The sequence below is a fragment of the Juglans microcarpa x Juglans regia genome, chromosome 5S (genome assembly GCF_004785595.1).
Source record: "Juglans microcarpa x Juglans regia isolate MS1-56 chromosome 5S, Jm3101_v1.0, whole genome shotgun sequence".
NCBI classification, from domain to species: domain Eukaryota; kingdom Viridiplantae; phylum Streptophyta; class Magnoliopsida; order Fagales; family Juglandaceae; genus Juglans; species Juglans microcarpa x Juglans regia.
Window position 1 is genome coordinate 4,738,208 of NC_054603.1, and position 72,089 is coordinate 4,810,296.

The 72,089-nt window shown below is 35.0% G+C and overlaps 4 protein-coding genes and 2 pseudogenes across 5 annotated transcripts; 3 read left to right on the forward strand and 3 right to left on the reverse strand.

The window, feature by feature from the left end:
* Positions 1-7,005: 7,005 nt before the first annotated feature.
* Positions 7,006-8,028, forward strand: LOC121267970 (annotated as a pseudogene).
* An 8,249-nt stretch (positions 8,029-16,277) lies between these two features.
* Positions 16,278-19,292, forward strand: LOC121268643 (NAC domain-containing protein 73). Of its 2 annotated transcripts, none has more exons than XM_041172976.1 (4): positions 16,278-16,423; positions 16,545-16,810; positions 17,017-17,206; positions 18,640-19,292. In XM_041172976.1, the coding sequence occupies exons 2-4, from the start codon at positions 16,658-16,660 to the stop codon at positions 19,215-19,217; spliced, it is 921 nt and encodes a 306-aa protein (XP_041028910.1). In that variant the 5' UTR covers positions 16,278-16,423; positions 16,545-16,657; the 3' UTR covers positions 19,218-19,292. The 2 variants fall into 2 exon arrangements, with proteins under 2 accessions (XP_041028910.1, XP_041028911.1); XM_041172977.1 differs by having other exon boundaries at positions 16,285-16,423; positions 16,571-16,810.
* Positions 19,293-25,471: 6,179 nt separating this feature from the next.
* On the forward strand, positions 25,472-26,684 carry LOC121267971. The gene is made up of 2 exons (XM_041172065.1): positions 25,472-25,862; positions 26,179-26,684. The coding sequence occupies exons 1-2, from the start codon at positions 25,472-25,474 to the stop codon at positions 26,682-26,684; spliced, it is 897 nt and encodes a 298-aa protein (XP_041027999.1).
* A 2,526-nt stretch (positions 26,685-29,210) lies between these two features.
* LOC121267690 (guanylate-binding protein 1-like) lies at positions 29,211-40,757 on the reverse strand. Its single transcript, XM_041171690.1, is given in 17 exon segments — positions 29,211-29,849; positions 29,852-30,420; positions 30,423-30,681; positions 30,810-30,887; positions 31,075-31,687; positions 31,776-31,861; positions 33,478-33,600; positions 33,947-34,081; positions 34,145-34,234; positions 35,994-36,179; positions 36,295-36,396; positions 37,010-37,123; positions 37,310-37,453; positions 37,690-37,755; positions 39,342-39,503; positions 40,315-40,578; positions 40,637-40,757. Coding segments are annotated over 16 exon segments (3,189 nt in total). The 5' UTR covers positions 40,567-40,578; positions 40,637-40,757; the 3' UTR covers positions 29,211-29,639.
* A 1,505-nt stretch (positions 40,758-42,262) lies between these two features.
* LOC121267972 lies at positions 42,263-47,005 on the reverse strand (annotated as a pseudogene).
* Positions 47,006-53,814: 6,809 nt separating this feature from the next.
* LOC121267840 (auxin response factor 3-like) lies at positions 53,815-60,910 on the reverse strand. Its single transcript, XM_041171928.1, has 10 exons — positions 60,081-60,910; positions 59,581-59,637; positions 59,252-59,434; positions 59,029-59,113; positions 58,815-58,905; positions 58,581-58,745; positions 56,647-56,769; positions 56,485-56,560; positions 55,236-55,392; positions 53,815-55,155 (listed from the first exon to the last, which is right to left on the reverse strand). The coding sequence occupies exons 1-10, from the start codon at positions 60,366-60,368 to the stop codon at positions 54,233-54,235; spliced, it is 2,148 nt and encodes a 715-aa protein (XP_041027862.1). The 5' UTR covers positions 60,369-60,910; the 3' UTR covers positions 53,815-54,232.
* Between the last annotated feature and the right edge of the window lie 11,179 nt (positions 60,911-72,089).

Sequence of the window (72,089 nt, forward strand, 5' to 3'; positions counted from 1 at the left end):
CCTTGCAGAAACCATGGCCCATGCATACGTATTCTGATGGGAAAGGAAATGATCTTGTGTGCAGTGTTTTTAATATCTCACTTGAAGTTCCTTGGCAGCCAGGCAAATGGTTTAAGGGAGTTGGGGCCCTCAGCACATCAGGTTTGTGGTACTACTCTTTTATTTCAGTCTTTTTTTTTTCTTTTGTTTTACGTGATTGAAAAATTATATTTATTAGTCAGTGTGTAGGATCACTAGGACACATTGTCTAGACTCTACACTGTTATTATGTAGGATATGATTGGTGAGAGATTTGATTTATAAAATAATTTAAGAGTAATATTAGATACTTTCAAGAGTTGTACAAATTTCGATCACTCGACTTTTTAAAAAATGTGAGATTTATTATTAAAAATTATTTTTTAAATATTTTATATTTATTCTCTCTTTTAAAAAAGAGTGTACAATGCTTAAATATTTTATGATTATAAATATAATTTTTTAAAATTTAATTAAATATTGTTAATCTATGAATCTAGTATGTGCTCTCCACTTTGGCATGCAAGTATTAATTGGTTTATAAGAGAGTTTTAAATAAAAACTTAAATCCTGTTATTTTAATAGTACGACACATCCTCAATACCAATTTGCAAACAAAAATTAGTTTTATGTAAAATTTTATGATTCGACGAGTTGCATAGGAATTTTAGGTAATATCATGCATATTACGTATTGATAGACATGCTATTGTCACCTTACATAAATTCTTAAGCCTTGTTTCGAAACCTCTCAATTCATCTCATCTCATCATTATAATTTTTTTAAATTCTCATATAAAATATAATAAATAATTTAATTTTTTTAAATTTTAAAATAATAATAATATTAAAAAATAATAGTCTAATAATATTTAATTTAATTCATTTAAAATTATCTCATCTCACTATTCAAACGTGACTCTTAATATAAAACTAATTAAATGGGAGACTCCTACATCCTACATGCCCAACCTTTTTTCTTTTGTTTTTTTTTTTTTTTTTTTCTCGGGTATACGACTTGTTGCATGATTCTCGCGAGGTTGTCAATTTAAATCAACCCAGTTCTGATTTGTGTTTTCTTATGGATTTTTTTTTTTTACCCGAGCTCTTGCTTGATGGAACAACTAATTTTTCTCAAGACACTCGTGTCTAGATGTGTCAAACCCTGCGATTTGTGATGGTCAAAATTAAATAATTCTGTCGCTTTTTCTCTTCAAAGAGTTCAAAATTGATATTTTCAGGCTGTGTTTGAAAATAAAAATATTGTTCGAAATTTTTAGACTATTTTATTATTATTTATATAGTTACTATTATTTATAAATTATTTCGTTATTATTTATAAATTATTTTATTATTATTTACAGATGATCTGAGATACTTTTAACGTCTAATTAATAGAATTCAAAATTGTTATTCACGATCCAACTTCGTCGGTCGATTTCTACAATGAAGTACTTTCAGTGACAATTTAAAGCGATATAATATATTCATGATATAATATAAATAATTAAATATTTTTTTTAAGTTTTTAGGACAAATACTAAACATTTGATATGATCTAGAAATCCACATTTAATTTTCTAGTGAGAAGTTAAAACGCAATGTCCATTTGAATGAATATTTGGTCAAAGCCACGCAGTTATAATGGATTATGTCAGTTATAATGGATCGTCACGAGTTGCATGCATGGTTTGTCACTTTGTAGTATGGTTGTCATAACTAAAAGCCTTACGTCATGTTTAGTTTATCAGAAAGCATCTTTTTTTCAAGAGCATCATATACACACGTTAACAAAAGAGGGAATGAGAGTATTGAACGACTGAGAAGTACAAAAAAAAAAAAAAAAAAACCCAGTGACGAATACGAAACAAAAACTAAATAATGGAAAGATATAAATTTATTAATTAATTTATTAATTTACATGTGAATATATACTCCTCTCATGTGTGGTCAGATTCACTCTCAATAAATGAGTAACAAGTAGAGTTAGAATTCTAACTCAAGATATCTGTTATGATATTATGTGAAATCATCACTTATCTAAAAAATTTGAGTTGATAGAAATAAGTAGACTTTATTATTTAATTTATATATTAACACCAATCAAGTATCTAATAAAGTTCAATAATAAAAGCAATTAAATCAACGTGCACTTGCATGAAGTAGTAAATTAAGAGGATGTGCCTCTATATGTATATATAGAAATATATATTAGGTTGATTTCAATTTTAAAGAAAAACAGTAAAGTAGTCAGGTGGGTAGAATTAAACAGATTTGATATTTGGTTGTATGTAAATTGTGCAAACGGCGATACCCATATCGTGTGTGTGTGAAACACACCAATCATGCATAAGAGAGGAACAAGCTGGATGGTGAATTTGATAAAATTTACTAGTTAGGATAGCTAATGGAGCGGTAAAAACTAGTAATTAATGTCTTAATATTCAGTGTCAATGACCAATATTAAGCTCCACCTGTGCTGGATAACTTTATAATTAATTTGTAATTTACTCTTTATATCTTATTACCTTTTCCAAACAAGACAAATATAGTCGAACATGGCACAATTGGAAGGGTGAACAGAAATCACCTACTTGCTATTTAGCAGGGCCGGCTCGAATACGTTCCGGGAGCTAAGGCTTAAATTCTGAGTGAGGGTTTTTTTTTTTAAGTAAAATTAAATATTTTTATTTTTATTTTTATATTATATTTTTATCTAAAAATAATTCCTAATATTTTGTAAAGTAAAATTATTGATTAAGATTATATACCACATTTTCAATTAATAACTGACTTTAATCTTTATTAAGAAATTCTTGATTTACAGATAATTTTATCAAATCTAGTTTTACAAGTACTTTAGACTCTTAGACACAATTATAATCATTATTGCATGTGAATAACGTTCTATAAGTAACTTAAACATTTTAAAAAAAATAGGTCATTGCCTCTTCAAAGAATTATACAAAAACCTTTTATGGACACTGGAAAATTAAATTTTGCTATTTATAATTTCATATTAATTATATATTAAACTAATAATGACAAAAGAGAAGTATATTCTTACAAGGAGAATAGGTAAAATAATTATTATATGTGATACTTTTAAAAACTAAAAATTATATAATATATATTTGATCTTATTTATATTCTCATTTTCATGGAGTTAATTAAAATTTTTTATTGGGTATATATATTTTTTAAAAAAATTCTACTTTATATATATATATATATATATTTGTTTTGGGGGAGGGGGCTTTTTCCATTAGGGATCTTAGGCAATTGTCTAACTTGCCTAATGGAAGAGCCGTCCTAATTAGGTTGAGATATTATTTTTATCTTGAAAATTAAAAAAAAAATGTCCATTTGTTTGCAGATGGTTCCAGTTTAAAAGGCAAATAAAGACCATTTAAAAAAGAGGAGAAAAAAAAATAAAGCAATAATGCAAAAAACGTGTAAAAAGTGAAGTTATGAAACGCAAAATAAAATAAAATGAAGATATCTGCAGAAAGCTAAAAAAATACTTAAAAACAAAAAAACATAAAAATGAGACATTAGGCCGGTACTGTTGAGAGACTTTGCCTAGAGTCCTACAATTGAGAATAGGAGTTGAGTAAGCCTCTCCTGTTAACGAACCAAGTCAAGACATTATTTTGGAGGAAGCAACGTGATTGCAGCCTAGGCTGCCTTATTTTTCGACGTTCTCTGGCACATAGCTGGTTATTTTTCTCCTCTTTATTTATTTCTCTTATGGTTGTATTCTTTCCTTTCTTGTTAATATTCCTTCTTTGTACAGATCGCAATGTAACCAAATGTAAATCAGTATATAAAGGAAATATCTCTTACGGGATTGGTAACTTGAACAAATACCCTTTCACAAATCTTTCATTGTACCAGAGCCCCTATAGCTCACGCTTCCAACGTCCTGTTCTCTTTGTTATTCATCAATGGCTTTGCTAACTCTACCGTTCCTTTGGTCTTTTCTCAACTAAACTTCTCCTAGTTAGTTTCGATTAAGATGAACGGTACCAATGATCTCAATTGGGTCTCCCAGTTGCTACTTGTTTTACATAGCAATGACTTGCTCGGATTTGTGGATGGTTCTAAGTCTTGCTCTTAGCAATTTGTTTGTGACTGAAGGAAAGCCAACTAAGGCTGTCAATCTTGAGTATACTCTTTGGAATAAGGACCAGTTTGTTTTAGGCTTGCTCAATGCTACTCTGACCGATAAGGTTATTCCTTCTGTATTTGGCATAACTTCAGCCAAGCAAGTATGTAATTCACTGGCCAAAAGATATGCGTCACACTCACAAGTACATGTCAAAGGTCTCAAACGACACCTACAAACTCTTCAGCAAGGGAGTGCTACTTGCACCAACTATTTGACCTCAGCTAAGTCTACTGCCGATTAATTTGCTGTTGTGGGCAAGCTAGTGGGTGAGGATGATCTCATTTCCTATGTTTTTAGTGGATTAAATTATCCTTAATTCAATCCTTTTGTCACTTCTGTTTCTTTTGCCTTATGTTATGGTCCCATGAGCTTTGATGATTTCCAATCAGAATTATTGTCCTATGAACTCATGATTGAAAGCCAAATAAAGCTCATGGAGCAAGCGGCCTTTGCAATGCTTGCAGGAAAAAATCACAACCAGGGAGGCCAATTTCGCAACAAGTCGAATTTTCCTTCAAATTTTCCTCCCAAAAATGGACCACGGCAAGGCCAACTTATTCTAAGCCACAACAGCAACCTGCCAAGCGTAACAGATCCTCTTTAAACTCTATGTCCCATGGCAACTCCTATAATCGCATTCCATGTCAAATCTGTGGAAAGACAAGCCACCAAGCCTTGGATTGTTATCATCATATGAACTACAGTTATCAAGGACGATATTCGCCAACGCAACTGGCTGCCATGGTTGCTCAAATCAACATTGTCCATGAAGAGGAGAACTTGTGGTATGCTGACTCAGGCGCAAATCAGCACATTACTAATGACATTGCTAATTTGTCTTTACAGGAAACATATACTGGTAAAGATTCAGTGGCTGTAATTAACGGATTTGGTCTTTCCATCTCCAATATTGGCTCATTTTCTATACAAACTCCACAAAAAACAATTCTCCTTTCAAGATGTGTTGCACTGTCCTAATGCCATGATTAACTTTCTTTCTACCAATAAGTTTTGTGTGGATAATTAGTGTTATTTTCTTCTAACCAACACTCATTTTTTTTTGTCAAGGACAAGACCTCGGGAAGAACACTTCTAGAGGGACTAAGTGAATGTGGACTCTATCCTATCGTGTTGAATAAATTTTCTCAAAATAACTACCATGCACGTGTAGTTCTCTTTAGGATCAAAACTTCTCTTAATGTGCGGCACACTAGGCTTGGACATCCTTCCTCTCAAGTGACCAAGCACATTATTCCTCATTTCAAGCTAGCTGTTGTTGGGTCCTTTTCTCAAGAATTAGTTTGTTCATCCTGTCAATTAGGCAAAAGTAAACGATTACCATATACTCAATCTATTAGAGTGTCTGTTAGTCCATTTGAACTTGTCCATTCCGATGTTTGGGTCTCTCCTATTTCTTCTCTAAGTGGCTGTCGATGTTATGTTATTTTTGTAAAACACTTTTCTCAGTTTACATGGATGTATCCTATTTCCAGTAAATCATTAGCTTTTCATCATTTCGTTAACTTTAAAATGTGAGTGGAAAATATCTTCTCTTGCAAAGTTAAATAATTTCAATATGATAATTGTAGGGAATATACATCTAATTAATTTATTTCTTTCCTTAATTCTCATGGTATTCTTCCCCGTCTCACTTGTCCATACACCTTTAAGCAAAATGGGATTGCCAAAAGAAAATATCGACACATAATGGAGATTGGATTATGTTTATTGGCTTAATTCAACCTCCACATAATTTTTAAGTCCACGCCTTTTCCACTGAATTTCTTAATTAATCGCTTCCCCACTCCAACTATACACAATTGGACTCCCCTTATAGTCTTCTTTTCAAGCAACCACTAGATTACTCTCATCTAAAAGTACTAGGATCGACCCTTTTTGTTTCGAGGATGAATTCAAGGACCATTTTAATATTTTCTCTACGGAGTAGCCACTGTAGCTGTGCACACATTGCACACACTGCGTGGCTGCACGCCCGACCAAGAAATCATTTTTTTCTCTTTCCTCAGTCTCACTCACTCACTCTCTCTCTCTCTCTCTCTCTCTCTCTCTCCTCATGCCCGATTCTCCTTCAGCCCAGCCCAGAGCCGCCGTGCGCCGCCTAGCCTCACTGCCACCACCAGCGACTCCCCCTCACGCCGACGACCAAGCTAGCCACCACTAATCTCCCCCACGCTCAGCGCTCTCTCAACCCTGCGATAACCCAACCGAAATGGGTTTCACCCATTTCTCTTTACTTTCGCAATCGTACACGGCCACTCAGGCCACCGCACCTCCACCACCTCACACCGACGACCACCTCTCACAGACCCAGCCACCACGAACCTCCCATTCCCTCTCCATCGCACACACGCAAACGACCCATAAAATGGCTTTTACACGAGCTTGAGCTTGGGGCCACCGACAACCCTATCGCCATCGTGAGTCGGTTCTAGCCCCATCGAGCACCTCCCATGGACCACCGCGACTCCTCCCCGAGCACCTCCGAGCTAGCCAAGCCCTCCACCTCTCTCTCGGTCTCTCTGTCTCGCCCTCCACCTCTGTCTCACTCTCCACCTCTCATCCATCATCTCTCTCTCTCTCTCTCAGCTCGGTTTGGATGATGTGTGGGAGATATGTGGTTTGGATGATGCCACGTAGGGTGTGCAAAATGGCTTCTCCAAAACAGTGGCTGCTCCCCAGATTAATTCAAACTGAATATTCCAACACCGTGTTATAATATTGACAATCCAACCTCTCTCTCTCTTTTCATATTCAAAGCCCTCATCATCATCATCAAACACAACAAAGATAACAAAAATGAACCTAGGTGAGAATATAGCTTATTACTTTGTCTTGGTAGGGCTATCCATCTGTCTCATTGTTCTTGGTATTCTCCTCTACTTCATTTGGAAAAAGAGACCTGTTGAATATCAAGAAACACCTTCCACCAAGCTTTCTGCTCGTGCATACACATTGACGGATATTGATGCTGCCATGCACCGATGGCTTTGACACCCGCAGGATTGTCGGTCAGGGCCGTCTAGGAACTGTATATGCAGCCATGCTAGAACAAGGAGGACCACTGGCCGTTAAACGAATACATCCACAGCTTGTGTTGATGAGCAATGCAGGATTCTGATTTTCAACGGTGATCATGATCAAGTTGCTTTCTTTTACCCAACACCCCAATATAGTGCCAATTATAGGATTTTCGGAAGCTCCAGGTGAGAGAACGATATTAATGGAGTTTGGTGGCTTGGCAAAATTGGAGTTCTATTTACGCCAAAGCAACGATGGAGCGTCTGTATTGGATTGGAGCCATCGTTTGAGGACAGCTGCCGGGCTGCCCGAGGACTTGAGTACCTGCACGAGGGCAAGGCACCAAGCATAGTCCATGGCGGTGTCAAGGTCCCAAGTATTTTGATCGATGCGAAGTTCTGCACTAGGGTTTGTGATTATGGGCTATCTAATTTTATGACTCCCCAAGAGAAGAATGGCCTAGTAAGGTATGCGGATGATGAGTATTGGGGTGATCATGGAGGGGGAAGTTTTTGTAAGGAAAGTGACGTTTATGATTTTGGGGTTCTTCTGTTCGAACTTTTGAGTGGGAGAAGAAGCTGTGAAGAAGGTCTACTTGTTAAGTGGGCATTGCCCTTGATTAAGGACATGAGGTTTCATGAAGTTTTAGACCCAAGACTTGCAATTCCTTCTGAAATCAAGTCTCTTGTCAGACTGAGCAAAGTTGCTTTAGCTTGTGTTGGTAACTCGAGAAAAAGCAGGCTATCCATGGGTCAAGTTGTAGCAATCTTAAACAATTTTGAGATGGAGGTATGTCTTTGATTCAGAGTCTATCCAAAATGATCAACCAATGAAACAGTGGTTATCGATTTTGAACAATTCATATATATATATATGTTTTAAAAATTGGTGTCTTTAAGTTATTGGTAGGGACCAAAACTCCCAAGTACTAGTGGTCTAAAAGGTTGCTGGTGTATTGTATTTCTCCACAATTTTCTAAGACGCGTGCAAATGGAGAAACTGAAAACTAATTTGGAGATTTGACTTTGAACAAATGATATTGCCATCTCAGTTGTCATGAATTCTTGTGGCCTGGTTTTAAACATCTTCGCCATCTTTTAGATTTGGGTCTTTGAAAGGAACTAAGCGTTCACATGATTTATATAATATTGGCTCATAAAGGGCCAACATTATAATCTTTGATTGGAAGTTCAGGGGTGGAATTAGGGTTTGGTGTCTGGGGGGGGGCGATCGGCAAAGTGTGCGGTATGTGTCAGCATAAGTAATATGTACTTTTTGCACGTGACTATATAAAAAAATAATCATATGTCATAAAATTATACAATTTTTCTCGATTTACTCATATTTTTCTAAGCTTTAAGAAAAATTTATAGATTAAGAATAAACCTGAAAAAATATTTAATAATATAAAAATCGTTAGATTTTTTTATTGTATAATTGTATTACTATTAATAAGTGAACAAAAAAAGCATGTGAATAACTAATAAATTCTTCACAAAAGAAAATAAATTCTTTACATACTCTCTATCTCTCTAGAAACGTCTCATCAATCATCTAGCTAGATAAATTTGCTATTTCTCATATGCAAGAATCTTCCAGATTTGTTTTAACTATTAGATAAACCCTCTTGAAACTTCTAGTTAGTTAAGTAATTAATATGTGATTAAAAACATTTCAAAGGTTGTAAAAGAAGATTATGTACATGTGATAGACAAGAAATTTAATGAAGTCGAGAATGACCCAAATGAAAAAAAAATTAGAAAAAATCGTGTAACTATATATGTTAGTTCAGAAAGATAAGAAAAACTTATATGATATCAATGATATGAAATCAAACAAACCGCACAATGCACACCTAAGGTAAATAAAGAGAGATAGAGATGTCAAATCAAGACTATTATGTTAATAGATTTAAAAATATTTGAGTGATATACTTTTGAGTGTTGGGAGAACAATCTTAAATATTTTAAGAATATTTAAACTTATAATTATAATTATATAATATATGAGACTAATTTTTAAAATTTTTGGGCCCCAACCTACAACATAGTTCCGCCCTGGACTTGGAAGGTATATTTGTTCCTTTTATTTTTTTATGCTAGATCTTTGAAGTCAGTTTATTTGATAGGTATAATTAAATATATATTTATATAAAATATTAATACATGGGATTGGAAGTAGAAATCTCATATAATTTGAAAGTTGAAATTGGCTTGTTTGGATAGAGAAACAATCTTATCTCATCATTATATATTTTTTTAAATTTCTACATAAAATATAATAAATAATTTAAAATTTTCAAATCTAAAAATAATAATAATACTAGAAAATAATATTTTAATAATATTTTATTTAATTCATCTAAAATTATCTTATCTCACTATCTAAATGAACCTAAACAGAGATATAGTTGGGCCAATACGGTAAATCTACGTTGTCAATAATTGATCAATCCAAGGCTAAAGCCCATATATGTACGTAGTCCGAATTCAATGTATATCTATTAACTGGTTTGGTCTGTCAAAAGCCTTCCAGCATTGGATTGATCAAGAAGCCGAAGCAAAATTCCAATGTCACTGAATAAAAAGGAAGACTAATTTGCTTTTAAGAGGATAATTGTTTTATTCACAAATAAATTTCATAAAATTAAATTTATAAATTGACATAATTTTATGTAATATATTAAATTATAAAATTATTTTATAAATTGACATAATTTTATGTGATATATTAGATTATAAAATTATTTTTATTGTAACGTAAATCTGACATATCACATGAATCCATATCAATTTATGAATTTTTTTTAAAAGAAAACAGAATCTTAATTTTATTAATAAACATCACTTATGGTGAAGTAATACATTGCACAAGAAGAGAGGGGGGGGGGGGGGGGGGGGGGGGGGGGGGGGGGGGGGGGTGTGTTAGAACATCTTAAATCCCAAAACCAGGCTCTTATGAAAAAAGAAAAACATTATTAAGAAGAATGAAAATACAAGAAGAACCAATAAAGGCATAACCACTGTCGGAAGTTGGGAATACCTACAGCATCCAAAGTAAAAAGTCCAACTATATGTTTGAGTAGTTCAAAAATGGAAGATAAACTTAGGGCTCGTTTGAATAGTAAGATAAGATGAGATTTGATAATTTTAGATGAGTTGAATAAAATATTATTAAAATATTATTTTTTAATATTATTAATATTTTAAGATTTAAAATTTAAAATATTATTATTTATTATATTTTATATAAAAATTTAAAAAAATTATAATAATAATATGAAATGAAATAAGTTGAGAGTATTTTTACATCTAAACGAAACCTTATAGTGCTGCCTAAAACTGCATGAGTAGCGAGGCTATTCGTTAGTGTTCACTTCTGTGCAAATATGAGTAATGTTAAAAGTAAAGAAATGGTTAGGATATCATTCCAAATTATGTTTTCAAGGTGATGAAAAATTTTATTAAACCAATTTATCCATCATATTAATTTATGAATTTAATTTTATTAATTACGTCGGCAGCACTTCTTTAATAATCAATGTTCCACGAAACTCCATTGAAAAACACGAAACTCTAGTGATAATAACGCCGACGTATGTCGGAAAATCTATAAAGTCGACATATAATTAATGGGCCCTAGGCCCCTAGTGATAATAACACGTAATTCAATTTTGGAAGTCTTCAACTTTCCGAAACCTTGAAAGTGGGAATACTTTCCAAAACCCCATTGCCAAGAATAACACGTAATTCAATTTTGACTAAAATATATGAGAAATATTTTTGTTATAAAAAGATTATATAAATAATATTATAAATTAAAATGGTTTGTTATATTATAAATTTATTTATATTATAAATTTATTTTTATTATAAAATAGATTTGAAAAATCATATGAATGCACGCTAGATGTTTATAGAATTATTTTTATATAATTTGTTATAACTTGAAACTATTTTGATGCTTTGTTTTCTTTATAACAGTTAGAGGATTAATTTGACTAATTACTTAAAAGAGTCCTTGACGGAAGTCTCCTATAAATTCACCTTTAACGACTTAATTTATACTTTATATTTATGCTTTATATATGCCTTAACAATCAACGATCCTTGACCCCACCTACCAACCCACACGCCACTTTAGTCAATTGTGATTAGCCCATGAAGGCATTTGTAAAAATTAAGTAGTCATGAGAAGAGCAAATTATATCATCTCATTTTATTTAAGTATAATAATATTTTTAAAATTTTAAATAAAATATAATAAATAATTTAATTTTTTCATAATATTAAAAAAATATTTTCTAAAATATTTTATTTAACTTTCAACTCTCATCTCATCTCATATCATCTTATTGTTCAAACCTCTCATAAAGTTGCTTCATTCACATCTAAATTGAAAATCCCTTATAAGTTGTCCACGATGGACTGGCTAAAATAATTAATCGCTAATACTATTTAGCCTGCGTTTGTATGCATGCTAGGATGATCTCGTATGACTATGAGATCACTGCAAGAAAAATGAGTATTTATGACAGATTATTTACGACAATAATAATTATTTGTGATGAAAATAGACTCATTATAATAAAAAATAATCATTTTCACAGAAAATAGTTGATCACAATTAAATAATTTTCTTGTAGTGGATAGACATAAGATAGAGAATCTTATCTCAAAAGGACCAAGGGGCATGTGCCGTAGTTGGAACTCTTTTCTAATCTCTTTTTAGTTAGCTTCATATTGAAGTTCCTCTTTGTATAGAAAGATATAAGTCTCGTAATTCCCTTCGACTTGGAATAGTATAAAAGAGGATAGAGTGAGTTGAATATGTAGGCGTAGGCAGTGGTAAACTCCTCTCTCCCGTAGTAGAAGGGAGTTGAACCTCGTTAAAATCATATTAGTTGATATCACGCGTTTTTAAATGACTTTATTATAAATCAATTATGTAAACAAAAAGTTACGTACTTATAAGAATATGATTACAGAGGATGACAAAAGTCAAGATGAAAAACAACATTTTCGTGTGATAAATTTAATTGGCCTCAATCTCAGTTCATCCTCCCTTTCTCCCAACCTTTTACTGTGCTCTCTCTCAAATCACTATCGATGCGTAATCTCCTAATTCTCTAACCCATCTTTTGGACTTTTGTTTGGTGCATAAGCATCAACACACGCATCTAGCTAGTTAATGCGTTTAGAATCTTTAGATGCTTTTAATTCGCTTAGATCATATATTTACCAAAAAGTCATGTTCACGGTTCAACCATCTAACTTTCCTGGATTCAATAGTACATTTTCTATGGATTTTCATCACGAGACTTTAGCAATAATGTTGCAAAAAGTAACCCTGGGAGCAAAAGTCTTTTCCAATGCAATCTTTTAGACGTAATTACCAATATTGTTGTCTCCTGAAAATGGCAATATTATTCGAATTGACTGCAACTGCCTTCAAATTCCCATGGCGATGACAAATTATCTCATGTTGTTTTGTTATGTTTATGCTTCTCGAAATTATATTATGTATTGTACGTACGTTTTAGATTAATTAATTAGAATGTATACATATATTCAACTAGGGTTGAGCACCGACAATGTCGGTGTCGGAGTCGAAGTGCCCGACTCCGACTCCGACTTTGACTCCGATTCACATAGCCTCCGATTCGTCTTGTCAGAGTGGAGTTGGATTTGAGCTTTTTTTCTTAGCCCATTTAAAATTCAATTCGACAATCATGGGCTCTCACTAATTAGATTTAGGCTTCTAGATTTCAGTCTTTTTTAAAAAAATAAATTTTTTCAATTTCAATTTTATTAAAACATAATCAAAATTGAAAAAATAAATCATTGTACAAAATTTTGTTATTATACATTAGTATTATATGTTGTTATATGTTAATATTTATACATTAGTATTACATGTTATTATACATTAATAGTTTTATATGCATGGTAGTAATAGTTAATAGTATGGTGTTTACATATACCAAACTATTATTAGTGAGTTTAGTCTATTTATATTATAGTATAAACTTATTATTTTATAATAATTTGCTCATATTAGTATATTATTGAATTTAATTAACTATATAAGTTATAGTTATATAAAAAATATATGATTAATATGAAAAAAATACTTATATTTTTATAAAATATGTACAATATCGGAGTCGGACAATCGGAGCCGATACATCGCCACCTCCAACTTCGACTCCAACTTTTTTGATTAAAAAAACTCCAACTCTGATTTTTTTGGTTAAAAAAACTCTGACTCCGACTCCGATGAGCCGATGTGGAATTGGAGGCGGAGTCAGATTTTTAGATTTTTGCTCAACCCTATATTCAACTGTAGATGTTATTTTTGAATAAACTTTGTTCAATAATACCATTTTTCACATCACCATTATCATTGATATTTAAACTCTCACTGTCACCATTATATCTTTATGTTCTCGCTCATTGTTACCACCACTATACTATATGTAGTCGGAAGTAGTACTGTTGTCACCTCCATCGATCACCACATGACCATCCAATGTCTATGCTGGTTGCTCTTAATTTTTCAGAGCCAAGCTATATCTAGTTTTATATTCTAAAATGATCAGTCAATAATGCAATTAGAGCCACTTTGAATCTATTATAAAGAGTAAAAACTTTAAATTCTCAAGCAATATAGGATCCCATACATCACCTAGATACCTTTATCACTCAGTATGCGGTATCACAAATGGACTCTAATACCATTTTGTAACATTCTACGGGAGGCTCAAACCACATCTGGGACTATACTCCAAAAGAAGTAATCAATTATACAATTGAAACTCCACTGAACCCATTATAAAGAGTGAAAGCTTCTCATTTTCAAAAACGGTAAGATCTCATACACCATCTATCCTTACCTCCTGCTTTTGGAAACCGTCTCTATGCACCATTAATTGTCCTATTAAGAAATAATTAATAATGCTATTAGCTATATATATCTTTATTTTTTTTCAAGAGAAAAAATTATCCCTACAAATTATAAGAAAATACAAAATTCCCAATTCTAGGAAAATTAATTTGTTAAGAAATGGTAAATATATTTAAAAATAAAAATAAAAAATACACTAGTTTTTATTTGAGAATATAAAACTGTTCATATTTTTTTTTCAATTTTTTTGTATCTGATTGATTGATTTATTTTTATTTTATATCTGTTTTTCTTTCAGATTTCTGAGGTAGGGAGCAAATTACAATTTATTGATGATCTGGGAGTGATTACAAACTGAGTGATAATTTGAGCTTGTTTCTTTTTTCATATAAACTACATATTTTGGAATAAACCTAACAAGTAGATACGGTATATATATATATATATATATATATATATATATATATATATATATATAGACACAACAATAATATAGAAGTGTTATCGTGTTTACAAACAAATCTCAAAACTGTAAGTTTCGCAAACTATTAATGCCACTACTTAGGCCTGGTTTGCAATTTGTATAATGAAATCATCTCAATCATTTCATCTAATCATACAAATTTTTCAAAATTTTAAATAAAATATAATAAATAATTTAACTTTTTCAAATCTCAAAATAAAAATAATATTTCATTCAACTTTCACCTCGATTATCTCAATTGACTATCTAAACCAGGCCTTACTGTATATTCATAATAAGGTAAATTAAGTTTGTTTTACTGTAAAGTAATTCATGAACTTCACTTTTACAAAAACTATTTGTGAATTGACTATTTCTCCTAGCAAATAATATACTGTTCAACATGCAAAAGCGCTCGAGGGAGAGATCAGAGTGTGTATTAATGATCTGAAAATGACAAATGAAGCCCACGAAACAAGTTGGAGACGGTCCCCAATTCATACGTTGACGTTTTAAGTGTTAAAGCTTGGAGGCTAAGCTTTTGTTGCGTCACTTGCGTGGCTTCTTTGAGAAGCTCAATTACGACATGTCGGCTACTAGAAGCAACAGATAATAAAGGAAGAGACTTTTATCTACAAGCGTGTTCTTTTTCTATACCTTGCGATTGCCAACCCTCCACCAATAGGAGGCCTAGACTTACCAATTCAACACAGATCTAAGATATTTCTTAAAATCATCGATAAAAAGATTTATTTTGTTGTTATTAATTTCTTTTTGGATATTTAACTTCAACATAAAATTCGCATTTGAATCTCTCTCAGGAAGGCAGACCGTCGTATTTTTCCGTTAAAGGAAAAGGGAGAAAAGCGAGAATGGGAAGGAAAGCGCCGCGTTACTTAATTGATCAGAACATACGTACGCGTTATTTTGGTTGATTTGCATGTGGCGCCCCGTGAGTGGAAATCATATATCAACAGCAACAAGATCGAACTCATGCATGACGAAAAATGCTAAATAATGGAGGCTGGCTGCGTTGTGATAGGGTCTTTTCTCGCATAACTGGATCAACATTAACCAATAAATTAATATACATTGGATTGAAGAATTAACGCAGGAAGTTTTTTCTGTAAACACCAGCCAAAACAAGCATGCACAGGGAGAGATCTAGAGGAGAGGATGATTCGTTGCTTGGCATGAGAAGAAGTCTACGTGACGGAAGGGATTTGCTAGGAAGAATATACAGGTTGTTGGTGTAATGTGCCTTGTTATTTTCATTTTTGTTGGTTCGTACGTACATTTCCCAAGTTTTTACTTACAACAGCTTTGAGTAGACTCTAGGTGGACACTGCATCTGAAGCTCCCATCTCTCTCTCTCTCTCTCTCTCTCTCTCTCTCTCTCTCTCTAGGTGAAATGTCTCCAGGAATCCGGTTGCCTCCTATCCACTCTAGCTTATAACCTTTTTCACATCGAGTTTAACTTTCCTAATTAAGTTATTATGTAAGCTCAACATTCTTTAGACACAAAATCAAATAAAAGGAGAAAATAATAAATAAATAAATAAACGAACCAAACCGCCATTATCCTCTCCTTGCGTACGGTAGCTAGAACCGTATCCACACGAACATAGCCAAAATACTTGACGTGCAAGCAACCTTTACTATTAATTCGAGAGATCTTTCTTTCCCTTCTCTTATAGCCTTCGTTCTCATAGCTAGAGTTCTCTTTGTTCTGTCTGAGGAAGCCCGGCCCCCAAGAGCAAATAAGAACAACACAAATTAATCTTAGGAAAGGGTGAACTAAATTCCTTCCCTGACATCAAGAAGAAGGTGATAATTAATTTATTATAAGGGTAACGTGCCTAAAAGCGGCAACTCATCTTGCTTTCCTTCGATCTTCTCCCTCTTCTTTCTTTTTTATTCTTTAATTTTGGGTTTTATTCTTTTTTAGTTACCCTATTGCGTATTCTCGTATAGAGTTCGCTCTATTCAGGAGACGTACTGGAGGAAACAAGACGGAAAATCCATTTATGGGATATTGGGCCTGAGAGCAAAACCGGAGAGATGACATGGTGCAATGATTCAGACGATGAGAGGGCTCTTCAGATAATCACGTCTACTACTCCACAAGAGAGCAGTGTTCTCGACACGAAAACGGATGAGGTCCGGACCATAACATGCCCATCATGTGGCCATGACATCGAATTCCAAGATCAGGTATTGTTTTTTATATAAAAAAATATACGTTTATATATATATATATATATATATATATATATATATATATATCTTTCAGCCTATGTTTGTCCTTTTATATTTCGTGAAGTTTTCATATATATATATATATATATTTGTTTTATTTATTTCATGACTAATATTATAGTACTTATGTTTGTCATGGACAATTAATTAATGTGAATTAGACGGGAATTCATGATTTACCGGGACTACCAGCGGGGGTTAAGTTTGATCCGACAGACCATGAGATTCTTGAACATTTAGAGGCGAAGGTGCTGTCTGATACGCGGAAGCTTCATCCTCTTATTGATGAATTCATCCCCACACTAGAGGGAGAGAATGGAATTTGCTATACTCACCCGGAAAAGTTGCCAGGTGATTCTTGGTACCCTAGCTAGCTAGCTAGCAAGCTATTTATCACATATATTCTTCTTTCATGATCACGTAATTAATTAAATGACAATATATAAACATTGAGTCGAGAACTGATCTGTTACGGAACTAATTATTAATTTAAGAATTGGTTCTTCTGGAGGCTAGGGGACTCGAGATATTATTTAAGGAAGAAAGTTACGTACGTACTTGAGAATGATAATTGCCACCTCGATCTCTTTAATGATCGAAGAAGAAAAATTAACCATGCAGGAGATTTCAAATTATACCTTCGATATATATATATATATATATATATATATATATATATATATTTAGTGTCAGTGATAATATTTTAATTTTTTTGTTCCGTTCTTTTCTCGGAATTGGAACAAACTAGCTTTGCACACAAACTCAAGTACTCCTCAAAATCTAAGCCATTTTTATTGCTATGTTTTTATTTGAAAATATGGAAATCTTCTCTGCTGAGGATACGTCTCTATGCATTCGGATATGTCATTTTGAGAGAAACGTAAAAAACATGCACAAGGTGGATTGCTCACCTATCTTAACCAAAGAATAATTTATGTATGTTAGAAGCAAAAACTTAAGTCGGCTATATATGAGTATTGCTAGCTGACACGTATTAGAGTTGAAGCAACCGTTCCTCATTTACGTCCGTTTAGAGTTTCATCTCATCTCATTATTACATCTTAATTTTTTAAATTCTTACACAAATATAATAAACAATTCAACTTTTTTAAATTACAAAACAATAATAATATTAAAAAATAATATTTTAACAATATTTTATTCAACTTTTATCTTTCATTTCAACTCACTGTCTAAACGGTACGAAGTCATTTCTGGTCTAGCTAGCTAGCAACCGAGACATCATGCATGCATGTTGCACTTTCACTTCTTAAAATTAATTTCAAATAGTACCACCTATATTTTTAGGGTTTTCTAGCGGCCCTTGTCTTTCAACTTCTACAGGCTTCTGTATTGAAAAACAAATGCTGATGCGTGCTCTGGCTGGTTATCAACGTCATTAATTAATTAGCTTGAATTTCCAAGAGCAGCATCATGAATGGCATTAAAATAAAAAGAAAAAGAAAAAAACACGCGGCCACGGCCTTGTGACGACACCAAAGAACTCTTGCTATCTTTCACGAAAGACACTATTTGAATGTCTAACTGCGCGCAAGTACTTTGCTTATTCGTTCACGTGCATGCTCGCTCTGGTAGAAGTCGCTGCCAGAAAAATAATAAATGTGAGATATGCAGAGTTGCAAATCATTTTTTCTTCTGATGGTATATATCTGATCATTCTGATATTCTCTAGCTGTGCTTCTAAGTAGTATTTTAATTGCTGATCATCAATGCGGCCAGCTCTCTTAATAAGAGAACTCTCTTATGAATTAATCTTGCTGTAGGAGTCGGCAAAGATGGCCAAATCCGTCACTTCTTTCATCGACCGTCAAAGGCATACACGACTGGAACTAGGAAACGCAGGAAGGTCCACACTGATGAAGATGGAAGCGAAACCAGATGGCATAAAACAGGCAAGACTCGGCCAGTTTTTACTGGGGGTGCAGTTAAAGGGTTCAAAAAGATCCTAGTTCTCTACACCAACTATGGCAGACAAAGAAAGCCTGAGAAAACAAACTGGGTGATGCACCAATACCATCTCGGAAATAATGAGGAAGAGAAAGATGGGGAATTAGTGGTTTCAAAGGTTTTTTACCAAACCCAGCCTAGACAATGTGGTTCGAGTATTAAGGATTCGTTTGACACACGCTTGAAGAACCAAAGTGCGCATGATAACAGTCTTTTACCTAAGAATGCTGCCCTTGTGGGGTACGACAATCCTCCTTTTATCAACTATGATCAAGGGGGCCATAATAGGGAAATCACACCACAACTAATTCCCAACTTGGTTGTCCAAGGTGATGGGTCTTCGTTTTTTCGATTAGCTGCAGATACAAGCAAAGGAAAATTCGAGAGAAAATAGTGAATATTGGATGAGTTCATAGTAATCATGACAACTACTCCTAATATGGCTGCTGCTATCAATATTACTGTATAATATTAGTCTCAAATAAGTTATTAGGTTGAGATTTCAATGTGAAAAGCTGGGATCGAAGGGCATCAATAAGCTAAATGGATTCCGAAACATGGGGATAGAAGATTAATTTGACCATAAGTAGCAGTACTACAGTTCTTGAAGTTCTTTTGTGCAGGGAAGGAATATACTATTGGCGTTCTATTTTTTGAACTTTACAGATCGAGGTGCATGCATGCTTCCAGCTGCAGCGAACATGCATGCATTCATAAGTTACTATCATGATACAGGTTTTGTTTCATCAATAATACGTTCATGATCTATATATATACGGTTTGTTCTTTTCAGACACTTTTGACTGATTTGATTATACATACGGACGTACGTACGTACGTACTGCTCTCTATATTAACCTTTTGGCTGTAAACATGCCGTGATCATCTACTGTTACGGCGTTTATATATGATGAGTATTTTTCATTGTTGTATAAAGATATTAGTTGTTAGTTTAATTTCCTCGTCAAGTGAGAGAAACGTTTCATCATGTCCAAGGATTCGTACGTACTTCTTCCTAGCTTGGTCATATGATCAGAGCTTTTGTTTCGTTGTTATGTTCCATGATATACTCTGTCAAACTCTAATTTGGTGAATACTGAATAGCTACCAACCAGCTATAGCACAGCATACGCCGGGAAGTGGGAACTTGAAATGAAGCGTAAGATCAAACGCGGATATGGGTTGAGCGGCATAAGCTTTGATCAATGATCCGCGAATACGTGGGCTTCGTGCCAACGAGCTCCAACTCAAATGGTGCTAACTTCACCATATTTTTAGATTGTTAACGTATAAAATAAATAATAAATTTTTGTCTTTTTATTAGTTTAAATTTCCGAGACAACTGATAATTTCAAATGGTATCTTTAACAAAGAGTTTGAATTCAAATTCTGTAGCTACACTTCATTCTATTTAATTAAATATTTTATATATTAGATCTACTTCTTGAGAATAAATATTAAGATATAAAAAAAATAAATAAATCTATATTTTTTCATTACTTTAAACTTTTTGGATAAATAGTGATTTTAGATTGTATCAAATCAAAGGTTTTGAGTTCAAATCCTAACTCTACACTTCACTCAATTTAATTAAATATTACACGTATTGGACCCACTTATTGAGAGGAGTGTAAAGATATAAAATAAATAATAAAATTTATCTCTTCCCATTAGCTTAAACTTTTTGGATAAGTAATGATTTCACATGGATAGTATAAAAAATAAAAGGAATCAAGATTCGAATCCCTTTTATTTAGATTAATTTTTCTTAACGTTTCTAAAAAAAGACAAATGTTATATCAGAACAGAATTCCATGTTTAACTCCCGTGATAGGGTTGTGCAAACCCCGGCGGCCAACCGAGCAGAAACAGAATGTGAATCTTCCCCTTATCATTTCCGGAGCCCCGAGTGTGCACATAAGAAAGACCACGCAGAAAACCACTTTGTTTCCAAAGTGGGTACACCAGAAACAGAAAAGTTGGTACCAACCTAAACAGAGGCCACAATTTTACACCCGTGGTAAGGTCAGAACAGAAATAGAATGTCATGCCAGAGGTTTCAAAAATCACATCTTATCATATCAGAGTACAGAACATTTTCAGAACAGAACAAAATCAGATCACAAAATTATAATTTATGCACAAATTTCATATTCGCTCTCTTTTGCACAGTTCGGAAACAAAATGTCAAAATAAGCTCATGTCTACACTAGTCATGTCATAAAATATTTCCTAGTTATACAGAATTTCATGAGTAATGCAGAACAAATAACTAAGATCGTTTTCAAAATTTCTTTTCATAACAAAAAATGCATATTTTCTAAAATCAATTTCAGATCATTTTATTTTATGCAAAGTGTAGCATAGGAACCCCGCTTATCTGAACTTCTTAGCGTTTCCCAAAAATTTCCTCCCAATGCCGAACAATTATCAATCGTTACCTATAAGGTAATCACGTAATTCCCATAAATTTTCATTGAATATGTATTTCAATATTTAAGTCTAACCTTCTAGAATAACTTATTTTAATTCCTCAAAACTTAAAATCCTCATAACCTCAGAATATATCATCACTTTCTAAAATCATCGATGTCCTTTTAATACTTCGACTAAACATAACAAAAAATCTAACTTACTTACTATTGAAGTGTAACTATAAAATCTCCTACTAGATAATATAATTATAAAAAGAATTTGAGTCCAACTACTCATATCTGTAATAGTGAAATTTTAACTTGCTAAAAAAAAATCTCAATCCAATAAAATTACTAAAACAGTTTATTAAACATAATGAAATCACGTCTAATAAAAATAGACGGATTGATCAAAATGATGTATATCAAATAAATCTTAAGCCCAGACCACTAATAAATAACTCACTAAATTTAAACACCAATCAAATAAAACTGAGCCTAATGGTATAAGTTGTAGTTCATTAAAAGCCTCTCCAGAAATTAAAGTATGCCTTTAATAAAAAGGGGTAGAAAGCTCAAAACCCAAAACACACTCTTCTTCCTACTGGGTTCACCGATATATATATATATATATATATATATATATATATATATATACCATCTGTTTCCTTTTTACACAACTAACAACAACTACCAAAAATAACAACGTGCAGAGGCTCAAACGGGAGTGGCAATAAAAGCTCACCCACGAAAAACCGAGACAATGGCACCGTGGGAGTGTGACGAAAGCTGGGCTGAGGTGGTGGTGATGTCCTCGACGACGTCGCAAGGGGAAAGAAGGAGAGAGAGAGAGAGAGAGCTGAAATCAAGAGAGAGAGAGAGCAAAAGTGAGAGAAGAGGTGGAGGGGAAGAGTAAAACCGAAACGGGAGCTCCAACGAGGGGGTGTCGGTGGCTTACCGAGAGACCAAGGTGGCGTGCGGCGGACCGAAGGTGACGGGACGATGGCTGGCGGCGTGGGTTGGCAGGTTGATGTCGCACGGTGGTGGGAAAACATTCCTCTATTTCTTGGTGTAAAAACAGGGGGTAGGGATAGCTGAGAACCGGACGGGGTACTCGGAGGGGCGGTGGCGCACGGCCTGGGTGGTGAACTGAGAGAGGCTGAGGTACTGACGCGGACAGTGCTTGGCGGCGTCGCGGCACTCAGATTAGCTTTGGGGTGGCGGTTTACTGGAAGCAAGCCGAGTCATTCGGTTTGGTGTTTTACCGCGCAGTGATGGCTGGCTGTGGTCTGTACTGAGGTTGGGGGTGGAAGCTCAGATGAGTTTAAATGGCTGATTAAAGCGTGAAGAGAGGGCAGCGGCGCTGAATCTAAGTTGAGGATGCTTAACACGTATATATAAGATATATATAGTAAAGAGATAAAAAACCTAGAGGAGAGGATGAAATGACTTCCTGAAAAAGGAAATTGGATGCAAACCGTGCGATGGAGTCTGGAAAACGGTTCCACGGACTGGGTTCTTACGTCTAAAAAAGAAAATAACATAACATAACATAAAGTAAAAAAATATATACTTAGGCTCAAGTCTTGGACCCTTAACGAGATCATTGCATGGCTTTTATCTAAAGTTCTGGGTCTCTACTCAACCTAAAATAAATACACTTATCTCATAAATTTTTTTTTATGAACATCCACTTGATCCATTAAAGATTTTAAAACCTAATTATCAAACCTATTAAAAAAAAATTATAAACCGCCAAAAATATCTTAGGCCCAAACTCTCTTCTAAAAAATTTTACTCGTAATCCCAAACGATTTTTCATAACTATAACCCAAAATTTTGTAAAGCAGCCTAGCTGGGCTTGGGTGTTACATGTCAGGGGCCAGAAAGGGTTTGTCTTTGTAGTCCATGTAGTGCACAATATTGGACATGAGGGATAAAATCGATTTTATGTTAAGTTGGGTGAAAATGAGCTTGGGCTCAATGAAGGATGGAGGGGTTGCAAGTCTGGAGTAGTGGATAAGCAGGGGCTTGTTGACACAATTGGTCAGTCTCTATGGGCCCAAAGCTAGGTGAGGATAAGAAGGGTAAACAAAAAACTGGGTCAGGCTTGGCAAAAAGCCTGTTACACATTTGGCGAGAGAAGCCCCGTATCAAGCTTATTTCGGGTTATCGGGCGTGATGCCTTCACCCCCACCTGCAGCGCCGACCATCAATTCATTGTCTTCAAGATCGGCACAGACCTCGCTGACAGAGCTAGTAGATTTTTCAAAGAGTGTGCCAACACCGAAAATGTTGTCGGAATTGGAGGATAGGAAATTTCGGCCGAATTTAGAGTCTCGAACAGTGGTGGAGGACCAGATAGTTGTCCCATCAATGTCTCTAATCCCATATGTGAGGAGTTCACATTCAGTAGACCATGTCTCATTGGTTGTTCAACCTTTATTTCTAGTGGAGGCTTTATTGTGTACGGGGAAGGTGATTGGGGTTTTTTCACAAGTGATGCTTAACTCTGAAATGGAGCAACAGGGTGTGGATGGCGAGGTTTCTTGTGTTTCAAACCTGCAACTGGTTTCATGCGAAGGGGATTGTGTTGATGGGAGTAATGATAACCAAATTCTCATACATGCTCTTCCCCTTCATGTGTTGTGTCAAATTGGGTTCTAAAAAAGGTAGAGGAAATTTAGGCCTGTGTTGGGATTTCTTGTGATGGTTTCGAAGAACAATTTAAGGTGCTTCTTATAGCCATTGAATCTGGACGTTCCTCGGTTTTCAAATCTAATTCTAAAAAAGAAAGGGAGCTAAGGACTAGACTAGAATGCTTTATCAATTATGATATCAAGGAAGGGAGTGGAGGAATGGACAGATTGAAGGGGAGGGGATCTCACCTTTTTTATGAAACCTAAGATTCTTTCTTGGAATGTTAGGGGACTTAAAGACCCTAACAAACGTTCTCGTATCAAGCCTTTGTTACGTAATTGGAAGGTTAACATAGTTTGTTTACAAGAAACAAATGTACATTTCATTGATAGATGTTTAACTTGTAGCTTGTGGGGTTGTCCCTTTATGAGTTGGGCATATTTAGCGTCTTCGAGGGCTTCGAGATGTGTCCTTTTGATGTGGGACACAAGGGTGATAGAGTTCTTGTAGGAATGTATTGGGAATATTATTGTATCATGCTCCTTTAAAAATGTAGAGGATGGATAGGAGTGGGCGTATGCGGGCATTTATGACCCAAACTCATATAGAGAAAGGTGCCTATTGTGGAAGGAATTGGTTGGTTTACACTCTCTTTGGGACATTCCGTGGTGTATGAGTGGAGATTTCAACATTACTCGGTTCTCGAGCGAACGTTCAGGTAATTCTAGCTCTTCCCCAGCTATGGAAGATTTTTTTGAACTATTTTTTTACTTGGAGCCCTTGGACCTTCCTCTTGTGGGGGGCATCTCTACTTGGTCTAATGGTTGTGGCTGGTCGAGATTGGATTGCTTTCTTATTTTCCCTTCTTAGGAGGCATATTATCTAGAGTTATGTCAAAAGAGATTGTCCCGGCTGTATTCGAACCATTTTTCTATCTTGCTGGACAGTGGTGGCATTCATGGGGGTCGAAAGTATTTTAAATTTGAAAATATGTGGTTAGAAACTGATGACTTTGTTGATAAGGTTAGAAGCTGGTGGTCATTTTATCAGTTCACAGGGACTCCTAACTTTATTCTTTCTAGTAAGCTCAAAGCTTTGAAACTTGATTTAAAGGAGTAGAACACAAAAGTTTTTGGGAATATCAATGGCCAGAAAAATTCTCTTTTGGAGGAGTTGCAGGTTTTGGAGTCTGGAGAAGAAGATGGGGTCCTTTCTGAGGAGGCATTTTTTTAGGAAAAACACTGTGGTTACCTACCTTGAGAGGGTGTTATTGATGAAGGAGATCTCTTGGCGGTAAAAATCAAGGGCCCTTTGGTTAAGAGAAGGGGATAAATGTACAAAAAAATTTCATAATATGGTCAACTCGCATTGCAGGAATAATGCCATTGAAATGCTTCATTATGATGCTTGTGAGATCTCTTCTCCTCCTGAAATTCAGGATCTTATTGATCATTATTAAGAAGACCTTTTCTTCGAATCTGCTTCTTGGAGGCCTAAGCTTGATGGGATGGTTTTTTACTCTCTTGATCCACTTAATGTGAGATGGTTAGAGAGACCCTTTGATGAAGACGAGGTTTTTTAGGTGGTTAGTGGGATGGCCAAAGATAAAGCTCTTGGACCGAATGGTTTTTCAATGGTCTTCTTTCAAGTTTGTTGGAAGATTGTGAAAGAAGATGTGATGCTGATTTTTCAGGAGTTCTTCTCTTTTAAAAAGTCTGAAATATCTTTTAATGCCACCTTCATTGCTCTAATCCCTAAGAAAGCTGGGCCTCTTAACTCCAAGGATTTTCGACTTATTAGTCTTGTGAGTGAGGTTTACAAGATAATATCAAAGGTTCTTGCTAATCAAATAAGTAAGATGATGGAACAAATCATTTCTAAGCCCCAAAATGTATTTGTTCTGAGTAGACAAATTCTTGATTCGGTGCTTATTGCTAATGAATGTCTTGACAATCAGCTGAGGGAGGGTGCCCCCAATGTCCTTTGTAAGTTGGATATGGAAAAAGTTTTTGATCATATGAATTGTGATTTCCTATTTTATATGCTTGAGAGATGTGGCTTTAGGGCAAGGTAGTGTTCATGGATTAGACACAATATTTCAACTCCTTGATTCTCAATTTTGGTGAATGGTAATCATACTGGCTTTTTCCATAGTTTGGGTTAATTGAGACAGAGGGACCTTTTATCTTCCTTCCTTTTTGTCATTGTTGTGGAGGCTGCTGTAAGAGGGATTTCTATTTGGCTTTTCAGTTGGTAATGAAACTAATGGGTCTATTACTCTTTCGCATTTTCTTTTTGTAGATGACACCATCATCTTTTGTGATGTGGAGTGTGGCCATATTCAAGCCTTAGGGGCTGTACTATTATGCTTTGAAGTTGTTTTGGGACTTAAGGTGAATCTGGGCAAGTCTGAGTTGGTTTCGATTGGGGAGGAGCTCAACATCAATAGCTTGACAAGATTGTTGGGTTGTAAGATTGCCTTACTTCCTATGAAATATTTGGATCTTCCATTTGAGGCATCTTTTACGGCTTGTGCTATTTGGGATGGGGTCGTCGAGAAAGTTGAGAGAAGGTCGGCTAGTTGGAAGCGTCTTTACTTATCTAAAGGGGGTAGACTCACTCTTTTGAAGAGTACTCTCTGTAATCTCCCTACTTATTTTCTATCGTTGTTTCCACTGCCTACAAGAGTGGCAAACCAGATTGAGAAGCTATTTCGTGCTTTTCTATGGGATGGTATGGCGAAACTACTAAGTTTTATATCGTTAGTTGGAATAAAGTTTGTACTCCCATTTCGGTTGGAGGACTAGGTGTTCATAATTTGATGGCCTTCAATAAAGCTTATTGGGAAAGTGGTTATGGAGATATCAATTGGAATGAGAGTCGCTTTGGAGGGAGATCATAGATCGAAGGTATGGTAGTGCATGGGGTGGTTGGTGTTCTAACGTCGTTTGGGGGACTTATGGTGTATGGCTTTGGAAGTTTATTAGAAAGAGTTGAGAGAGTGTTGTTGGTCATGTGAACTTTGCTATTGGTGAGGGATCGAGGATTCATTTCTAGTTTGAAATTTGGTGTGGTGAGCGAGCTCTCAACAGTATGTTTTTAGCTATTTTTATATTGGTTGTAAATAAGTTTGATGTTGTTTTAGATCTGTTTTCTTGCTTTAATGGTGTGATTCACTGGGATATTTATTTAACTCGAGCAGTTTAAGATTGAGAGATTAATGAGTTTCAACTTTTTTCAGCTTTTATATTCACTGAGGATTAATGGTAATGCCATAGATAGGATGTTATGGACTTCGAATGGGAGCAAAAAATTCACTGTTCGTTCGTATTATAAATAGTCATTCCTTTCCTTGGAAGTGCATTTGGAGGTCACATGTGCCTTCTAAGGTGGCTTTTTTCATTTGGACAGCTTCTCTTGGAAAAATCTTGACGTTAGACAATTTAAGGAAGCAACGTATTATTGTTGTGGAGTAGTGCTGCATGTGCAAAAAGAATAGAGAAACAATGGATTATCTCCTTTTGCATTGTGAGGTGGCAAGGGCTTTGTGGAATGGTGTTTTTCGCAAAATTGCTTGGATTGGGTGATGTGGGTGATGCGGTCAGGAGTGGTCGAACTACTTGCTTGTTGGAATGGGATTCATGGCTATTCTCAAGAGGGCGGGTCGTGGAAGATGATCCTCTTGTGTCTTATGAGGTGTATTTAGATGTAACAGAATGATCGGTGTTTTTTTTGTTCATTCCTTATTGTCTTGGTTTTTAGTTTTAAGAAATAACGGTCTTTCCGTTCACGATTTTTTGATGTCACTTTCTATTTTTTTTTAATGTATTTAGGTGTTTTTTTTTTATATATTTCCTGTATACATAGACTTCGTCTATACATTCATTTCAATAAAGTCTTTTATTACTTATAAAAAAAAACCTCAACAAATAGTTTTTAACCCTCAAATCTTTTTTTTAAATAAAAATATTCTTAAAAAAAATTTATGTGTTTGTTTAAGTTTCTTGATTTTCTTTGTTTGAAAATAATCATTCGTGTTTTTGTTTGAACTTTTTTGTTTTTCAACAAACGTATTTATATTTATTCATGCTTTTTAATAGCTCGTGCATGCAACCATCGGATAAAATAGAAAGCTTGTCATGCAAGAAAAACTTACCGCGCACTCCATTCTCCGAATGTTGTAGAAGTCGTTGCCAAACTTCTAGAAACTTGCTTTAGAAACTTGCTTTACAAATGTCTTCTTCTAAAGGATTCATTTGTGTTCGCAATCATTTTCATCCCATCATATCTAATCTTATCTAATCATCATAATTTTAAATTCTTACAAAAAAATAAAATAAGTAATTCAACTTTTTCAAATCTCAAAATAAAAATAATATTAAAAAAATATATTCTAATAATATTTTATTCCACTTTCAACATTTATCTCAATTCAACTCCTCTCATCACATCTCATATGCAAAAACAATCGAAACTAAGTAAAATAAATTTGTATTCGTACAAAAGAGGACTACAACGTGAAAGTATGTGCATGGCAGGTGGGCATGTGTGAGAGCATTAACATTGGCTTCATTAAAATCATCTCTAAAATTTGATGAAAATTACATATTTTTCATAAATTCAAAACTTCTCTAGACATAACCCCACATTATTAGATTAGTCAAAATAATAATATAATATTATTTTTTTAATAATAATATTTTTAATTTATTTCTTTTCATATTTTGTAATTACACTAATCATATATTAATTAATAATTTACTTTAATATTTAAATTATTGTTTTCCCTTAACCTAATTAATTCTGATTAATACTTATATTGTGGTGGCATTAATTTGAAACTTGGAGGAAGTGATTTTGTACGTAATAAAATAATGAGAATAGACCATGAACAATGTGTCTTCAAATATGGAAATGAAAGTAAATATATTATAACTCAAAATTAGAGTTTTGATTGTTTACCGAATCTAATCCAGCGTTTTTAACCACAAACCATTCAAATTTTAAAGATTCTTCCATTTTGAAGAGACTGATGCCAGTACTTTGACAATGTGTGAGCGAGAGAGCACTTTCTAAGCCTGTTTAGTTATACAAATTATTTTATCTCATCTAATCATTACAATTTTTTCAAACTCTCACACAAACTGTAATAATAATTTAATTTTTTCAAATTTCAAAACAAAAATTATATTCTAACAATATTTTATTTAATTTTTAATTCTCATCTCATCTCATCTCATCTGTACAATCAAATGAGGTCTAACTGAACGGAATCACGAACCAAGCTTCGAAAGGATCGAAACCAACGCTGAAATTACGAGAATAGTAACAGATAAAGCAGAAAACCAATAAAAATAAATATAACCCACACTTGGTAATGTTCATAGTTCATGCTAACTCCCAATGGCCCAACACCACTACGCTTACTAATCATGCAACACTTAACACAAATTTTCAGCTATTCGGCACGCCAAGCACACAGAACACATACTGTTCAATGGCACGGCCACCTAAAGAGCATCCCCACACCCCCGTGGGCGGCGGGTGCGGAACTAAATACCTAGCCTATTATGCACATGTCATCACCGGATGATGTTAAAAAAAATAAAAAATAAAAACACCACCCTTCCTCGTTTCCTAAAAAAAAACAAGCTGATAAGATTTATGAGGAAACCAACCCCTTGACTATACTAATCTATCAAGTCGATCGACTTCTGTATATTACAAAGCACTATCCCCTAACAACTCCTTCAAACATTTTTTCATGACTTCTGGAGAATACATTTCTCGTACAGAGCAAGGATGTCTTTCTTGTTGGGATTCCTCAACTGCAGCAGTTCAGCTCCAAAGTTATGCTTTGTTAGTTCCTGCTTTAGTTTCTGTATAGTAAACTTGGTATAATCCTCTTGCTTGGTTTGCTGGCTTTCGTTATCCTCCGTGCCCCCGAACACTGAACCACCATCTTCAGATCGCACTTGCATCAGGGGCTAGTTGTGCCTCTAGACTTCTTATTTCCTCTCAAGATTTTGTCACTTGTATCCATGTCTTGAACAGACTCCACACCCATTTCAAAATCATCTACCCTTGGGCGTTTCCCGTGGTACGCAGTTTTAAGCTTACTGTCCAATGCTGTTTCATTTAGTCGAACTTTGGTGAACTCTTGTTGGAGCATATCAATTTTTGCTTGTGCAGCTTGCAGCTGAAGAGAGAGGGCCTCTGCCCTGTTGTTCGCCTCTGCATGTGCTGCTCTTTCAGAGTCCAGAAGTCTCTCAAGGGCTTGTACTGTATTGGCCCTTTGCTCATTGTTGGATGTAAGTAGTGATTCTATCTCTTTCTCCCTTTCTTCAACTCTTGCCTCTAATAATGCAACTTTCGAAAGGGCATCCATCTCTGATATACGTATTTTCTGTACTTCATCTGCCAAGTCATTCTTCAGTCTCTCCAAATTTTCAATTTGCCTCTCAGACCTCTCAATTTGGGCCAATCTTTCCATTGCCAGCCTCTGCATCTCACTCTTATCCTTTTGAGAGGTGCCTGCTTCAGCCGAGCTTTATCAGCTACCTCAGTTGCTCTCTTAGCTTCCCTTTCAGCAATTCTGCACCTTTCCTGTACTTCATCAAACCGTTTGAACTCAGATACGTACTTCTGCTCCAAATGGATCTTCTCCTGTTCCAGTATCCTTGCTTCTCTCTCAAAGGATTTGGCCTTATCATTTACACTATCTAACTTCTCGTTCAACTCCTTGATTTCAAGCCTCAGCCCTGATAATTCTGCATCATAACTCTCCACTTTTGACTCTGCAACCTGCAAAGGAATAGTCAGTCAAGTACCATAAACAGGAACTCCATGAAATGAATGCTTGTGCGCAAACGGGAGACAGAAAGGCATCATACAAAGTCCCTTTGCTTAATGTAAAGATCCAAGAAGTTCACCTTCAACTCTAACTTTAGAGTTGTCAAACACTGCTCAGCATATTCAAGCTTTGCTGCCTTGTCCTTTATTTCTTCATCCTGCATATATATTGATAAAGAGAACGTGTCATCTTTTTCCTTTTAATCTGAAGCACCCTATTCATGAATTGAAGTAAAACCTATCAGGTGCATGTGTTGTGTGTGTGTGTGTGCTGGGGGGGGGGGGGGGGGGGGGGGGGGGGGGGGGGGGGGGGGGGGGGGGGGGGGGGGTGGTGGTGGAACTCACCTTTTCAGCCAAGCTGCTAGAGAATTCATCCCTTAGAGAATCTTCCCTCTGTTGTATTTGTTTATTTGAACGTTCTTGCACAACTGCTGCCTTCTCTAGAGCAGCTTTTGCTTCCCTCACAGCAATATCATACTTCCTTTTCCACTCCTCTGCCTCCTCTCGAGCAGAATGAGCTTGTTCCCGAGCAGCTGCAAGCCTTGCTTCAGCTGCACTACTTCGGGACTTGAGAACTGCAATTTCTGAGCTGGCTTGATCTTCTCCAGCTTTCTGGTTTGAAATGATCTGTTCATTTTTTCTTCTCCAGTCTAAGGATTCCTGTTTGGCAGAATCCAAAGCTTTGAGCAAAGTCGAACACCTTTCCTCCAGTGAACTGCAGTTACCCTGCAAATTAGTAATGCGACTCATATATTCATCAGCAAGCTTCTTCTTGTCCTGGATAGCATCTTCATAACGCCTCAGATATTCAGACTTGTACTTCTCACTAGCTTCCAGCTGCTTGTTAAGTAACCCCATCCTATCTTCAATGGATCGACATTTAAGTATGAGGGAACTCTTCTCTGATCTGACTTGATCAATTAACTTCTTGGCGAGGTCGAGAACTTGACCTTCCAAACTGGGGAGTTCTACCACATTAGACACAAAACCCAGCACAAAAACATAGACACCCAACAGAGAAAACAAAACAAAAGAACACAACAAACCTCTGTTGCAAAAACACAGCTAGTTTCTGCCATTTTCCAGGACCATTAGATGATGCTTCATACTCAGATAGAAGAGCATCAAGAACCTGCACAACATGCTTATGGCTAAATTCAATGGGGAAGATGTTTTCAGTGAGAACTTTGATGCCAAAGACCATCTACTTTGATAACAAAGACGGCCTGTGTCGTACATCATGCAGAAACTGAAAGAAAAGTGTCATTCGCCCTAAAAGAGAGGGTGAAAATTAGCTGGTAGCCCAAATCAAGTGAAAATAAGGTGATGTCATATGGTCATTAACTTCAAATACCTATATATAAAAGTAGAGCTCTAAATTCTAACCTGTAACAGATGATCGAACCTTTTATGAAAAGACAACTAGAGAAAGTAACCTTACCCCAAAATTGGAAGATGTGTATGTTTGGCTTGAATAAAAGACTAATAATTTCAAATATATGCTGGACATATAGATCGGGTAATACTAGCCCCAAGACAAACCAAGGCTGCTCATGACCATTCGAATTCAGCTGGTTTCAGTTCATCCAGCATAACCTACCCACTAGAACCATCCTTCCATCACATGATAAAAGTTTGAAGATTCTTTCTGAGGTGAACCATGCTGTAGAAAGCAAGGCTCCTCTTGGATATTCTCATGAACAAGAGAGGTCTCATTAAAACGTCTGATAGCTGCTCAAGTTTTTTCATTTGTCATCTTCTAAAAGAAGGCACGGTTTCAAACTCATCTAAGATATAATATATGTATATTTTTTACTCTGCTAAGATCAATTGATCAGCTTACCTACATACCGTTTCTCTAACCTTCAATGCTGTCACATGCCTAGTTGACACAAGAAGTCAACTTTATTTTGAGGCACGACTCTTTAGATGTAAATGTCAAATATTGCCAATTAATAGTAATAAGTTGATGACTCAGGAAACAGCATTCTGAGAAACACAGAGATTGCCACTAATCAAACTAATTCTGCCAGAGTTAAGCCAAGCCATAAGGGAAATTCTAATCAGGAAGGACTGAACCAGACTGAGCTTAGGATGGGCAAATGTAAATCAAGCATAAGGAAAAAAAAAATCTGGCACAGCATCGACATGTCAAGATTGAATTAGCTTAAATATCAAGTCCTAATCCTCTCTAGTTATTCCCACTTTAAGCCAATTCACCGAAGACATCTAAATCCCAATGAGGTTTTAAATACTCAATATGCTTGAAACACCAACCAAACCAGATGTGAAACCAAGAATTTTTGCTTGGGGGCTTCAGAAACCGAGCACTCATGCACAAACATGAAATACATTCACACACATAATCATGCATATCAAATTGAGAGAATATTTTTTTTTTTTTATAAGTAATAAACAAAATTAGAAATATGAAAAAAGAGAGTATATCAGGAAGATAAGCCTTAATTTTCTAATGGCTAAGTGAGTAAAAAACTTGTAAATATATTGTCTACACAAGTTATCAACTATGATATAGATGTCAACAAAAACTATCGCTAAAGACAATTTATCATCTGTCTAACTAGCACACACAAGTATTACTTGGACACATACAACAAGAAATCCAAAAGAAAGAAATTAAAGCACATAAATGTCTACCATCATTGTGTTGGCTTAGTAGAAGCACCTCCAATTTGTGTTTTTTTAACAAAAAGCAGTGAAAAAATTCTAGCAAGAAACCACCAGTACCTTCACAACATTATCTATATTTGCATCAGCAGCATGGCAAGCTGCTCTCAGCCTCTTTTCCATGGTTTGGATAGCATTTGAACATCGCAAGTCAGCCTCCATATATGCATTCCTCTTATAATCCTGCATCAATGGACAAACTTTCGTCATTTAACCCAGATGCAAACATGGCATTGCCATGTAGATGCAAGTGCACATTAAAAGCATCCATATGTGTATAAATGACAAACAGGAAAAAAATGCACAGCTTCATTGTTCAGAAGTCTATGTATAGTAAAAAGCGACAAATTCGGTTACACAATAATGATAAAACTAGCGTGTGTGCAAGCAAATCTGTATGCATGTGTTTGTACAGTTAGACGTGCTTCAAATTCCACGAACTTGTGCTAAACTAACCTACCAAAGTCCAGAGCATTTTTCAAATCAAGTTTTGAGTATTTTATTGTCGTACTTTCAAAAAACCTGTTACCTCGAATTCTTTTCTGAAGAACTTCTGGAGAAGCTCCTCATATTTCTTTCTTGTGGAACCAGCTCCTACAGCACCGGCATTAAACGTAGCCAGGGATTTTTTAACTGCTACTTCATGTGACTCGCTTAATGCAGCCTACAACACTGGAATTAGAAGATAATAGAAACAACCCAGAATTAGGACATAAATAACACTTACTTCCTCGGGCAGCTTTGAACGGTCAAAAGATGACTTATAAACTTCAGTAGCAGAATCGAAGGCTCTTCTACACTCTGCTTCTTCAACACTCTGCAAAACAGTAATATGGGAACGAAGATATATTTCACTGTTATCTGATACATTGGATAGGTTGGACTCGTTTGGATACTAAGAATATCTCAGAATATCTATAGATAGTAGTGAAATGGTTTGAGTTAAGATATTATAAAGTTAAAATATTATTTGAATATAATTTTTTAATATTATTTTTGTTTGGAAGTTTGGGAAAGTTGTATAGGGTTTTGTGTTTTATTTGGGACTTTGAAAAAGTTGTAATGATTAAATAATGATTAGATGAAAAAGTTAAAAATTTGAAATTGAAAAGTGTTTCGTATTTAAGTGATATTTGGAAAGAAAATATTGGAGAATATCTAAGAATACCTGAGAATAGTTGTGTTCCCAAACGGGCCCTTAAGTGTATGTACTCCTTGTGTACTTGAGTAGCATCCTTTATTTCTTCAACAATATTTATCTTACTAATTAAATTATGATATGTTGGATACTTTTTTTTCAAGGTTGATATTCCTTCTAAACACTCGAGACACTCTAGTGGTAAATTTCTTCTTCCTTTAGTTAACGTTGTACCTTACAATTTGCTTATAGAAGGGGAGGAAAAAAGACAATACTTGAATTTTATATGGTTTATAGCAGAGTGAGAACATTTAGGCTGTGTTTGGATGCAAGGCTAAACTAAACTCAGTCAATTTTAACCTGAGTCTAACATCCAAACACCCCAACTCTCAAATAACTAAATTCATCTCAATTCAAAACCTCCTTACACGTGGGACTCACAACCTTGTTCAACTTAACACACCTTTATACGTGGAACCCACAACCTTTTTCAATTTCCCATAAAAAGTACTAAATTCATATTAACATCCAAACACACTTTAAACTCAGTTTAGATGGGCCCCACATAACTCTCTCCACTACTCAACTCACTACTATTCATAAAAAACTGAGAACAGCTCAACATCCAAATGCAGCCTTAAATTAGTAAAGTGCAACCTTTTAAACCACATGGTGGTAATTTGAACTCGAACTAAACCACACTGGGTAAATTATAATTACCTCCTTTGATAGTTTTTGTTCTTCATTTACACTAATGGCCAAAGTGTCAGGGAGTTTATTTTCCCTTTCAATCACTCATTTACAAGAATAAGTGCAAGGGTATTTTTGTTGTTTCATTAATACTTTTATTATTTCTTAATGACTTCATTTATTGTCATTAAGACTTTTTGAAGGATTGTATTATGGATATTGGGATCATGAACCATACCAGATGGTGTATTATGGGAATGATGTATCAAATAAATGGGTCGGACGGGTCAGCCCAAAGGTTACATGGGTTGACTTAGAATGACCAGATTATTAACCTGGTCAAATGGGCTCACGTTGAATTGACCCAAATCCTAAAGTTGACTCTAGTCCTATCATTCCATATCATGCTCGTTTTGGGTTTGTGGTTTCGTTAAAGATTGCCTGCCTTATCTCTAGTAAGGATAAGTTGTTGGAGCTGGATGTAATTTCGAAAACATGCATATCTTTGATCGTCTGAATTCACAATAGTATGGGTTAAAGAAATATAATATGGACCCACTTACCTCACTAATATCATAATTGTGTGACTGATTAATAGTATCCTTATGGGGAGAACATAATTTTACCCACTGCAATGAATATAGATTCCTTACATGCATGCGAATAAACAATTTGGAAATATGCATAACACCTTCCTCTGGGCTACACTATTGTAAATTTACAATAAAATTTAAGAAGCAAGACTAACCTGCCATGAGGAGGATATTGTAGGAACTGCACCATTATTGAGAGCCTCTAAATAAGATTCCGTAATACCAACTAGTATCGGACCTGTCATTACAGTTGCCCCAACTTGCTTTGGCCTTGTTCTCTCAAAAACAAACTTTGTCAATGCATCTAGTCCAGATCTAAATTCAGGCCTTAGTTTGTCCAACTACAGGCAAACCAACTGACTTAAGTAAACAAATAATACAATAGAAAGAGGAGATGAAAAAGTTAAACACAAAAAATAAGAATAATAAAATATATGAGAACCACAGACTACTAACCAATATTTGATCAAGTCTCTGGAGATCATTTTCATTGTTCAAAGGTCGCACAAGAGTGAAGCATTCTCTATCCGGAAAAAGAGCTCGGATAGAGTCCCGAATCTATTGATGCACATAGTTATGAAGTTAGCACCACCAAGAAACAGAAAGAAAGAAGAAGAAAGAGATTCTATATCCTCTGTTCACACCAACAACATTTTAGAAGAGCCTATGATACATATATTGAAACCACAAATAGGAACCAATTCCATAAGATACATAGAACAAGCTAAGCAAGAGATGGTTAATCCCAAAAAGGAAAATTCTTGAAAAGTAGGAACAGCAAAAAGATTGTGATGCCTTGAAAAATGAAAGCAAAACAGGTAAATCGGTACAAATAGAGTACATTATTTCTATAGATGAACAAATCCTTTAGATGCATCAACTTTGTGTCCACTGCATGTTGCACAATTCAAAAATTGAAAGATTTGACCTACATTTGGCTTAAAAGATTGATAAATATGATGTATCTTTGGAGACAAATTGAGTGTTGGTTTTCACCACATGTCCAACATTATCCTAGCCTTTTTCAAGTGTCCGGGCTACCTAGAGAAGAGAGTGTGTCCCTCAAGGTATGCTTAAGTGCCAATAATTAGTATATAACAATAATAAAAATTGCAGTCATATGATGACTCAGCAATATTGTGAGAATAACTAAAGAAGCGCCAGATACTACCTCATTTTTTGCAGCTATATCTTTTCCACTTCCTTGAACTGGCCTCAAAGCAAGCTCCAGGTAGTCACGAGGTGTTATTCTTCTATTGTCCTCTACTAGATCCAAATAGAAATCCTGCACGGAAAAACTTAACGTTACCAAGAATAACCATCAAATTTCCTATTAAAAAAGAAAAATATAAGCCTTCAACAATTACCACCAAAGAAATAGCAACTTCATGACCTCAAAAACCATTTTATGTATACACGCATTCATGTATATATACGCAATAGAAAAATAATATAAAACATGACAGATTACCCTTAGAAGCCAAACAAAGATTGGGGAGAATTGCCCAAGTTCAGAGGCTGTAGTCCTTCCTCCAGCCGCTCTAACACGAATATGTTTTGTCATTTGAGTGACAAGAGAGAGACGATCAATTGCAGCCTCATCTATACCACCCATCTAAATAAGAGGAATAACATCAATAGACAGATGTAGCAATAAATCCAGCCAAAAAAATGATACCAAAAAGCAGAAAAATAAATAAATAAAAGTACTCTATGAACGGTAACTTGAGGTCAGAAACTGTATTAAATCAAATTAATCAATCAATTAAAAGTAGAATTAGAAATTTTCAATTATATTATGTAAGCAATATTTTCCAGAAGGATCAAGATCTCAGCATAAGATGCCCCAACCTGATTGTAGATAAACATGCTAGACAAGAGGACAGCCAACGAGAATACCTGGGTGCTGTAAGTTCCCTGTGAGAAATGTAAGATGTTAATATTAAGAAATATACAAGATTAGAAACTTAATTTAACACGGTTAAAATGTAAAACCCCTACCTTCCATAGCTATAATTGGTAAAGTTCGGTTTTCCATTTTTGACATGCATCAAATTTAAAAATTCCCATTTTGGAGAATTGTATGCTTTTTGTGAACAATGAGGCTCTTATGCCTAGAGAGATGCCAGACATTAAAACTAGGGCAAAATAGAATATAGATTCAAGGCTTCGAAAACTTTTTTTTACAGGTAATAGAAAATTTTATTAACAAGATTGAAAATAGGTGCAGCCCAAGTACATAGGACAATACAAGAGAATCGAAAATTAACCAGCCTCTCAACAAGGCAATGGAACAAGTGTGGTTCCTGAAATATCTAATAGGAATAGTGCAACATCTCAATCATACATTGGGAATATGAATAACCCACATAGAGTAAATAGGTTATAAGTTAGCAATGGGTGATAAACCCCACATTGGCTACTTACTAGATGAAACTGGACTTTATAAGTGACAAATGATATTGAGGTAAGTGGTTTTTGTTAATCTAGGAATCTGCAAAAAAACACCTGGTTTTATAAAAATGCTTGAATGATGCCAAAGTCATTTTGATGTACGAAATTGTGACATGAACCATTTTATGAAGCTGATGTTTTAATATTCCAAGCAACGCATTCATATGTATGAGACGCATTGTTCATATGTACAATTATGGTTATTTCGTGATGCATGATAAATGAAATGCGAATGAATAACAAAGAGTCTTAAGGAATGAATGAATGTGTGCCCAAACTTAAGGATGTTTACATGAAGCCATGCAATATTTAAGAAAATGATGCACCGAGTGTACTTGAGTGAAGGACATTCAATGAAGCCCTAGGTACTCAAAGGAGTCAAGGTCACACTAAAAGATGCTCGCGTCAAGGCTTGATTAAGACCTGAATGGAACGACTTCATCTGCTAATGGTAAAGGACATTTACGTAAATCTTAGCTACCAAGAGAATTAATCTTCGGCCAGCACAAACCTGTCAGTGGTGCTAGAACACATGGAAACTCTAAACCTATGGAATGAAGAAAAGAATGTAAATAAGCTATACTCATGTATGTGTTCTCTTATAAGTGATTAAAGCTTTTATAGAGGGAAAAAAAAAACAGCCAATTACAGAGGTAGTATACAAAAGAAACACCTAAAATTAAAACATAGAAGGAACTATTACTAGTAGTATTTAAGTGATAAACTTCAGCTGTTATTGATATGTTATCACGCTAAGTTATGAATTTGATGTTACCTTAACCTTTTGAGTTTGGGGTGTTACGTAAAAGGAGCTTTAGAAGCAATGAAGTAAGAAATAGTGATGCAGTTCAATATCACTGCATCACTACTCGACAAAATAGATATGCAGTGATATAGAACCGCAGAGTCATTCAAATTAACAAAAAATATCTCACAATAAGTTAAAAGAAACAACATCAAGCAAAATAATCATTATTTGCTTCTTTCAATAAAATTGAAACAAGAAATAAAATTATCATCAACCAGTGAGTGAAGTAATGAAGGCTGACCGTTTGATCATAAGCGTCTATTCCTTCACTATCTAATAGTAAGAGATTATACTCAGTTCCATCTAGAGCCATTCTCTTCAAGGGTGCACTCCACAACCAAAGCCCCTTTGTGCAGGGTCGATGAGTTGATGCTACTTGAAATCCACTACTCCTACCAAGAAGCTACAATGCAGAAAGTTGAAGTATAAGACTTGGTTAAATTGTGACTCATAACATTTGATCAATGAAAATAGAAGTACACAAACAAAAATAGTTGTAACCAGCAAAAACTATGCGATCTGGATTGCAGCACTTACAATTTCAAATTATGGTTTGAGTTCCATATAGTTGCCCAATCAGCACAATACGAGCAACAAGGATTAAAAGAAAATGAAAACAAAAAGGGCATGGAAACAAAAAGAACATGACAGCACAAAATAATTAATTGAAAGGAGAAATCCTTGTTCATAATGAATCCAAAGACCTCCAGTTGTAACATTGACTACTTATAAACATCAAGGTCTCAAAGGTCTTCTCCCTCTGGGAAATGAAACATTCAATTCACCAGGTAATGTAAGCTTTTGGCAGCAGGGTTGCTGCATAATATAAATTATAACAGCATTCGACTCTACAAGTTCACTAGAAGTTACAGAGCAGTATAGTAATCTTCTCCTCCTAAAACTTTTACATTCCCGATGCAGCGTTACTCTCAAATTTTCCATTGAAAGTACTTGCTGGAAATGATAACTAACGAGAGCATTATCAAATTAGCATGCTGTAATCCCTTGCTTTGAAATGCAAGTCTCGACATCCCTAGAGAGGCAATGCTCTTTCAAATGCTTATGAAAATTGCTTCTCAAGCAATCACACCAAGCACAAGTACTAAATCCATCCAAGAAACCTCCTCAATTGACAAATGAAAAGAAAGCACATATCAAGCAAGACTAAAATCCAAAAGCCCTAAATTCCACAACAGCTAAAAAAGAAAAGACACCTGGTTCAGAATAAAGCTCTTGCCCTGGCGAGCGCGGCCGCAGACGGAAACAACGCCGACGGGTCCCTTGACGAGCTGGAGCGCGGCTACGGCCTCGGGATCCATCCGAAATTTCCCCTTCTCGTCGCAGTAAACGAGTCGGATCGGCCTCGCCGGGCCGTTCACCGGCGGCGCCGTAGAGAGAGATGGAGAGAAGGGTTGGGGCGAGTCGGAGGAGGAGGAATTGTCTCTTCCTCTGAAAAGCCTCATCATCGTTGGCTTACCGAGTTCTTCTCGGCTCTGTTCCTGCTCTTTCCGCTTTCGATATCCTTTATGTTTTAACCTTCGCTTTCCTTTCCGGTTCCGAGAGAGAGAAAGACGACGGGTTTAAAATTGGGGAGGGAACTCACTACAACTGAGGTGAGAATCCATGCCATTTGGCCTTTACCGTGTTTAAAAAAAAAAAAAATCTTGTTTCTCGAGCACGTATGCAGTTTATATATAGGAGTCAGCGGCGAGACACCACCCCTGGCACCCAGCATCCACTGTCCCGACCCTGCCCGAGCAGCGTGGTAACCCCACCCGTCCCATGTGAGTGCGGGGCCCCGCAGCAGGAAAAATACCCAACAGAGGGAGGGGGGGGGGAGGCGATCTGGCCCAGCCCACCCCCCTCTACTCCCAACATTCGGGATAGGCTTAAAACCAGCCCAATTATATATATATATACACACGCATATTATATTTATTTATATATATATATATATAAATAACAATTCATTACAAAACCACGTTACTTTGGTAACGATTATTTTTAAAAGGCAACGGAGTCATTTTGGCCCTTTGGGAGTTGAGTTAAACCTAGCATCCCTTTTCTCGATATTTCTTTGTCAATTCATCTTTTTTCTTTCTTTATCTCTCTTTTACCTAAACTTTCTCTTCGTCTCTGGTCTTCTCAGAGCCTCGCTTCCTCGCCTCAAATTTCTCTTTTGCTACCTTCCCTTGTCATCGAAATGAGAGGCCCCGCCCCCGGTGAAGGGGGGAGGGGGGGATCCCAGGGAGAAACCCCACCCTTCGTTGGGGGTGGGGTGTGGGAAGAGGCCACCCCCGCCCTGCATGGGTGATATACTTCGCATATTGATTTGTGCTCTAAATTATCAAATATGATTTGTTTATATATTTTAATAGTTTAATTTCACACTTTTTATCATACAAAAAGAAAAATCACACTTATGAACTTCAATTATGTGAGTAATGAATGCTATTTGTGGTATTAAGGATGTAATATTCGTCTTAAAAAAAGAAAAAAAAAAGGATGTAATATTCGTGAGAAATATGTATTACAAGTTATGGCTAGTGTTTGTCTACCACACAAGTACTGTTACGTTTGTGGTGTCATGAGCAGCATCACTTAATTATGTATTCAAAAAAATGTCCAACATGAAAAGTAATTACCAGTGAACAACGTAAGCAATATACCCTGATTGTTTCTTAATCGGAATTGATGTACCATCAAATGTTCCAAATCAATCCACCTTCATCCTCCAAAATGAGAAGAGACTTTTGCTCGGAATTGCTAGCTAACGAGACAAGAGTTGAAGATCTGGTCATGCAACCCGTATTAATGTTTGAATAAAACATGAAAAAAATGAATAATGTAATATATAATATTAATTGTATATTGTACAAGCGTCACGTAATCATTTTAAAAATGATTAGGGTTTATTATTTAAAAAAAAAAAAACGAACTTTCCTATGATAATATTGGAGAAAATCATTCATGCAAAAGATAGTAAATACTGGGAGTAAAAAAGTATATACAAAAATGTGTCGTTCGGACTTGAGAAAGAAACATCCAAAACGACAGCATCTTACTACATATTTAAAAAAGAAGCTATATACCTATGATTATGAATAGCAATGCTAACATGGCGACCGAGCTCGTAAAAAAGCTCTCCCAATATTGAATGTTTCATTTTTCTCTCCAAGTACTGCTGCTCACGTACTCAAAACCATGAAACGAGCTGCCCAACTTTGGCCTGATCTCGGCCTCCGGTTGTCTCTGTCTTACATTTTTGTCTTCATCATCATCATCTAGTTCTACTGCCACCAATTCAGGGTCGACGTGATCTAGATCTGATGGGGATCAAATTCTACGGAGAATCTTGCGTCAACACCGAAAGACGGTGAAGTGTCCAGCGAAGTTTCAAGCGAGGCGTCTAAGGAGAGGCGTGCAGGGTAAATATTATTTGTGTTCCTCGAAGCAAGGTTTTTCTTTGCATTCACTCTCCATTTTTTCAGACCATGAACCACACCCTCGGTGAAAACATCTTTCCTCATTGACGTGCCCATCTGTCGCACATATTAGACGTGCATTTGTGAGGGTCACTATCATCATCTGACATACTATTTTGGTTCCAAAAAGCAAGAAAAATTATATTGGCAAGCTTGTGTGAACATTAACACACTATTAAAGTATTAGTTTGTACATGAAATCGTGCCCTTGGTACTAACTTGCGTGTAGAAAAATGAGAAGGAAAATATATATTAATATTTGTACCTTTTTCGTTGACTATGTCACTCGTAGAAAAATGAGTAATAGCTAAATTTATAAAATATTTTTATGACTGTAACACTTCTCAAACTTTAAAAAAAAAATATTTGGGCCACTGAGAAATGTGATCTCTGTATTATGATGATAGTATTTTTTTCTTCTTTAAAGATTAAGAAAATTTTTTTTAATAAGTTTATGAATTAAAAAAGTTTAAAAAATATTCAATTTGTACTATGGGTACAATATAGGATCACCAGCTTTGTTGGTGGCCCTAGCATTGTCCAACTTTAAAATGTAGTTTGGATAAAAGACTCAACGTGGTTTTGAATATATACCTGCGTGACCAAAGCATAGAGAGGGAGTGTCACATAGCCACATAGGATTTGCACAACCACACCCATGGCAAGCCTTATGATAATATCCTCATTCTCTTTGTGGAAGCATGACCTAAAACCAAATTTATACTGTAATTTGAAGCAGAGTTAGTAGATCAGTTAGGACTTAATTCCCTTTATTACTTAATAACACAAAGGGTAAATAGAAAATAACAACAAAGTACTACTCAAGGATCCTTACCCAAGTCCATGCAAAAAATGCCAGCTGAAAGGAATTCTGTATGCAAACCCAAAAACATTTCATTTGTCAGAATAAAGTTAACCACTTAATGTAAATTTTTGCTCACGATTAAAATATGTATTTTATTAGATTATATATAATGGAAAAGGATCATAAATTGCCTGAAACAGTATGAACTGGATAAGGTAGAGAAGCAGTTTCGGCCGACCAAACCAGAAAAAGTGGTCACTGGGCCTCACAAGCAAAGTTCCTCTAACAACATGAGATTTCTCATGGCTATCTAAGCACATTTTAGTTATGATGACCTGCAACTTTGTTCCGACGAGCAACTGCATCTGCAAAAAACACACAAGACCATTACAATCAACATACAAAGACAAATCGATCTCATCTTATTGCAAAAGGTAAGCCAAGATAGGTAATTGCTTACCGCTAATGGAAAGAAGGGAAGCCATAGATAATTGTGGAATACTGCAGAAGTAAATCAATAAATTTCTTGGAGTTAGCACCAATCTAGTTAAGATATATTTATTTAAACTTAATGGATCGATCCACTTTTACCATGTGCATTGAAGAATACGAACAATACAGAAAATATCCAAATCCACCAACTGCAAAAATAGATCAATACCCGAGAAAAAATAATTAGTTAATTTTAATTTGTTGAATATATATTAAAGAGATAAACACGTGCCAAGGTAGTTTTATTGTATAATGCAATGGTGTTTTTGTTACCTTATTCCAACAACAGCCCCAAAATCTTTTTCCAAAGCTCTTCTTATATACTTTTGAAAATTAAAGTTACTTCCTTCTGAAAAGTGGGCCTGGAATTGTAGTACAAGACAGACAAAAAAAAAAAAAAAGGGTATGATCAACCAAGGAAATCGATCGACTTGGATTTATTAAAATGGGACGTTGGTTGAAATATATACCATAATGAATCCATGTCTAAGAATGAAGTAATCCACTTTAGAGACAGATTTGTAGAACTGTCTAAGAAAACAGGCCTGAAAAAGATAGAAAGATTATAATTTTGATCCTTCTCATCATGTTTAGTAAAAGAATGTTTAAAAAATTCATGTTCATTTTTGCAGTAGTACTACTGATCAACTAACCGGCCATCGAAGAAATCGGTGGTCACTCCAAAAATTCAGATGCCGCTTTCCAAATGATGTTTGATGGGTGAGCTGAAACCTTCGTGGATCTACATGATGTTTTTATCAAGGAACATGAGTAAGAATAAAAATATTGATTCAAGCTAGAAATTATATAATGAAACTAATGATTAATTTTTCAAAAGAAACACAAATAAAAGAAAAGAACATTGTTTTTATTATTATTATTATTATTATTATTATTATTATTATTATTATAACAGTGAACGAGACTGATAAGGAAAACTTATGATAAGAAAATACGTAAAAAATGGTGTTATCATTTATATTAGATTTTATTATTTCCAATCATTCTAATTAATTAGTTAACGTGACAAATTAATTTTAAGTGATTTTAAGTTAAATTGAAATATAGTCACAAAAAATGTGATACATCAACAAGGATAAGTACTGAGATAACAAAGTCTAAGGTGTGTTTGGGTAGTGTGAGTACTTGAGATACTCTCACTACTATTCTTTACTTTATTATTACTTTTCACCTACTTTTCTACTATTAATTACATTTTACATACTTTTTACTACTATTCAATATTTTATTATTATTTTTCATTATTTTTTCACTACTATTCACAAACATTCTTAATACTTCTCAGGTATTCTCACTATCCAAACCAAACCTTAGACAAGAACAGTATTTTACAAAGAAAATTGATACTCAAATGAATCCAAAAATAATTTTTAACTTCTTTCCGAAGATATTATTTAAGTCTAAGATATTCTCAGACGATGATTAACCAATATATTAACTCTAAGATATTATTTCCTCAAAAAAAAAAAAAAGTCTAAGATATTGTTCTAATCTTAAAAACTGAGCTTGCATATGTAAGTTTAGAACTAGAACTTCTAGATATATATAAATATATATATATATATATATATATATATATATATAATTCTATTGGACCAAAATCTGAGCCCTGAGGCAATCCGCGGCATGGTTAATTTGGACTTTTCAAAGTCGAATTATATGAAACTTCTGCATGTATATACAAATCATCAATATCCATATTGGTTATTTTCTCGGTTTCACAATGAATGAGGGAGGATCGACCATAGGGTCCACAAAAGACTTGAGTTAACGAACCAGATTCTAGCCCGCAAAAGCTTACCATTTGAAAATTGATATTCCAGTGTTCTGGTTTCTGCTTCCCAAGACTCCAATTTCTTCATCTAGAAAAGAGAGAAATAAAATAATAAATAAACATAACAAAAATTAATATTTAATTACATAAAAAACAAGTCCAGCATAGTTAATTTCCCGTTCAGAATATCTCTAGCACAGGAAGTTTCCTCAAGTTCACATTAAGCAGTGGACTTTCCCTCACATTAATGTTTTTAATTTGTACAGTAGTAGTACTGCATGGTTTTGTAAGCTAGCTTATGAAAGTCAAAACTAAACAACCAAGTTCCCCATGCCCACAACCTAGAAGGAAATGAGAGGAAAAGTTCAGAAGTAGTTCTCATTCTAGGTTTCTAAAAAATCACCAAAAACCAAGGAAATTACCTTGGCCATTCCAAGACTGAACGTAAGGACGCAAGAGAATATGTGGAAGAGGGCCAGCACAAAGATTAAGTACTGTAGTTCTTGCACTCCTTTCCTTGATAAGAAGGAGACCTTTCCCTGCTCAAGAGCAATAAATATAACTAAATTTAATTAAGCTTGACCTTTCCTCGGCATGTAATGAATTGCATTCCAGAAGAAAAAAAAGAAAAAGAACGTTCTTGCAGCTTCTTTGATTAGTCGGATGAAGAGCTAGGGCTTTGGTTTTCAACATTTGCAGTACCACGCATACCTGTTCCGCACAAGTTGTTTCTTCCTCATCATCACTTGCAGTACTCACGCTCTTGCAAGGACGAAATGTTTCACCAACACTCTTTGAAATACAGATTTTTGCTATCGGCTTTTCACTTACGGTCAGCAACAATGATAGGAATCCCAACAACATTAATTCTACAAAAAGACAGACAGAGAGTATGTATATTTAGCCACTATGCTAAGAAAGAAAGTCGACATACGTACCCATGAACATTTGAGCCTCAGTTTTGGGTTCTCACCTGATTTGATCTTGTCAAGAGCCTGAATGAGGGACTTCCTTCTTTTCTTGGTGAAATACTGTTTTGAAAAAGCAAAATAGAGTGATTAATACTAGCAACCGAATGCCTGTATGGTAAAAAGTGAAATAGATAGCAACAACATGTCATACCCTGGCCAAAAGATGCAGCAAATACTCAATAAGAATGGAGACTAGTATCAAGACGAAGCACACAGTTGCCACAGCCCATGTTGGTGTTGCTTCAAGTGTGCGTTCCATAGTTGTTGTCACCTCCTCCTCTGCCATCTCTCTCTCTCTCGTATCTGAGAGGATTTTGGGTGTTTTGATGTATGCCTCCTGAGAGATGCTTTAGCACAATTCTTGATACAATTGTTTGTGGGTTACTATGTCCTTGGCCGGGTCCTTGCAGTTGCACCTTGTTGGCCTTGGCGTATTAGTCAGAACACGACTCTAGCTTTCATTACGAGTTGGTTACCTGGTGTACACGTAACATTTGACTCATCACACATGGTACGAAATCAATGACGTTTCAAAATAATCAGATTTTATTACCTAATTATTTGACAGTGAATTCCTTAAAATCTATGTTATTATTTCTAGAAAAATGTTAGTATACTGTCTGACTTTTCTCGCCCATTTTGATCACTTATATATTTAATTTTTTTTTATTCAATGATTAAAGAAGTGATTTTTAGTGTATTAATATATTATTTTTTATTTTTTAAAAATATTAAAATATGTTAAAAAATATAAAAATAAAAAAATGAAAATGGAGATTTGTGCTGGCAAGCACGTACAACAGTCAAAGTTGGGCGGCATGCTAGCACTGTCCTTGTTTCTAAACTAAAATAGTTATCGGTTAATATTTATCTCAATATTTATGACATGAAAAATTCTTCTCATCATCCTCAATCACACCACACACTACACATATTTTTTTAATTTTTCTATTTTTTTTTCTTATCAAATGAGTGGTGTATAGATGATGAGTAGAAGAACTCAATTCGTTTAGGAAGAATAAATAAATAAATAAATAAAAATAAGTATGGTGTGTAAGGATAATCATGAGTGGCAAAACTCTTACAACATGTATCCAAGATTCAGGGAGGTTTGGATACCAAAATCATCTTATCTCAAATAATCATTACAATTTTTTTAAATTTCCAAACAAAATACAATAAACAATTAAATTTTTTCAAATCTCAAAACAAAAATAATATCAAAAAATAATATTCTAACAATATTTTATTCAATTTTCAACTTTTATTTTAACTCATCTCAACTCATTATTCAAATCTCCTCAATCGTTAAAGAAAGATTAATAATCTTTTAAAAGTGGAAAATATATAGGTGTTAGAGACTTCGAATATGCCAATATCACATATGAAACCGTTGTAGAAATTTAGTAGAGATAGCGTATTTATACTCATTGGAGAGAAGAGCATAGCGGTTCAACCAGCTTTCACATTCAATATTCATTCTCCATAAAAAAAACTAACTGCAAAGGGATGCGAAGATCAGTCAAGAATGAATATGGAGTGAGGATCGTAACCATATATATACATGGGTCCTTAATGGATCTTAATACATGAATTGGACCAATACGGCAATACCACTTTAGTGCTCATGGTTTAACTAAAACTATGAGTTTATAGAGAAGTGTCAACAATTCATTTATGTCGCTTTGTTCATCACACTTAATAAGCCTTTCAGACATTATTCAAATCTTATATTTGGCTACTATACAAAATATGGTTTATCAGTGCACTAATTAAAATATTTTTAGCAATAGGTGATTTCAAAATCTGATCTATTTAATTTTTTTTTTTTTTTTTACTGAAATTTTCCTACCAAAGAACGAAAATAAAATGTTGTTGAAGCTTTTAGATATCGCCCCCATAATGCAGACAGTTAAAAAAAAGAGTTTTGATACACATCATCTCATACACTACAATTATTTTTATTTTTTTAGTTTTATTCCTCCTAAACTAATTGAGCGTTATTCTACTCATCATTCATACATCACACATTTAGTAAAGAAAAAAAAATTATGTGTGGTGTATGGTGTGAGAATCATGATGAGTAAAATTTTTCTTAAAAAAAAATAGTCACCGTAGGTGCCTTCACGAGAGGAACTAATTTGCATTTTTGGAATCGAGGATCTACGTTATGCTGAGAATTAAAGATGAATAAAACTAATTCTTTTCGATCGATTTGTTCAATTTTCATATGTTTTTTCAAAACGTGAGAAACATATATATTTAAATAATACGGCTAATTAATACTAGTTCATCGTAGATTTGCAAGCTAACCATGGTTTTTTTTTTCACCCGAAAACTCTCACAGATAATTCGAAGCATAAATCTTATTTTAAAAATTTTCAGTTATTCACGCGTTTTGATCAAGAGTTTAACAATTTAATAAAAAAATGTTTGATTTACACATAAATATTATACAATATTCTACTCGCTAATGTGGTTTAATATGATCCCATGATCATCATATTGTAACTTTTTTTTTATTAATTATAAAGTAGATTTGACAAACTATGTTAAATTGAAAAATGATTTAGCCACAAAAAATACACAATCTGACGTAGTTTGATATAGTACATTAGATTATAAAATTATTTTTATTATAAAGTAAATCTAACATATCATATGAAGTCACATTAGTTTGCAGGCTTACTTTTATAGGATCTCTTTGTGAAATATAAATTACATATGTGTAAACTATTTTGCATAAGAATTATGTCCAACCTAACACTTTTCATTTAATAAACCGTTTTTGATTGAAATCTTTGTTGGAGAAAGATTCATTTGACGAGGTTGTGGACACCACAAATCTAAAATCTGATTGAACTTCAATTGGTTTCACATTCTTTTTCTCTTAGATCCGTAGAAATGGCAAACTTTCACATTATGTTAGCTCAACGCGGATTTTGTTGCCGACTAATTTTGGGATTTTAGTAGTCTTTTTTAATCGGAAGCACCGAACATGTTGACTCCTACGTAATAAAGTAGTGGCCATGCGAGACCTGCCGCTTCACGTTCGTGGCCACGCGCGAAACCCCATAGATATTATCCATGTAGAGAAATGCTACAGCTACTTATCATCTATATACAACACATCAATATGTGATTTATTTTTTTATCATTTTATTTAAATATGCATATTTACACATTAATATGTGTGTATTTAGATAGAATGATAAAAATGACAAATTGTATTGTTACCGTCGTGTTTCGGGCAACTCCATGCAGGCAGCATACGAGCGATCACCTACACAGTAACCAAAGGGGAGACTTCGGGGTCAGTTGATCTTTCGATGTTTAAGTCAATGATTGGTGAAGGAGATGATGAATAGTAGTCAAGACAAGAGTATATGGTGATAGTGATAGATTGATTACCTTGTTTGCTCTTGTAGTGTCTTACTTATAGTTACCGACCTGGTCTCCATGATAATGGGGTGTTGCATAACAGGAGATAATATGCTTGTGCTGTCAATTCTTCGAGCTACTTCTGTGGCGTCACTTCACTGAGCTATGAAGTGCTCAAGGTTGTTGTGTATTGCTAGAGCATTGGGCCGCATTGAATGCGGCACGCCTTCTCATTAATGCTGAGTGTAAACCGTCTCAAGTCTTTTTGTTGAGTACTGAGTGCTAGGTTCCTTCCCTCTCAAGCCTTGCTTGTATTTCCTATCTTGCTTCCCGTTGTGAACAGGATCCGACCCGGGCATCATACCTGAGCCTTGACCCAAATGTTATTGTCTGCCCCAGCCCATATCGTGCACCTGAGCCCTAATCTGGCCCATGTCTCCAGCCCAGTTTAATCTAGACCTCATATCTAGGTTGTAACATGGGCCCTGCTCTTGGCTCAATGTAAGGGATTTTCCCCTTTTACAGTACCCCACGAATTTTTAACACACTCGTGGGTTGGAAATTCTAAGATTTTTTTTTTTCTTGAAGATCCCTGGCCTGGACAGGTAGAAGGTGAATGGGTACTTGCCCGTTCAATGTTGATGCAAACCGATCTCCTTATTTACTAGGACGTGAACCGATCTTTGGCGTTATCGAGCTTGAATAATCATTAACGTCGTCCTCATTAATTAAAGCTGCTTTCTGGCGTGCCAACGTTGTCCGGGATTGGTTCGTTCCACGCACGCATGCGGTAGGTAAACGCCATCCCATATCCCCATTGCCGAGGCGTCCCTTCAAATTTTATGTCGTCGTTTCGAATATCTTGTCGTTCCATCACATTGTTCTTATTTATTTATTCTTCCTTATTCTTTCCTCCCATTTCTCTTTGTCTCATCCTCCTCCTTCATTTCTCTAAAACCTAAAAGACACTCTAAGCCTTCCATCTACTTTTACTATGACGAAACAAGGCACGAACGATGCCCAGTTCAATTATTTCGCTAGGAAACGGTTACGTCAGTCATGACTAATGACGAACTTCGTATGTTTTGCAGAGAGTTTCTTGTTCCTGCTAGAACGGTTCTTGAAATCCCTCAACCTCGCGTTATGATGGTGGATGAGGATGGCCTATCGACAAAGGTGGCTCTTTATCCTCACATGTTTTCCATTGGACTGCGTCTGCCATTTTGTCATCCGGTGCGTGACGTTCTGAATTTTCTACAACTTGCTCTGGCGCAACTCAATCCTAATGCTTGGCGTTCAATCATGGCCAGTTGTGTGGCCTTTCAAATCGTACTGAGTGGCTCAGAAGATTACCCCGATCTAACTACTTGGGAGATTCTGTCTGCGTACCGAATCAATCGGCTTACGGGAAATATCTGTAGTTTCCAATTCTACTCCGCCAAGAAATGTTTTGCTATTCTGGAGAGGCGTTATTCTTCAATAAAAGATTGGCACCAGAGATTCTTCTTTGTTAAAGGCTCAGAATGGGAATGTCCGAAAAGAGAGCGCGAATATAACGAGTTCCCTGTTTGATCCGTTTGGGGTAAGGTTCCGGCTACCAAATCTCTCTTTATTAAGTTATCAGAGAGAGAGGAATTCAGGATTGCTTCTGTAATGTCCTGGGTGGCAACTCATCCAACCCTAGCCGAGACTGACTCGTTATTGAGTGATGAGAACATTCGCCGCTACATTGTTCTCCCACACCGTGCACATGTGTTAGGTCGGGACTTCTTATCAATTCCACCACCTCCTCTGAGAGAAAAGTGTCGCGTAGCTTCTCCACCCGGAACCACCTCCGAGAGAGAGAAGCGTCGTGCAACTTCTCCACCCGCTACAGAACCTTAAGCTCCAACAGTGGCACGTCAGAGGAGGTTGGTTATGCACCACCTCCCCCGAGAGCCTCCGACAATGTTCCGATGCGGCTATACGATAGTGGTTCGTACGTTCATGGCAGTGAGTGAAAAATAAGTGCAGGAAAAATAAAGAGAGATGAACACCAAGATTTACGTAGTTCGGCAATATGCCTACGTTCACGGGGGTTTGGGGAGGGAAGTCTCCACTATAATATATCTATTTACAATCACTCATGGATCCTCATATCTCACTGTACAAAGAATGTTGGAGCTCTTCCTATCCGTATCCATCGATTCTCTCTTGATCCATATCTAAAAAAATCTCTCTTTATGTTGTCTGAGCCTCTCTTTTTATATGTTTGCTTGACCATTTATTGCACATGTCAACCTGCCATGAGATGGCAGGTCTCCCTTGTGTGAACACTTATTATCTTTCTTCTTCTGACCTTCTGGTCTCCCTCTTGCCTCTTCCTTGTCCCCCTTGTTTTGTCCCTAGTGATGGCTTTGGTGGGCTGGGCCCAATTCATGGACTGTGGGCATTTTTTTTCTTTACATACATATTAGTATATAGTATAGAAGATGATAATGATAATTTTTGTATTCATGCATCCTTCGTATAATTGGAGTCCATGCAAAAAGGAGAAAATGGGACCAACAAAAACTCCCAATGTCCTTGGCACGAGAACGAGAAAAAGAAAAAAAAAAAATTGGGCAAGTGAAAGAGATCTGCTCGCATCTTTGGTTGATACTAAAGGCGGCTCCTAAAATAAAAAAAATAAAGTCAAGGGTAGGAGAAAAGGTGCTCTTGGTGATAGCTTGTGACGCAGCCGCTTACGCATGTTTTAGGTGACCGTGACACGCCGAAGAGCTAGCGAGGGCGAGGCGGTGAGAGAGTAGGTAGAGCTCTTCGTGCAGAGGTTGCTAGTGGGGCGTTTAGGTGTAACAGAGATCGATAAAAGGCGACAAATTCGAGCTCAATAGTTGAGAAGATTGACTGGAGAGAGGAAGAAGAGTCTGCCCAAGGAGGCTCGACAAAATCTTTCAAGTGAAAGGGAGAGAGAGAGAGAGAGAGAGCAGCTGCTCTCCAGAAAAAGTCCCAACACAAATTTTTAGATTTTTACAACTACACAAAAAGTCTCTGATATTTCGCCTAAACGGTGGACAAATGGAAGTCTGCACACATGCTAGTTCATCGGTTCATACCTGCATTGACCCGTTTTCCCAACATGGACTATCCATTCATAGGCTTTTTTCTTTTTTCAAAGCATCGTCTAAAAAGTTGGCATATTTTCATCTTGATCTCACGGTTTATCATTAGTATGATTTTGAATTTAATACTCTAAAGAATATAATGCTAATTACGGTTTTCCTGTATACTTATATGTTGGCCAGATTAATAGCACAGCCTCCTGATCTTCAGAAATAAGCCAAACAAGAGAGAATAATAAGCATAACTTGAGAGAGAGAGAGAGAGAGAGAGAGAGAGTAGTAGTTCTAAACAAGAAGCAAAACATAAATACATCAAGCAAATTTGGAACAAATATGTTCATACAGAAGATGAGCAATTTGAAAGAAAAAAACCAATCACCATAAGGTCTATAACCATATTGCATTGGGTAGAATTTGACAAGTTCGAACAGACCCTTGTTGACCAAGGAAGATCATGACAAACGGACCAACAAAGGTTGTTTCTGAATTAAGATACAATCAAGTTGCCTTGAGGTTATAATTACAATTTTCTCCTCACAGGCTTAGTTATACTATTGGCAGTACATGTCATCCTCTTCGGCCACCTCAGGTACCATTACTACACCATTAGTACACATCGTAGTTCTTGAGAAAAACATTGCAGGATTTCCAGCCAAAAAGATGTCAACGGTTACCCATCAACCATAAGGTTATAAAACTAAACAAACTCATTGTCAATAAATCAGGATACAAAGTCTAATGCCCTATGGAAAGAAAGGAAAATCCAAGAGCATCCACGAGATTTTGGCACTTGCCATCTCCTATGCCAGCATTTTTTGGTTAGCCTCATAATATGTTCCATGCACCACCCACGATGCTAAAAAAACACTCGCCTCAGGCTTGATGCCGAATGCAAACATAATAACATTGATATTGAAAAGGAATATTCAGAAATATTGCCCCAAATCATCTCCAGAAAAGCATCATTCTAACTATCCTAGTAACAACTTTCCATCATTTCCCCACGCCTCTGTAGCTTAGGAAGACCAGTTTCCCATCTACAACACTCCCCTGCTTGCAAAGCTTCAGTTCGTACCTTACAACAGAACACTACAATGCAATATCAAAAAGCATATCTTACAGCATAGAGGTCACTTACTTTGGTGCAGTTGCTTCCAACTGCCTTGGCCATCAGTGGAGGCTTTGGATGGAACTGATCCCCAACATGAGGTAGAAAAGAAACCCTAGTATTCAATGAGGACGGAACTGGAGTGGAGTTCTCTGTGTTTGCAACATGTTTTTCCTCCGTCAAAGAAAACCCAAAGAGTCTGCAGCTACTTTTACACGAGGAAGCTAGATCTTGGCTGCCCCCAAATGTGGATCGATTTGGAAGAGGAGGGAGTGTAGAGCCAAGTTGAACATGCTCAAAACCTGAAGAATGCATGCCTCCTTGTTCTTTCCTACAGAAGCTACGCTCATTAAATGAGGGTGACGTGAGCTGTCCACCAACTGTTTCAGAAACAGACAAATTTTGGCTACTAATTCTCTGCTCCTCAAGATTATTCAACTTATACATTGAACCTAAGCTTGATGAAACTGGATTAAATGCCTGCTGGAACATTAAGACAGATGATGGTGATGAAACTTGCAGAGACGGGGCAAATGGGCGCATAGTTGTGTTATTGCTCTGCACTTGAACACCATGAAGGATTCCAATGTCACCATTCTCATGGGCCCTGTTTGTGGTCGGGGCTCTTCCATATGGCAAGGTTGGAAATATTTCTTGACCTTGCAAGACCTTCTGGAATTGGAAAGATTCACCAAAGCCCTTGGCTTTGTAGGAAATATCATAATTTCTGGCTTGGTTTCTACCAGCATCTCCTATTGCAGCAATCCCAGAAGCATTCGGACTAAAAAAACACCTTGCTTCGGATGGATGATGATGATGAGTATCAGCACTGTCACGAGTAAAACACAAAATTTCTTGACCTTGCAAGACCTTCTGGAAGCTTAAAGATTCCCCAAAGTCTGATGTTCCAATCCCATCTGTTAGAAGAACAGTAAGACTAGGTCAATTGTGTTGCATGGAGAAATTTACAATTTTCTTGTAATTCAGAAGAACCTACTGGAAATCGGAAATTCCAGTTGTGCTGAAGGCGATACAATCCTGGTCCTCTTTAAACCAGATGCCATCAAGCTAGTGGAACCAGAAAGAGAAGTAGATGGCTCAATTTCCCATGGAGAAACCCTGTTATGCCTAGTTTCTACATCATCCCACCTTACCTGCAAAAAGGAGCGAACAAGTTTGCTACATCAAATATAGACATTTCACAGCAACATCCCATATTAAAAGACAGAATTGTCATGAAATAGAGACAACTTAGCTCCACAAGAGGAAACAACCAAACAAACTAAATGATACAAACATAAGAACCCAAACAGAATATCAAAATATCTGATATCACTGCACTGGCTGGTCATTAATATGTGCATAAGATTTGTAATAGTTACAACCTAGTAGTCAACCAATAATACACAAAGTCATACTTCAACGGAACCAGTAGACCATCCCCATTGATACCAGGAAAAGTTCCGGATCAAAGAATTAGATGTCAGTTCTGTGAAAAATATAGAAGACAGATTGGCACTGCAAGATTCAAGGCTCAGGTGTTTGGTTGCATTCGTAATAAATAAATATTATATTGGTGTGAACATGCTCCTGCTCAAATTCAAATTGAAGGATGGGATACCTAATAAAATAGATCACATGCTACAAACTACCCACAAAAGAAAAAATACACTGGTCTTCTGTCACCTAACGCCTGGGATTTGCTCAGTAAATTTTACTTTAAGATTGTCTGTAAAATGGCTTTCAAACACTGAAAGCATGGAATAAACTTAAAAGGTAAAAATAAAATTTATAATTAGACTACATAAACGGTCACATTTTGACAGGAACAATCCTATTTTACATTAAAAACTGAACTTCAAGCCCTCAAGCATAGGGTCAAATGAAGGAAACATGGCATACATTTAATATCATAATCGAGATATGAGAAATAAGCCTAGCTTTTTCGGGGGAAATATGTAAAAGTAAATATCTTTATTCAAAAAGAAGCTACAACAGCAGAAAAGGAAGTATAAGCATTTATAGGTGCTGTGGCAGGAGAAAAATAAACTCTTAATTTTTAAAAAGCAGAAAGGATGGAAGAGAGGGGATGATGAAAAATATCAAATGTCAAATAATCTTAAATCCACCCAGTCACACCATACAAAAAATCCATAATACCCTAAAATCCAATCCTCAATAAACAAGCCTTATTTTCTTAGAAAAAAAATGGTGTAAAGTGATCAAGTTCTGTTATAATTGCATACCAGTAGGCATCTCCATTTTGAACCAGGCCATCTAACAGGATCCATATCATTAATTCCAGTTATAAGCCCTGTGTATCTGACCAAAAGAAGGGAATAGACTTTAATTAGATTTGTTTTTTTGGTTTAAGTTATCTTAAGCGGTTCAAGTATAACATGCCCAACCTTCTCTCAGCTGCATCTTCTGCTTCAATACTCATTTTGAACCTCATCCCAACTGAAAAAGAATGGTCCATGCTCTTCAAGAATTTACGGAGAGGTATTATGAATTCCGATGAACTTGCCCTACTAGATGTACACAAAAAACCAGACTTTTAATGCATAACTTGGAAAGCAAGGGCAAAATGTATCTTACAAAAAAAAAAAAAAAAATCTTTGAATGTTCAAGATAGCTAACATAAAGGTAAGAATAAAAAAATGAGTAAATCCATGACAGAGAAATATGCAAGAAAGACAACTGGGGGTAAAGTTAGATGCTAGGATATGGTGATAGGAACTGGGCACCCGGTTAAGCCACCTAGACATGGGAACAATAATGGTGTGCAAGTTCCTCACCAGGGGCATAGCTTGTGGGCAGAGTGCCCCCCACTCCCAAAGCTACTCTGGCTTTACTCCTAACAATAACTGAACATCTGCAACCAGGTCAAACTAAGGTGTAAAATGGGTGAACTTAATGCAAATGGTTATACACTACACAACACATAATTGGAGTTGTAAGATGACTGTTACAATCATGTAGCTGCATTGAGAGAAGAGGTGCAAGTAAGTTGGTGATGGTGGCATGGCAATGGAATGAGAAGTCATATATCTTTTGAGGCACATTGGTGTAGGAAGTTTTTAGAGTACGCAGGTGATTGTAGTTGGGAATAGAGAAAGGTAAGAAGACTTTTCATATCAAGTGTTCTTTATATGCATACATGACAGGGATACTTTACCAATAAAAAAAACATAAAGTGATGTTCTTCGACAGGGATAGACGCATGGAAGATCTGGTGGAAGAGACGAAATGGGATCCTAATGCTTGAAAGGAACTTATGGGGAAAGAGAGCAGAAATGGGGGTGGTTTCTATGATTTATTTCTTCAACTTCTAGTTGTGAGATTTTTCGAACAAGCTCCTATCCTTAGGTAATGATCCTGTTAGACAGTGGCGGAACCAGCAATTGTGTTCCAAATTTTCTACTGTGACATATTTATATAAAGAGTAATGCTAGATACAATCTTAGGATGTGCAAGCTCTAAGCACTCCATTTGAAAAAAAGAAGTGGGGTCTACCATTAAACTGAGAATGCAAACGTCATTTCTCTTATGTAAATTAAAAAGACATTGAAAAATAATAAAAAACATATCTACAAACTATTTTTCATATAGATCATTGACCTTAAATATTTTATCTTCTATTTTCACTTTGGATTCCATATGAAGAAGCCCAATATTGTGTAACAAAAAACTTTGGAATCCATATTAATAAGTTTATTATTTCTCCTAAACTTAGTTTTAGTTTTATTTTTGGAGAGGCCACATCCTTAAAAATAGATAATATATAGAAATTAACCAAAATTTTGGGACTATAAGAAAAAAAAAAAATTGGAGAGAGGCATTTATAGGTATATTGAAATTTTAGAAGATTTTAGAGAGCATATGGAGAATATAATTTTTTTTTTTTTTTTGGGGGGGGGGGGGATTTGTAGAATTATGTATAAAATCTAGGGGGCATTTTATGTTTTCAAAAAGTTTTGGAGGGGCCATGGCCCCCATAAGTATAATGTGGGGCCGCCACTGCTGTTAGATGTGTGTCAACAAACCCCCCTCTGAATAGAAGCTCCTCAGATACATATGAACACAAAGACACAGATGCAAAGAAGTTAAAACCCCATTCCAACCGGAAGGCCTTCTTGAATCATATATTTACTTACAAGCTGTTAGTGAGAACCTCAAAAGAAGAGTTAAACTTTTAGTAGGGATTTGATCTTCAACCTCTGTACATTAAAGACCTAAATCTAGGGCTCAACATATCCCATGTAACTTCCATCCTAAACATTAAGGTAGCAATTAACCGTGACATTTTTTCAGGCTAACACGACAGAGAACAACTTGATACCTGGGATTGTAGTAAATGTTGAAGGCACTTCTCGTAGATATAGCATTAGCAGCATCCGTCAGAGAGCCATGATTCATCTGTTGGCTACAGAGAGATGAAGAGGCAACGCTACCTTTAACTGGAGCAGCTCTTCGAACTCCCAGTCGCAATTCTCCATCCTCGCCCCTGGAGAAAATATTATTAGATAAGAATCATAAATAACATCAGAAATATCCCAAATGTGAAAGTTTTTACCTAAGAAAGAGCACGGCGTCTCCAGAAACGAGCTTCTTCTTGTTTACGAAACCACTCCACCCTGTAGTGAGTAAATGCCTTCGAGGCTGCCCTGTTCAAAGGAAAACCAAGTGAACAGGCTTCATTAGAGTTCAAATAAGCTTATAGTGAATTGAGTCTCTGAGATCTCTCTAAGCATGGAGCCCTAAATTTGTATAAAAGACTTGTGGCCTACCCCTGTAGATATGTCGAAACCTCCATTCCAATCCATGTAGATCCTTCGCCACAAGCTCTTGAGAAGGTCTCTGTTGCTTGTAGTCCTGCAATAACAATTTGCCTAAGCTCATATACTATACAAGAGAAAGACTAAACTGAAGCACATATGTCGGTTACAAATTGCATTCAAACAATTGGGAGATGATTCAAACGCGGAATTAAAAGAAAATTACTATAATTACCAAGGGAGGGAAGCAGTCCTCAGCAGCTCGACGAGGGACAGAGAAGCCTCCATGTGTGCTAGTATCAGAAGCAGTAAGAGTCTTACAGAACATGTGGGGTGTGGACGACTTTGCATTTATTTCAGCATTATCTTCTTCTGTATCCGCATCAAATTCCCCTTCTCGCAGTTTCTGCTCGAATTCCTATCACAATGACAATCCATGCAAAAACAAATGATCACGCTGCAGAGCAATTATAAGCAGGGCCACATAGCAGAAGCTCGATTTTATTCCTCTTCCCTGCATTTTGTTGAAACCAGAAAGATGCACAAAATCTTGACAAAGCTCACCTCGCTTTCAGGAACCAGTGCGAGCTGAGCATAAACCTCATCGGTGCCCTCTTCCGCCTACCCCAATATACACATTTTACATCAAATCCGCAATGTAAGGAAAACATGTAGAAAAAAGAAAGAAAAACTAAGACTTCATACTTCTCTTGTAAGTACCAGTATAACCAACCCCCCACCCCCCCCCCCCCCCCCCCCCCCCCCCCCCCCCCCCCCCCCCAAAAAAAAAAAAAGAATAAAGAAACAAAAGAATTAGCTCCAATCAGTGAGCATGGTAGGGTCAAGTTGAGCTGAACGAAAACACAAAAAAAGAGAATTTCCTAATCCTACCTTTCTTCCCCCCAAGTTATTTTAGGAAAAAAAGAAAAAACACGGCCCTGAATAAACCACAAAAAGATAATCAAAATGCACAAAACCCAAACCCATATAACCGACAGCGTTCAGAACCCACGCAGACTCGAGTTTATGCATACACAACCATGATTTTTCGTATAGGTGCTTACATGGAGCTTGACATCAACAACGCGACACAACACGTGGGGAGGGAGATCATAGGCGGCAAGCGGAAAATCCGGAACCTGTTCTAGGTGTCCCTGCGGGATGTACACCACTACACTATTCTTCTTCGGCAGCGAAATCAGTGGGCCCGCACACGCGTGCCACAACTCTAGACACACCGACGAAGACGAGGCCGAAGCGCTCGGAGCAGAAGCAGAGCACCAGGACGAAGCGGATGAACCGGAGGACGGCGTCTGGTCCTCCTCCGTCGTGTTGAGATCGATCAGACCCATGAAATTAAAAACCTCTTAACTGTGAAATTACAATAAGCCAAAGCAGAAGCTGAAGGAAAGAGCTTTTGGGAAATGAGAAAAAGAGACTTGGGGAGAGAGAGAGACGGAGAGGAGATGGTCATGGCTGCATTTTTAAGAGGTGGGCGGTAGGAAGGGTGACTTTGGCATTTGCCAAAAGAAGCTTGGAGTCTTCAAAAAAGAGAAAAGCTCTCCCTCTTTTTTGTTTTGTTTTTATTTTTATTTTTTCTGTTTGTTTCTCCTTTCACGCTTTGCGAGTGAAATGGGGTGAATTAGGTTTATTGGCTATCAAATCAAATCGAAAGCTTTGATGGTGGGGATTGATTGGAAACAAAAGTTGGGATTTTGAAGACTGGGTTTATTGGTTAGCAAAAGTCAGGTTTTTGCTTTTGTTTCCTGTGTTGTGGTCTGAAGGCTGAGCTTGCTGCAGCAGTGCTGCCTGCTGCTGCAACGCTGCAACTGCTGTGGTGTGATCAGTGATGTGTGGCAGTGAGAGCTTGGACATATAGAGAGAGAAAAAAAAAAAAAAAAAAACGAAAAAAACAGAACTGTAGTGAGTTGGTAGTTAAAAATTCCAATATAAAAATCACCAAACTGAAGAGAAGGGATTGTTGTACGGCCTCCCTGTATTTCCGGGCGGGATGTCTATTGTGTCCTCTTCTTCTCCCCCAAATCTCACTCGTATCCACACTTGCGTAATCTCCCCTAATTATTACATTTTCGAACTACCTATAGGATGTTTCGAAAGGCTTATTATTTTTTTATTATTCTTCTATTATTTATTTTATTATTTTATTTAATAATTAAAGAAGTAATTATTAATAAAATTATATATTTCTTTTAATTTTTTCTTAATAATTAATGATGTTAAAAAAATATTTTAAAAAATAATAAAAATTTCAAATATACTATAAAACAGTAAAATGATGTTAGGATCCTTCCACTTCATCCTTCCCTCTTAAAAACAAAAATAGCTTTAATTCGTTGTCCCTGTTCATCACAGTCAGGATATAAACTCTGCAGTTTTCTTTTCCTTTTTTTTTTTTTTATCTTCTTTTAGTGTTTTTTTGGGTCATGAGACCAATTTCTTTTGATTTGGACATTGGCTCTGTTTTTCTACAACTTCCCATGTTAGTGTTTACTGTTGAGCCATACGAGAAAGTGGTCTACAATTATAATGGCCAACTTTGGAAGGTCAGTGACAGTAGTGACTTATTAAAGACTTTTTTTTTTTTTTTTAATGCTTTTCAAAGGTGAATGCTTAGAAAAATAATAAACACACATCATTTTTCACAATATATTACATAATTATATTTTAAAATAAAGAATAATTTAATAAAATATTTTATAAAAATAACATCGCTTTATAAAAATACTCGTACTTTAAAATATATATTGTGAAATATGTTATAAAATATATTGTGTATGTATCATTACTTTTTTTTCCTACTTCGATCTAGGTACATTCTTATTGAATACTCTATAATATTATTCATTTATGGCAGACTTTATATAACTGGTACTTGCACAAATAGGTTACGTGTATAATGTTCACAACATGCACCCTTTTCCCCTACAAAAACACCATCGAGTTTGCTTTTGCCCTCTCTCTCCTACGGCTCATAATTACGGGCTGTTTTCATACGCAAAAAGCAATGACAAATGCTGCACATTAGGGCGAACCAATAAGGGAACAAGCAATCCATGAAACAATGGCCCTTTTGTCTAATCGAGATCATAGTACTGATTAAACTAAGTTTGTTGCGGTTGCGGTCGCGGTCGGGACAATCATGCATTTAATTAAATTGCATTATTCTGGGGTCTGTAAAAGTTAACCCTTTTTTTTTAATTGAATAATTGACATTTCAAGACCCAATCCCAACTCGGAATTGTATGTCTAGTATCTCCTAATGCGTGGCTGTTTGAAAATTTCAAGGATCTATTATATGTACACCTAGTTTGAGGTTGGTCGGATGTCTCATTCTGGTTTTCATAATTCATCCAACATTTATTATTGAGTTATTATTTCTAATAAGTGCACCTCATGTGCCACTACTCAAACCGTAGTATTTTTTGGCTTATCTTATAGATCAATCTCTACAAACTGCGGTGGTGTCTCACCTATACGGATTTGGTGGCTGGAAAGTATTAGACCGAACATTTTCTAATCTAGAATAGAAAAAAAAAATGTTAAAAAAATAAATAAACAGAAAACTCATTAATTATTATTGATCCGTAAAAGATTACGAAAGTTATGGACCAAATTAAACAGAAGGAAAAGAAACAGTAGATAAAAACGACGAGTGTCATCAAGCTGGCAAATTCAATATCATGCGCTGTCTTCTTTATCTAATTTCTTTGCAATATGCATGCCCTATCTTTAATTTTCAAATTAAGCTGTGTTTGGTTAAAAACAATTAGACTGTTTTATTATTATTTATAAATTATTTATTTATTATTATTATTCATTATTTTTTAATTCAAATATTTTTTAAAAATAAATTATTCTTATCAATCACTATTTATCACCCCACATTCTATGAAAAATATTTAACATCTTTAGAGTATCATCATTGATTTGGCTAAATGTATCTTCAAAATTTAACCATTGCATTTGCACATTCCATTTAAATTCAATCCTCACATTGGATTAGCCATTCATTATCTATATAATAATAAAATATTATTAAATTAATAATTTTTTTATTTAATTTATTTGTATCATATTTTATAATTTTACCAATTTAATATTAATAATAATTATATTCTAATTAAATTAATATTAAAAAAATCATAATTTTCAAAAATTATTTAATGCTAATAACTAAAAATTAAGATTAAATTTATCTAAATTTCTTTTTCACTAACCAAATATCTAGCAATATACCCATTTCAACGTCAATAAAAAATTTGCACCTACGTAAACATTTACAAGTGGTTGGAGTGAGAAATTAGTATTTTAATATTTGGTTAATCAATTGTGGTTCTCCATCTTTGACCAATCACTGTAGAAGAAATTCAAATTATTTTAGAGATGCCCAATCCAATGTAAAGTTTTTTTTGCACAAATTATCTAAATTTTAGCTATCCTTTAACTTTTAGTCAAGCCAATAAAGATGCTATTACGAAAAATATTCTCATATTCTATGAGAAAATTATAAATATGAGGTGTGAGAATAAATAGTAGTTGATATATAGTATTTTTTATTCTAAAATTGCTCATAAATGTAGTCTAAAGATTCGTTTAAATTTAAGATGAAATAATTTTAAATAAAAGTTGAATAAAATATTATTATAATATTTTTTTATTTTTAAATTTAAAAAAATTTATTTGTGATTTTTACATTTAAAAATCTAATAAGGGGACAAGTTTGTTGAAAGGTGGTGTGGACAAGTGTGTGACAGTAATGAAAAATGGCAGAGGTTGCTTTTTATTTTGGCAGAGAGAAGTACTCATCAACGGCTAAAGGACTCAGATCAGTAGGCCTACCGAGTAGCCCGGACAAAACGGGTTACAACTGAATGCCCATTTCAGCATCCCTCGGTCCCTGCTTTTGTCCTATTCTCTAACCCTTCTTCTGCCCACGCGCTTGCCTTTTCACGACCATCGAGTGTCGACCACCCTAGCTTGAACATTAATTTATATGAACAAATTAATGCTGAGAATGGAAAAACCATCGATCTTTGCTAAAAAACCATGAACGGAGTGCATTCTCATAATTCGTTTATTATTTGTACGACAGAAAGAACTAAAGGCTGGTTTAGTTACATAAAAATAAATTATCCTATCTCATCTAATCATTATATTTTTTTTAAATTTTCACGTAAAATATAATAAATAATTCAACTTTTTCAAATTCTAAAATATAAATTATATTATAACAAATTTTTATTTAACTTTCAACAAAACATTTTATTTCATCTCATCTAAACTGAGTAATCAAATGTTGAGTTTGTGAAACCTAATTTTTTGGCATTATTTGTGACTCTAGCAACATCAAACAGAAAATTTACTTGATGTTTGCACGACAGGTAACTTGAGTGAAGTTCAGATAGAGAGTTTGTTCGAGGGTCGCTTGACATGTTGTTCGACTGAGTGTCGAATAGAGAGTTCGCTCGAGGCGCGCTCGACACTCCGTTCGAAATAATAGTGCAAAAAATTGAAATTTAATATTTTCGTCATGTGACACTATAAATATATATTTGAATAGTATAGCCAACTTACCAATGTTAATTTTGTACCAAAGTGCATTTTGTCATTATTCAATATAATAGAATCATCTGTAGTTCTATAGATATAGACATATTATCGAACTAAGTTAATTTTGTATTGTGTGATTAGTTTACTTGTATTTGTCTCTTTACTTTTTTGTAATCATTTTCACAACATTAAACTGTTTATATAAACTAGCATCCAAAAACACAATAGGACACGTGCTCATGCTAAGTATATTAATATACATATAACACATTTTTACAATATATTTTACAATAATATTGTAAGATGAGGGTAGTTTTATAAAATAATAATATTTTTATAAGGTATTTGATAAAAATATCTTTCACTTAACACATTATTTTAAAATGTATTGTGAAAAATTTTATGTATAAATCATTTAGTTATATTATATATATATGTATCCTCTCATGCTTCAACTTTAGTTGACGGAAAACAACATCAATCTCGTGCAAGAATTGAGAGAATTTGTCTTGTTTATTTTTAAGAAACTTCTCAACTCATCTCATATCATTATAATAATTTTATCAAATTTTAATTCAAAATAAAATAAATAATTCAATCTTTTCAAATTATAAAATAAAAATAATATTAAAAAATATCTTTTAATAATATTTTATTTTATTATTTAATTTTAATTTTAATTTTAATAATTCATTTCATTTTATATGCAAAAACAGTGAGGATTGTTTGCCCGTTAGCAGGGCCAGTTACCAATTATGGACGTACGAGTCGTGTAACCAAACCTGCGTTATCTGCAGGAGCGTACGTACGATGCATGGTATCATGAGTATCATCTTCCCTTTTTATGCGCTGCTTCAACCATCCTGCTTCAATCAGATTTGCCTTTATGATTTTATTTAAAGAGATGATAGTTATCGTCGTGAACGTGAATGTAAATGTATAAGTGTTGTATAATAATTTTAATAATTGATTTACTTTTATGATTTTATTTAAAGAGATGATAGTTACAATAATGAATATGTAAGTATTGTATCATATTTTAAAAAAAATATATATATATACAGATTTCACATGAAAAAAAATTTAATAATGAATCTTATTATTTTTCAAAGCGACTGTACGACGTTTATATACTCTACGACTGCATGTAACATTATTCTTATTAAAAAAGAATTTAAAAAAGAGAAAAGTCTTATCTTATTATTATTTATCAATCTTGATCTCACTGCAGGTAGAATTCGTTCCGAAATAAATTCTGATATCGGACAAGCTGAATTTCAATAATGGTCCATACTCCATATCTAAGGTATGTGTCATCATCTTATCCAAGGACGTAGTGCATGGGATGTTGCCACTTTCCAGATTACTTTTTGGGAAGCCATAAACGTGATATCTCTTACCTTTTCTTCACAGCTAGCTGCATCATGTGTTTACAGGTGATCTTTAGTCGGGCATCTCTCTTTTGGAGGGAGTCAGTTGGCCTTTCTCTGAATCTTTTGCCTTTCTGGAAAATTACTAAATTCGATCTGCTACCTTTTTCTTTTTTAAAACTGCTTTATTATTCATTCTCTTTCTTCTATAATTCTTACTTTGATGGGTTCATTCAACACAGTTTTAATCATCCCGCCTCTACACCTATTACACGCGGCCAAAATGTTATGATGATTGCGTTCAAACAAGAGAAGAGTATAATATATATATATATATAAGAAAAACTTTAAACACAAAGTGATTATATAAAAATAATCTCATAAATTGATGTGTCTTGATTTGATTTTTTAAATTATAAAAATATTTTTATTGTAAAATGTCATATCTGACGGATTATATGAAACTACGTCAGTTTATATGATTACTTTTGTGATTGTAGCACTACCATATATTATCGAAAAAGTCAAGTAAAAGATCCAAGAATACATACATGATATCGAAAAAGTACATTAATCAACCCTATTAAATTTAAGGTATGATCAGATTTTTTTCTAAGATTTGTTTTGTGAAAATCAGTCATGCGAGATTGAACACTTTGGATGACATTATCCGGGTGGATTACAGTACTTTTGAGTAGGTTTCCAGGAAAGGGCAGGATGAATAATATCTTTTTGGCTGCAACCATAAGGAAGAATTTGCAATGATAGCAAAGATCCACGTGCACCCATGTAGCTAGAGATCAGAAAGATCGACATATCCATGGCCAAATCCGATAATGGAAGTGATATCATAATGTTTTGCTAATCATTATTAATAATTAATGTTGTTGATCTTGCAGTAACCAATCCTATAATTTTGTCTTTTGACTAATCTCTAACTTTGTCGCTTTGTGGTCGTGCATATAATATAATAAATTCAAAGGTATATAAATTATATGCCATTACTAAATATAATACACGAGTGATCTAATTAATATAAAGTACTGTCCTAACAACGGCAGTGGCCTGGCCGTGGGTACCTTTTTAAGCCGCTAGATAGATTCTCACAAAATTGATCAAACAAAAGTACTACTTTCTTGACATTAGCCAGATGAAAAACAGAAATGGGTCCCTACAGAGGGAGCATCTTTATCTCGCTAGCCAAGTACTACCTTAGCATTTATTGTAATTAACGTCCATGCGTGCCTCTTTTTTTTTTTTTTTTTGCCCTTTTGATTTAGAGGAATGATTTTTATAAATTTTAAATAGATAAGTCTCAAATAAATTTTAATAAAAAAATAGACTCTATTTTAAAAAGTATAAAAAAAATTATTATTTATTAGTAAGACCTATTATTTTACAAAAGATTTGTATAAAATTTGTCTATTTAGAACTTAAATCTAACATTACTCTTTGATTTATGAAATACTAATATCAGAATTGAACAGTCGGATTTAACTAGAAGTTAAGGAAATGAAAATTAGCGGTTTATATAGGAAAAAAATTTAAAAGAAATAGAGAAATAGTTTAGACACAAATAAATATTACAAAAAAAAAAAATTATAAATTGAGGTTACTTGATATGGTATGTTGTATTGTAAATATATTTTTATTGTAAAAATATATCTAATAAATTATATGAAATCATATCAATTTATAAATTTATTTTTATATGACCTCTTTATGAGTACTGTAGCACTTATCAAAAAAATATTAAATCAAATAATTCAATAAAGGAAACAAACAATTATCATCATGTGTAGGAGTAGACCAGTCAATGAATGAAAATATTAAAGTTATTCTCATCAGTCACTATTTATTATCTCACACTTTATGAAAAATACTCTCACACCCTATAAAAAAAATATAGGTGAGGTGTGAAAATAAATAGTAGCTGATGTATAGAATTACTCATAAAAATTTAGATCGGAAGTCTTATCCAATAAAGTGTGGGATCGTGGACTATTTATTAGAGATTATGAAACATGTAGGTTGATAATCGAATGTGCATCTAATCTAAAGAAAAATGGGTTGCATTTTCTAAAGAAATTCAAATTCAAATTATAATCACTATGTGTCTGGTTTTGAAATTCAGATTTTAGTTACAAGTTTGGAAAGAAGTTTTAGGGCTATTGAATTGCACTGATCGAGCACGAATTGCGGTTGCTTTCTAGCTAGTAGCTAGCAAATTCTTTTCATGCTTGGACAAAATCATCAGGATTTGATTAATTAAATATCTTTTTGCAATGTCAACGCAACGATGAGAATTTGTTATGCTTTATGGCCAAGTAGATGATGCGTGCTATTGTCTGTTCTTGAAAAAGAAGAAGACGATGATGAGGTCCGGTTTTTTGTCTTGACAACAGCTAAACCGTGCAAAACAATTCTCCTTCTTGTTGTTTTGTGCAGCTCCATCATTTGACTTTGTTGTTAGCTATAGAGCCTTAACTCTCAACTGCTGATCTACTATAGCCTGGTAAGGAATTTGGCATGCTTGCGAGTTAGATGAGATGTCATGAATTTTGTGAATAGTAATAAGAAAGTTTACGAAAAGTATTGAGATATTCTAGGATTTTGAAAAATGATAGAAAAAAAGTTGAATAAAAAATATTATAAAGTTGAAATATTATTAGGATATAGTTTTTTAATATTATTTTTGTTTGGAAATTTAAAAAAGTTGAACTGTCTTTTATTTTTTGTTTAAAAGTTTAGAAAAATTATAATAATTAATTTGAAAATATTTGTGTTTAAGTGATATTTGAGAAGGAAATGAGATGAAAATTTTGAAATGAAAACTTTTTCCAAACAAATCCTAGTCTTGTTGCCAAACAAAAACTCTAGCATGCTACATAATTATGAGGAAAACAAATTAACGTTTAACTTTATATTTTTTCCACGTCTAATCCTTATTTTTTTCTTCAAAACAGAGTATAATGTTGTAAAAAACGATGCAAGAAAAGTAAAGGCAAGACAGAAAATCAATCACAAGATATAAAGATTTATGTAATTCGGCAATGTGCTTATGTCCATAGAGTTAGAGAGATGATTTTATTATCTTGAGGAATGATAAAATACATTTTAAGGATAAAATTACATTGTTCCATTCATAAGAAATGTGTGTATGTGTGTGTGTGTGTATATATATATTCATATATATAAGGTTATATGGCAGAAGCTCTAATTTCACGACACTCGAGCAAACTCTCTGTCTAAAATTTACTTAAGCGAACTTTTTGTCTAAACTCCGCTCGAGCAACCTGCCGCGCGATTTCTCTACACAACGACAATGATTCTCAAATTACAAATATAAAATTTTTTTCTGGAGGCCTTAGCCTCATTAAAAATTCATCAAAAAATCGTAACGGATCATTGTCAAGTCAAGTCATCAAATTGGACACCACAAAAATAAATTAGACTCTACAAACCCAACTTATAAAACAAAAAACAAGACGATTCTTGCTGTTTTCTTTTGTGTCTGTCTTTTCCGAGTAGTAATGAATCATTAAATGGAACCCATACAAATATGGCGCCAAAGACAATATCTTTACCATCTAAAAGGTTTACAAATCATCCATTATAAGGGTTAAATTATAAACAAATATTGATGTTGATTTCAAATTTTATGCTTTTTAATTATATTTATAGATGTAATATATTTTAAATGATTGTTCTTTTAAATATGTAAGATCACTTAAAATGCATTACATTAACAAATACAATTGAAGATTAATGACTCAATTTAATATAAAAATTAACATTACTCATAAGTGTACATCTTGAAACCACCAAAATATTAAAAAGCAAAACCTATAAAACTATGTTTAATACCACAAAACTATTAAAAAAATATTTTTAATACCAAAAAATGCATACTCGTCTTTTGTTTAATACCACTAAAATAAAATAAAAATTTTCATCCATCATTGTTTACTATTTCACATTTTATGAAAAATCTTTTTATATTTTATAAAAAAAAATTATAAATATAAAATATAAGAATAAATAATAGCTGAGGAGTAGACTCCCTCGGTCCTCCCTCCGAAATATGCATACTCAACTCTTGTTTAATCTGACCATCTTAGACATGGTTTGTATTTAGAAGTCATCTCAACTCATTTCAACTCATTTCATTACTATTTATTATTATTCATCAATTTTAACTTATAAATTTCATTACTATTCATAACTCATCTCACTACTATTTATAATCTATCTCAACTCATTTTTAAATCTAAAAGATATCTTAATCCAATCACTCGAACAGAACAGTACTGCTCCTGAAGCCCAGTGGGACTGTGGTAGTGGGACACCATTCTTATTTCCTACCGAATCATTTCTTCTTCCTAGATAATGTCTTTCGGATTTATTCATTTTTTTTCCTAAACAGGAATTTGTACCAAAAAAATCTCCATCTCTCCACTCCAACGCTGAGGCCGAGGATTGTTTTCCCCACACCAAGTTTTTCGTTTACTCACGTGGTCCCCCAATCAGAAACCGACAGCTCACAAAAAAAGATTTTACTATTAAAAAAAGAGAGAGAGAAAAAAGGCAGCGCAATGACTAAAGTTAACCTTGGCAGAGACCCCTCGACTTTTACGCGGGTGCTGCTGCTACCCCCTTCTTTTTCTCTCTCTCTCTTCCGCATCTCCCTGCACACACATACAGCCTTTTCATCGTACGTTAGTCACGTCAGTCATCCCTCACGCTCCCCGACGTTACTTTCTCTGTCGCGTTCTCGGCCGTCCACGTTTCCATCACTCCGATCCCATAGTCTCTACTCTCTCCCGACCTCCCTTCTCGTCGGGGGATGGATGGACGGTTGGACCCCACCGAAGAGTTGCCAAAAGGAACGAGACCGGTCTTTGTCTCATCAGAGGCTGTCGGCTACTTAAATAAGGTTACTTTTTACATTGCTCTCTGATCGTACGGTCAGGAACGGGACGGCCAGAACTGAATTATCGGTACCGACGTATATGCGAGTGTTGGTAATTGGTATACCATACACAGATTGGTGCATGCTTTTGACTGCTTTTTATTTATTTCGGTTTAAATAAACACTGAAGTTTCTGGTATAGGAATCATGAATCTTGGTGGTCAAGCTTTCTGGGAATTATTTATAAATTTGGAAAAATTAAATAAAATGGAAGTACAGTACAGTACCGTACTGCCATTGCCAATTTGCTGGATCGTGCTTTTAGAAAAGAGCAGAACAGGTGAGCAGCAGGGCTGAGGAGGCTATTAATATAGCAGGTTACCTAGATTTATGACAAACGACTGTAAAGTTTTTGTGGTAGGTTAAGGTTAGGTAAGCTGCATATAGATAGGATGCCCGCCTGTTTGAGCGAGAGAGATGTTGATCAGGAGCTCGATCGCTCATCATCCAGTTCGGCCCTAAACTTCACCGGCCAGTTTGGAGCATGCAGCTGATACTTTTGTATATTTGTTCTTTTAGCCACGTTATCTGGCCTGGCAGAGACTTGCAGGGATGGGCCAGTACTACTGCAATACATATCCAAAACTTCGTCTCTGACTCTCTAGATTGAGTCCAGTACTACTTATAATGTTAATTGTCTCATCAGCTTTTTGTACTCTGAGCATTAAACTCAGCACCAAGCCCATTTTGACTGGATAATGCACACAATTACGACCCAAATAACTTCACATATTTGCATATCTACCAACCCACGATACCAAGAATCCCACTGCCTCTGACCCACAACACGTCCAATCTCATTTTTTTTTTCCATCATCGTCGATTATTATTATTATTTTTTTTGTAGTGATTCATATATCTACTTAGCATGCGTTATTCATGGATTATTTTTTAAAATAATATTAATTTTTTATATGAATTTTAAATTTTAATGATACCCCCCATTTAGAACAAATTACAAAAAGAGTAGTAACAAAAATTGCATGTGTATCATTAATTAGGTACCAAATAAAAGTCATAATTACGAGTTCTGAAGAAGTAATTAACTTGCTTCTCCACAGCTTTTACGTCGACGTTACGATCTTTCGTGCTTATCAGACAGCTTGAATGGACATGATCGATAATGCTTTGTTGAAACGGAAAATATAAAGGAGGCGTGT

Excerpts from the sequence above, each read along its gene's own strand:
- LOC121267971 (XM_041172065.1), top strand. The coding sequence starts at position 25,472 with ATGGCCAAAGATAAAGCTCTTGGACCGAATGGTTTTTCAATGGTCTTC. Across the intron at positions 25,863-26,178 it reads GGGTGCCCCCAATGTCCTTT|ATGACACCATCATCTTTTGT; the intron begins GTAAGTTGGATA and ends TTCTTTTTGTAG.
- LOC121267840 (XM_041171928.1), bottom strand. The coding sequence starts at position 60,368 with ATGGGTCTGATCGATCTCAACACGACGGAGGAGGACCAGACGCCGTCC. Across the intron at positions 59,638-60,080 it reads TTGTTGATGTCAAGCTCCAT|GCGGAAGAGGGCACCGATGA; the intron begins GTAAGCACCTAT and ends ATATTGGGGTAG. Across the intron at positions 56,561-56,646 it reads GAAGATGCAGCTGAGAGAAG|ATACACAGGGCTTATAACTG; the intron begins GTTGGGCATGTT and ends TCTTTTGGTCAG.
- LOC121268643 (XM_041172976.1), top strand. The coding sequence starts at position 16,658 with ATGACATGGTGCAATGATTCAGACGATGAGAGGGCTCTTCAGATAATC. Across the intron at positions 16,811-17,016 it reads ACATCGAATTCCAAGATCAG|ACGGGAATTCATGATTTACC; the intron begins GTATTGTTTTTT and ends AATGTGAATTAG. Across the intron at positions 17,207-18,639 it reads TCACCCGGAAAAGTTGCCAG|GAGTCGGCAAAGATGGCCAA; the intron begins GTGATTCTTGGT and ends ATCTTGCTGTAG.